This window comes from Gorilla gorilla, chromosome 8 (genome assembly GCF_029281585.2).
Source record: "Gorilla gorilla gorilla isolate KB3781 chromosome 8, NHGRI_mGorGor1-v2.1_pri, whole genome shotgun sequence".
NCBI classification, from domain to species: domain Eukaryota; kingdom Metazoa; phylum Chordata; class Mammalia; order Primates; family Hominidae; genus Gorilla; species Gorilla gorilla.
Genome location: NC_073232.2, coordinates 80,863,711 through 80,924,658, shown reverse-complemented (window position 1 = coordinate 80,924,658; position 60,948 = coordinate 80,863,711). Strand labels below are relative to the sequence as shown.

General features: G+C 39.2%; 1 protein-coding gene across 1 annotated transcript; it reads left to right on the top strand.

The window, feature by feature from the left end:
- The first annotated feature begins 15,226 nt into the window (after positions 1-15,226).
- Positions 15,227-51,653, top strand: LOC101131388 (cyclin-Y-like protein 2). Its single transcript, XM_063709689.1, is given in 12 exon segments — positions 15,227-15,422; positions 16,404-16,427; positions 17,144-17,218; positions 19,137-19,171; positions 25,883-25,981; positions 34,786-34,823; positions 36,681-36,732; positions 38,511-38,630; positions 39,283-39,503; positions 41,538-41,768; positions 49,882-50,044; positions 51,543-51,653. Coding segments are annotated over 12 exon segments (1,365 nt in total).
- Positions 51,654-60,948: the final 9,295 nt, after the last annotated feature.

Genomic DNA, 60,948 nt, shown 5'->3' with positions numbered 1-60,948 from the left:
CCAGCTGAGGATTTGCTTCTTAAAACTTAACATTCTGGGGTCACTCAGGTATTTTCCCACTGTAGACTTATGTCAAAGTAGTACAAATTTCTGGTAGTAATTTAAATGTCTTTATTTATAAATGCACATTTATGTTTCATTTCCAGCTGGTTGGAGTGTTTGATGAGCAAGATCTACATCATGGAGGTGATGACACCAATGCCAGCTCCATGCATACCTAGAGCCCAGAGAGATTTGCTAGTGCTAGTGAGCTTGGCACCAACAATGTCTCAGCCTTTCAGTCTGATCAAGCAGCAAGTGAAATTGAGGTCACATCTTCAGTACTTCATGTAAGTAAGTGAAAGCTCTTTCTTCTCTGCATACTTCATCTTTTTTTTTTTTTTTTTTTTGAGATGGAGTCTTGCTCTGTTGCCCAGACTGGAGTATAGTTGTGCATTCTTGGCTCACTGACACCTCTGCCTCCTGGGTTCAAGCAATTCTCCCTCTCATGACCTCCTGAGTTGCTGGGATTACAGGCAGCCACTGCCACGCCCAGCTATTTTTTGGGTATTTTTAGTAGAGACAGAGTTTTGCCATGTTGGGCAGGCTGGTCTCGAACTTCTGACCTCAGATGATCTGCCTGCCTTGGCCTCCCAAAGTGTTGGGATTATAGACGTGAGCCACGGCACCTGGCCACATCATCTTCATTTGAAGGATACAAAGTTTTGTCATCCAGTCTTGCTTCTGTAAATGCAAGGAATTCATTTCTTGAACAGATAATAAAGTTCATTACCTGTTTTTATCCAGAATTCAGTTTAGAACTTTGGCAAATGTCTTGCAAAGAAGTAGGCACATTAAAATCACATTTTAATGAATTAAGCTTACTTTAGTCAACTTTTCATGGCAGGGCAGGGTCCATCAAGGCAGGGGAATAGAGAAATATTTAGACACTGGTGTAGCCCAAGTCCCAACACATTTTAGTATATGTTGAAGCGAGCACCCAAGTCCCAACCAATCTGAATGAACCATTCTACCATACCAAGCCAATATTAATATTATTCATAATAAAATCTGCTGAAGTGAGCACCCAAGTCCCAACCAATCTGAATGAACCATTCTACCATACCCAGCCAATATTAATATTATTCATAATAAAATCTTAATAAATGAAAAATCAGTAAATAAAAAATGAATATAAAATACCTAAACATAAATGTGTCCTAAAACTCTAGTTGAGGGTTTTAAACATATCAAGAGTAACTGTTTTGAGTCACCTTAAAGCATTGCAATTTGTACAACCAAAAGGAAATATATCCTAAGGAAAAAATGAATTGCCAAACGAGGACCCTAAAACTGTTTGTTGTTGGCATTGTTCATTTTCAATTCATAGATGGGTATTACAGGATGAAGGAGATGAGGAGCAATAATACTTTAATTCTGTCATTCCTGGTGTCATTGAGGACCTAGGATTCTTAGTATAGAAGAAAGGGGATACAGATAGAAGTTACAAAGTAACAAACACTTTATAGTCCTCAATTTGGATAGGACAAGTCATCATGGATTCATGATATGCTTTAACTCTCAAAAAAAAAGAGAACCTAGAAGGAAGGAGAACTCCTGTATGTATTCACAGAAAAAGCCATGAATCAAGGTCCACCTTAGTAAGGCAGCATTTCTCATATCCAGGCTATATTCTGGAAATAACAAATTTTTATAAAAAGAGATCAGAGTTCCTTGGAGAAATGCCTGAATTTAGGTCTAGACAGAAAATGTATGAGATGATTCTGGGTCATCCTGACATATCATAAAATAAGGATGCTGTGAAACATTACTAGGGTATATCACAGGGCCTAGGGGAAGACACGATGCTCCTACTGTCATTGGAACATCAATTAGTATAGTAACAGCAATAAGTGCATGGATTTGTAACTATAATAAATAAGCTTACAAGCAAGAAAAAGGCTGCCAGTGATCCAATTTATTATTTGGAAAGCTGATAAAGGAATAATTCATCTATTCTGCATTTCCTGTGTGGGTGGTGTGAGTGGATAACTAAGTAACAGATCAAGGGGAAGTTACTTTTTATGTAAGTATTTCAGCTAATAAATGAAGGTGTAATGGTAGCATTAGAATATTACTATTTTGCAACTCCTGGTGAAATAATAGATCTAGGGATTGATCATTGTATGAAAGGGCAATAAAAATTGGGGACCCCAATTTCCTATGCCAAAAGAAAAAAATTAAGCTGAAAGCTGAGTCATGAAAGAAGCTGCCTTTCCTTGGCTTTGTAAGCAGTTACAGATAAAAGTTTAAACATTTCCACAGGTAGCTACCCTGTTCATCTTATCTAATCAAGTGCTGATTTAGTGAGCATAAGATCAGTACATAATTGACTATTTCCCTACGTGCTCCTTTTCTCTTGCAACATGAGGATCACCACACACTTCCTGTTTCCTCTCTAGGTCACTTTTCCTTTTTAAATATTGAAGCCCTCAAAATCATCTTTAGAGAAAAATCACAGACCACAGACTGTGTCTGTGATTCTGTGTTTATTTCTCCTGGGCATATTCTTAACCTTGGCAAAATAAACTTCTACATTGATTGAGACCTGGCTCAGATACTCTTTGGTTTTACAATTGCTATGGTCTTAATGTATCCCTCAAAATGTATCTGTTAGAACTCTAATCCCTAAGACAGCAGTGTCGGGAGCTGCAGCCTAATGGAGGTGTTTAGGTCAAAAAGGCACTTTTTATTTGGAAAACTGATAAAGGAAAGAATAAATTATTTATCTATTCTGCATTTCCCATATGTGGGTGTTATCTACTACCCTGCAGTAGATGAGGGGGATGTTACTTTTTATATACATATAAAATAGTTATGTCTTATATAAGTATAAAAAAGGCTTGATGGATTGGGTTTACTTTTTGTCACTCTTCTGTCATGTGAGCACATCACATCCATCCTCTCTCCCTTTCACCTACCTCCATGTGAGAATGTAGTAGGAATACCCTCTCCAGAGGCCTCTTGATTTTGGACTTCCCAGCCTGCGGAACTGTGAGAGAATAAATTTCTGTTCTTTATGAGTTACCTAGGTTCAGGAACTCTGTTATAGCAACAGAACCCTCCCAACTGGAGTTCTTTAGCACACCCTAGTCCATCCCCTCGCTAACTCCCCCACATGTCCAGTCTTATCTGCCTTTATATCAAAAGCCCACAGCTAACCCAGAGGGCTTCAGCCCTGCCCTGCCTTTCTAGGAAACCCCCCTCTCCACCCACCCTGATCAGGACACTGTCTGAAGTTTCCCCCTCATGATTTTAAAAAAAGAAATTTATCTGACAGAGGTTCTGCTGAGGAGGCCAGCTCTCACATCAGAGGGTGATGGCAGTTTGTGCTGGATGAGGATAAGACAATGCTGTCCCCAGGGCTGGCCATCTGATAAAGCTTCCCAGAAAGTGCAGTAATGGACCCCTGGGAGGCTTTCTGCTCTCCTGTCTGCAGGTTCCTGGTGAGAGGACCTATTGGCCACTAGGGTGTCTGAATATGTGTTTGTGTGTGTGTGTGTGTGTGTGTGTGTGTCAGAGTGATGTGTGTGTTCTTGGCTTGATTTCTTTCAGCATGAAGCCCACTGTTTTGCTGAATGTATCTCACTGTTTCCTGAAACTCAGTGCATTCAGCTGGCTCAAGGGTCCTGGGGCCTTACTGTGTCATATTGCACAAGCCTTGTGTCTGTGCAGACTGTACACTGGAGTTCAGTTGTAAAACCCTTTTTCTCCCTCATCCTGACACAATAATACAAAAGCCATTTCATTCAATGGAATAGAAACCCAGATCTAATGGAGAGATGGTCTAATCTGCCATACATTGGAGCAGTATCCAGTGATTTGGACTTTGTGGCATTGATGGAAATTTCCAGGTTCTCTAGGTGGTGGGCAGAGACCTCACTTTTTAAGAAACTCTCCTACTCCACCCCTGCCAATGAGGACACTGCTTGAGGACATTCCTGTCAATGTTAAGTAGAAGAGATAGTTTCTTTTCTTTTTCTTTCTTTTTTTTTTTGTTTAGACAGAGTTTTGCTCTTGTTGCCTAGGCTAGAGAGCAATGGCCTAGTCTCGGCTCACTGCAACCTCTGCCTCCCGGGTTCAAGTGATTCTCCTGCCTCAGCCTCCCGAGTAGCTGGGATTACAGGGGCACACAAACATGCCCGGCTAGTTTTTGTATTTTTAGTAGAGGTGAGGTTTCACCATGTCGGACAGGCTGGTCTCGAACTTCTGACCTCAGGCAATCCACCCACCTCAGCCTCCCAAAATGCTGGGATTATAGGCGTGAGCCACCACTCCCATCCAAGAGATCATTTCTTGATGTTGAATTTCAGGTAAGGGAGCCAGCTCCTGAATATCAGGGTGGCAGTGCTTGGGCTGAGACAGGTCTAGACAGCACTGTCTGAAAACGGGCTCAAGGAAGTAGCTGTGAAAGGGCCCTGGGATGTTTTCTGCTCCCCTCTCTGCAAATGTCCTGGAGGGACATCCTGTTAGTCACTTTGCGGGGTGTGTGTGTGTGTGTTTCCATCAGTTGGTTTTGTTTATGTTTTTGCTTTTCTTCATGAAATCTGCAGAGCTGCCAAAAGTACCTTGATGTTTTCTGAAAGCAGAGCCAATGACCACACTCCAGGGACTGAGTCCTCAAATGTATGGTATTTGCTAAGGACGGGTGTATACCTGCAGATAGTGTGATGGGGTTCAGAGCCAAGGAACACTAGTTTCTGTGCCCTGTTTCTATGTTAAAAAGACATTTCATTCAACTGGATAACAGGGCAATTCTGGTGGAGAAAAGGTCTATTCTGCCATAGGATGGGGCAGCAGCCTGCAGTTCAGAACACTGGTGTGTGTCTGGAGATTTCCAGGGACTCCAGCTGCTGGTAGAGGCCCAGAAGGTAGGGGGCATTTGTCTGCAGATCAAAGGTGAGGGTTCTGCCCATCCCATTATCTTGGCCATGTGTGGACCCTTAAGTTTGCAGGATTGGATGTCCTGACTGTGCCATAGGAGGGTATAAGAGACTGAGGGCGACACAACTATAGGCTGTGGGGATGATGTTCATAGGGAGCATCCCTGCTGCCTGTGGGAAGAGTAAAGAGTGAAATGTTTGGGGCTGGGAAGAGGCAACAAAAGTCTACATAATCTATTGTCCTCAGCTCATCTCCCATCCTAGTCCAATCATGGCCTAACATCTTTAGCTACTGATCGCAGAGGAGACTGTACATTTGTGTTCATGTGGCCTTGGATGTTGGCAAATTCAGATTGGTGCCCCAGGCATCTGTGCCTGTAACTGCAGTTTCAGTGGGCTCAGAACCAGCCTAAAGGGCCTCCAAGCTTCCTCCAGTTTCCTGGTGCATGCATGTGCAATATACTCCCCTTGCCTGGGTCTCTTCTGCCTCTTCTTGCCAGTTGGGTCAGAGCTAGCTTATTAACCAGTGTTTTCTGAGATTTAATAGAACTGGCTCAGACCAGTTGGAGACTTGAAAAGGGCTACGTGATAGTAATAGATTTTTAAAGATACATTATTATTTTAGAGTAGATTTGAGTGTAGAGCAAAATGGAGTGCAGAGTCCAGAGTTCCCATATGCCCTCGATTCCTGTACACTCTTGGGTCACTCCACCAACAACCTCCTACACCAGAGTAGAATATTTATTATAGTCAGTGATCTTACACTGACACATCATTATCACCCAGAGCGATACTGTTGGTGGCACACATTCTAAGGGTTTGGAGAAATGTATAATGAGAATGAAATGTATAATGAATGTATCATTATAGCTGTTATGATATCCTGCAGTATATTTTCATTACTGTAATAATCTTGTGCTCTATCTATTTATCCTTCCTTTTCCTAACCACTGGAAACCACCAATCTTTTCACTCTCCATAGTTTTGCATTTTTCTGAATGTTATATACTTGGAATCATAGATAACTTTCCAGATTGGCTTCTTTCAGTTAGTAATATGCATTTAGTATGTAATATGCAGTTAGTAATAGCTCATTTCTTTTCAGAGGTGATTAGTATTTCATTTTCTAAATATACCACATTTGTATTTATCATTAAGCTACTTAAGGACATCTTGGTTCCTCCTGACTTTTGGCAGCTATTTTAAAAGCTGCTATAAACATCTGTGTGCAGGTTTTTGTGTGGACATAAGCTTTCTGGTCATTTGGATAAAGACTTAGGGAATGCAACTGCCGGATCACATAGTAAGATTATGTGTAGTTTTGTAAGAAACTGCCCATATTAGGAGAGTCTTTACGATGGTAGAGGAGACTGTGCTAACATACTGCAGAATCAAACCAATGAAGGAGGTAGAACTTGAAAATCCAGAAACAATGACATAACCATGAGAGCTGTTAAAAGATACACTTAGGCACTTTGAAGCATTAGGAAGTATATTTGAGCATTCAGAAATTTATAAACCAGGCAGCTCGAGACTGCAAGCACCCCAGAGCTCCCACAGAGAGGCTTAGGGAGGGTGGGGGAAGACCCTTATATGGTGAATGTGGAAGAAAAGGAAAATACTTGATTGGGTAAGTGAAGCAGTGGCCTCATTTGGATCATTACAGTGGAAAATCTCTAGTTAGATGGTAGTTGGTGGTTTCTGATTGGTTAAGCTTAAGTTTCCTTTTATTATTTATATTGAGTCAAATTTTGGTTTGTTGAAGGAGGAACTAACTGAGCATACTGGAGCCACCTCAGCCTCATGGCCATCTGTTTATTTGATCATTTTTAACAGAGAAGATCCTTTTAAAAATATTTGTTGCCCCACCTGGAGTGCAGTGGTGTGATCACGGCTCACTACAGCCTCAACCTTCCAGGCTCAGGTGATCCTCCCACTTCAGTGCACCCCACCCTGAGTGGCTGGGACTACAGGCATGTGCTACCACACCACCATGCTCAGCTAATTATTTGTTTGTATTTGTTTTAGAGATGGGGTTTCCCTAAGTTGCTTAGGCTTGTTTCAAAATCCTGGGCTGAAGTAGTCTGCCTGCATTGGTCTCCCCAAGTGCTGGAATTACAGGCCATCTAAATCTTTTATCTCAGATTTGCCTTGTGACAAAAGGAGGGGTACTTTTTCTGATATGATGAGGCAGAGAAAGATGAGGTGGGTGCATCCTGTGCATATTATTTTCTTAGGCTTTTGCCTGATGGGATATATTTTCTCCTTCAATGATATGGCAAGATATTCAGGTGAAAGAAGTTGAATAAAAGTTAGAAGAACATAGAAAAGATTGGTTCTACATGCTGGGTTTTTGAATAAATGATGTCATTGGAGAAACAAAACTTTTATTGATTTTTGGAAATATTCAGGGCCAATTTGTTGTGTAAGTAATTTGAACTTATGATGATACCTCTGACCACTTTTTGATATTTTTGGGGTTCAGCTGAGTGGTGTCAATGAGCCAACACAAAGTGGGGCTCATCCAGGGATGAGATTTTGCCGGAGAAAGGATGAGCATCAAGTCAGGGAGCTTAAGATAATTATGAGAAAGTGACTATCTAAAATTGCTTAGGTAGGAGAGGGATTGGATTTTTGTGTATTTGGTATTTGGGAGAAGAGGGGTGTGGGTATGTACATGAGATGTGTTGTTTATTCTCTTAAGAGAGAAAATGAGAGGATTAATGGACTGTAGTTCTGGACAAGGTGAAAAACTCTTAAAGTGGAAGTATTGGTGCAAATGCTGTGACAGGCTGGAATGGTGCAGTCAGTCCCTTCATCCATAAATCAGTAGAATGTTAGCAGTTCATACTCAAACCTTGTAAAAAATAGGTGGAGAAAAGGAAGTCCCTCACAGTAACTGGCACCATAATCAAGACAGAATGTTTCCAGAATAAATGGAGTTATCTGCTTTCAGCTCCAGGTGGTAGCTATTGTCTGCCCTGATGATATGTGATAATAATTTGTGATCCTGATGTCTTAAAATGGGATCACTCATCTCCAGTAGAATTAAGTCCACAGTGAAGGTGTCCCCTCATCCCCAAAGAGATAAACATATATGAATGGACTGAGATGATAATAACTACTGCTGCCTGGGATCATGAGAGACCTGAAATGAACTGATAGGAAGTGAAAGGTGGCTGAGAAAATGAGAATGGACCCATCTGCAGAGGATCATAAAAGCAGCAAAGCTTCAGAAGCTTTGTCCATGAAAACTCTAAGGACTTCTCCATACCTGGTGGCTGCTGCTGTGATCTCTGCCCAAAAGGAGCCTCTGATCAGTATCCAAAGGGCTTCTGGACCCACTGGAGTCTTCTGGAGGTACATTGGTATCCTGAGACATCACTGTGGTTTTTTACTCTCTTTATTACTGCCTGTGTGTAGAATGATAATTGCCTAATTGATAGTGTGAATACCTCTTGATACATGGTAAATCTGAGCATATGTAATTGGGTGTCATGTCATTCTGAAACCTCACATTTTCAGTCAGTGTCAGCACAGCTAGGCAGCTTGCACCTAATGCAAATATCAGTGGGCATAGTCTATAGGTACCTAATGACTCAGGTACTTTAACAGTCACTAATGAGTGTATCTCCAAGAAATAGTCCAACAACACATGGCTGGCCTGACTCAAGGTAACTGTATGTCCAATCCAGGGTCATACTGAGTGGACATCTGGCAACCACAGGTCATTCCCCCTGCCTGCCATTGAACTGCCAGTTCAAAAGTGACTGGTGTAAGCAGACAGGAGTGGGCTTGTTCAACTCACTATTTGCTTCTTCTGAAGGGATCATACTCAGGATCTAGGTCATCGTGCCTTATTGGAGTCCTACACATTTTACTTGCAAATTATATTTGAAAATGAAATTACCATGTTGCTAGTCATTCACAAAACATTTTTTAAAATTACATTCTAGAACCGATATTAACATCCTGTGACCCATAGAAAACAATAGAGAAATGTATTAGGCAAAAAGTTCTGGCAAAGACCAGTCTGATATTGGCCTGATTACTCAACCTCAGGCATTGGTCACATTAACTCACAGAGCTAAGAAAAATAAAAAGTACCAGCCTTGTTACTCAAGACATTAGGAACTGTCGATTTAGATAGATAAAAGATTTTAGCTAACAAAATATTACAATGTCATCCTGAAGAATATGTCCCTCTTCCAGAGAACCCAGGAGGTTATCATGACCCCTGGAGAGCCCGACCAGCAATAACAGTGAAAGTTACATAGCTGCCCGAGGGCAGAAATATAATCTCTACTGAAAATAAGTTTTATACTAGGCATGAATTTCAAGATATACATAGAATTTTTGCTCACGAAGTCAAATCACATGTACAAATTCCATATGGTTTAGGAGTTAATGGTGGTAAATTCACTATGCTTACTGGAAGCGAAGTAGGACAAATGACTGGAATAGCAAACAACTCCAGGTTTCATGATGAATTAATTGCTAGAGCACAAAATATCGAAGATCTTCATGACTTACGATGGGGATGGGTAACAGAAGTTGGATGAGACAATACCCAAACATGATTCCCAGGTTTACCTAAACTAAACAATGGAAGACTGTAGAAGATGCCGTGAAGATATCTCATGAATATGGAAGATTATTATTCACTTCTGATGTGACAGGACTTTATAGGGCACCTGAAAAAATTCTCATGAAAAACCACTTTTACAAAATGTCAAGTTATGATATCCAAGATGAAACCAATGAGTCACAACATTCGCATAATATACTGTACAACCCTGATCTCTTGACTGTCATCAAATGTTTCTTACCTCTAAACCAAAGTTTCATTTTATAATTTAATTTTTCTCATTTTTTCTTTCCTCTCAGCTTAAGACAAGATCATTACAACCTTTTTTGTATGTTTCCATATATGCTTGCAAAGGGTTGTAAAATTTTATTGTGATTATTCTTGCTTTAAGCCAAAACTTCCCTAATCTTTCTTTAGAGATTGTGGAATAGCATGCTAGTTTCCTTTCCATATCCAATTGTTTCTTCTGTATTCATTACCCTAGCTATATGATTACATCTTTTGAACCTCCCCTGCAGCTAGGTATGGCCATTTGACTAAGTTTTAAGCCAATAATTTGTAAGCCCTGTGCTATGAGTACCTTCTAAAAAACCTTCCTCCTTCTTGTCTCCCTCTACCCTATTGTCTGGAATGAAGATCCAATAGCTGGAGATCAGTAGTCATCCTAGCTAAAGCAGGCAGGGGTGATGGGCAACACGGTCTGTTAATTCCCTTACTGGAAGATAACTTTCACAAGAATAAGAACCTTTGTTGTGTTGGTTCAAGCAATATCCCCAGCACTTACATACAGTGTGCGGCATGTTTGCTAAGGTCTCAGGTACTAAATGGGTATTGAATGAATGGATGAATTAATTAGTTTGCTTTGGAGCTATAAATAAACAAGGTCTCAGCTCATTTCACAGAATCAAGCTCCTAATTCAAATCACACTACTCTAATTTATTTCTCTTTGCTCTCTCAGACTTGCCAATGTCACGGTAGGTTAGGATTTTTCTTAGTGTACTTCAATATTGCCTTCACTCCAAATGTTTTAAAATCTATTTTCATAACAATGCTTTCCAATATTTTCCTGTTTAGAGAGTTTAAAATTCTTCCATTTTTAAAGTCGTGGATATCTGTGGGCCGGGTGCGGTGGCTCACGCCCATAATCCCAGCACTTTGGGAGGCTGAGGTGGGCAGACCATGAGGTCAGGAGTTCGAGACCAGCCTGACCAACATGGTGAAACCCTGTCTCTATTGAAAATACAAAAATTAGCTGGGCATAGTGATGTGTGCCTGTAATCCCAGCTACTCAGGAGGCTGAGGGAGGAGAATCACTTGAACCCAGGAGGCAGAGGTTGCAGTGAGCCGAGATTGCACCACTGCACTCCAGCCTATGGGACAGAGTGAGACTCCATCTCAAAAAAATAAAAAATAAAAGTCATGGATATCTGTTTTCGAGTGTGTCTGTTGTTAAGCGCAGGCACTATTTTGTAACTTTAAATAGACATCATCTCAAGTCTACAAGAATTATCCAAAATGGTATCTAATGATATTTCTAGGTCTTTGGACACTATTAATGAAGATTGTAGCCACTAGGTCCTGAGGATTTTACTAGATATTGGTTACTGAAACTGAACTTTCTTGAATTCTTTTTTTTTTCCACTGTGGTTTCCCGCATTTCAACGTATCACCTATTTTTGTCCTCGAACTTTACTGAAATATTTTCAACAAAATTAAATTACATATGAATCATCGCTTCTTCCCTGATTTTTGAAATTACCCATTGCTTCCTATGATAATGATTCTTCTGGTCCTTTTTGTAGTTAACTTATGTTAGAGTTTGTAAATATTCACACATTTTGGAATTGCATATAATTTTCTTCTTAATTATTTTTTCCTCTTCCCCCAAAGTTGTTGTTATTTCTTTTAACTCTTTGTGGGAAAAATTAAACCCGTGTTTCACTTTTTGATATACTTGTCATTGAACTCCTTGATTTATGCTCAAATTGCTTTTCAAGTTACCCACTTTTAGGGAAGACATTATTTGGGTTTTGTTTAGTGTATCAAGCTTTTTTTTTTTGTTGTTAGATGTATCAAGAAGTGTAGACTTTTCTATACATAGTATCCTTTTTCCCACAGTAGTTTTTTTGAAAATTCTATTAAAATAAAGGTCATCAAAAGATCTCTTCCTAAACCTTTCCTCTACCAGAAATACCTCTGGAATGACATGGTCCTTTCTCCCTTTCTTTTTTTAAATACAAACTTTATTTAATATAGAATTAACATTAATTTTGGAAGCAATACCGTTAAGTACATTCGTAGGTATATCTAAAGTCAGTTTTTATTCAAAGCATGATTTTAAATAAATCCCTTCTTGCTTTTGTAGAAGTCCAAAGCTAATCTGCCCCAGTCCGGATTGCATGCACTTGTGCCTTTTGGGGGCCCTTGTGCATTCGTTCTTCCTTCCCTTCTAAACTCAAAAATGTATTTTCTCTATTGGCTCTTTCCCTTTAATATAGAAGTATACTCACCCTTTTTGTTGAATCTTGGAATAAAAGGCTTTCTTTACCATATGTCTCCCTTTGACTACTACTACATCTCTCTTCTCAGCCAAATACTTGGGAAGAGAAGCCCTCAGTTTGTGTCATTGTTTTCTCACCTCCAGTTCAATACTTTACCCACTTCCTGACATCCAGCTCACTCACACACACACACAAGCCCAATCACTAAGTTATCATAGCTGATTTGTAGCTTTCCTGCCCTCCTGGCAACATTTGACTCTGTGCATTGAGATAATACATGTTGAGTACCTATTGACCAGGCACTGTGTTAGGTGCTGCTGTTATAGAAATGAAAAGCAGACATCATCTCCTTTCTAATGACTTACAGAGGCAGCCATTCCTGATTTTTATGCAGGTCTCTTGACTCCCAGTGCTCACTTTTGCAAGCTTCACTTAATGCCATGGAAATCACCCTATTCTCCATATTTTTTTCTTCCCAATTCTTCTTACTATACACAGCTTCTCAAGGCAATCACTTCCATGCCCATGGCTTCAGTTGCATTCTCTATTCTCTGAGGACAATAGAATTTTAAATGTTTTGTTTCATGTATTAGTTTTATTTTATACAAGATGCCTCATTTGCTGTAACCATAGATTCAGAGTTGCTCCATGAAAGTAATAAATGAAAAATGGTGATATTATTAGCATGCAAATTTTAGGAAATTTCCCCGGTTACTCTTAATGGTTTGATTTAGTATGTGTGTTATTTTTGAAAACATATGTTGGGATGTCACAAATGGACTTAGGCTACAGAGATTTATATTCAACTTTTGACCATAGAATTCCATTTTATGTGACACTGAGAGTAAAAAACTATCTTTTCCTCCTTACCTATTTCTCTTCCTACATTCTCTGCCAGGAGGAAGTCACCGCTACATACTCAGTCTTCCCCAGCAGAGCCTGAGCGCTCTGTTTTCCCTCTGCTTCCCCTCTTCTTTCACGTCTCATGACCAAGCACTTCCTATTCCATCTCCCAAATGATCAGAAAACTTTTTCCTCGACTTTTGTCACTGCCACTGCCTTTATCATTACTCTTCTTTTAGATAAAGTCTCTTAACTGGTCTTGTTGCTTCCTTTAGTCCTTCATTATTATACAGACCACTATACACACATCTGACAGAGATGCCTCACCTTTGTATGATTCAATGACTCAAATTTTCAGAATAAAATTAAAACCATCCTAGCAACAAATTTGGGATCAAATAGGGGTGGGTCTGTATCCTAGGTTCATACCCTGTCCAGCAGTGTAGTCTCAGAAAACTGAACTCCTTAAGCCCTTGTTTGTGTATCTGCCTACACTAATTGAGAGTTAGGACTGTTTCACACATACAGTGCCTGGTATGTAGAAGGGACTTAATGTTGAATGAAGGGGAGGCATTTTAAAATCCACAACAAGAAATGTTTTTCTTTTAAAAATATACTAATCTACAATGTCACTTTCCCTCCAAGCTTGACTTCTACCTTTACTTTCTGATATGGTTTGGGCATGTCCCCACCCAAATCTCATCTTGAATTGTAATCTCATAATCCCCATGTGTTGAGGGAGGGACCCAGTGGGAGATAACTGGATCATGGGGACAGTTTCGCCCATGCTGTTCTTATGATAGTGAGTGAGTTCTCATGAGAACTGATGGTTTTATACGTGTTTGACAGTTGCTCCTTCACATGCTCACACTCTCTGGCCTGCTGCCATGTAAGAAGTGCCTGCTTCCTTTTCCACTATGATTGTAGGTTTCCTAAGGCCTCTCCAGTCATGTGGAACATGAGTCAATTAAACCTCTTTCCTTTATAAATTACTCAACCTTTATAAATTACCTGTCAACCTCAGGTATTTCTTTATAGCAGTGTGAAAATGGACCAATACACTTTCTGATAATCCTGCTTGAGAAATTGGGAGAATTCATACTACCTGGGATCAAATTGTGGCGCCAGCCTGAGCAGTCGTGTGACCTTGGGGAGATAACTTACTTTCTCCATTTCAGCGTCTTCTGTAAAACCTGTAAAATGAGATTGTTTCTGAGGGTTAAATGAGCATAGCACAGTTAGAACACTGTCAGGCACATACTGATTGCCAGATGTTGAGTATTCATCTTTATTGAATTAGGACTGTGGTACCCCACTTTATGGCTCTCTATTTTGTATGACAAAATCATGCTTAGTGCTTTGTTAGTAAAAGAGAGAATAATCTGAAAGTTTTTCCTGTGGAGCGAAGAAACAGAGGGGAGAAAAGGGAGTTGGTAAGTTTCAGCATTTCAGAACTTGGAGGGACAAGTCAGGTTTCTATTTTTTGGAGAAAGAGGTGGAGGCAGGATGGGTCCTAAGGTGTCATTGAAGACACACAGCCATAACTCTTTATTGAGAGTAGAGCTAGAGCCCCAGGGACTGCTATGGTCAAGTTGCAGACAAAAACTGCCACTCATTGGAAGACAGGAGAGGAATATTTAGTTACAAAAGCAGTCAACAATTCAGGTGTATCTACATTCAGTCAGCAAATAAAAGTTGCTCAACTTGGTTGCTAATGGGACCCACTCTACTAACTGAGGATTTGTATAGAACTCATAGAGGAAGATGGCTTCAAGTAAGGAACCACCTTGTGCTTTTCTTGGGACTGAAAAGCTCAGGAAGCCGGTGATGAATGAAAATCTTAGTCCCACTGGCACTGTGCAAGGGGCCAGGAGAGCAGCAGCATCATAAGCCTCAGGGTGAGGCAGCCCAGGCAGGGGCATTCTGAGCTGTAGGGGAGGTGGGGCAGCCAGAGTGGGGCATTGTGAGCTGTCAGGGAGGGCATTGTGAAGTGTGGGGTGGGGCATTGTGAGCCACAAGCCTGGGCTTCCACCTGGGCCAGTGTGCTTCAGTCTGTAGGTGACTGCAGAAGGAGGAGGAGCTCCATCTGTACTCTCTTCAGGTAGTTGTGTCTCTCAGTGCTTGTTGTGTTCACACCTATTAAATAAGCTGGCTGGTCTTCACCCTCCAAGAGAAGTCAACTCATGGGAGGTGGCAGGGTACAGGCATTGGCCCAAGCCGTGGCTGGGGCCAGGCTGTGGTGTTGGCAGGCAAGCAGCAGACAAGACCATCTCTGCAAGTGCAGCACAGCCTCAGCCTAGGGCAACGGGAGTGTGAGGCCAAAGCTGTGAGCAGAGGCACAGGTGGTGGCAGACAGGAGTAGAAGTGCCCCATGGGGAACATACTGACCTGTTGTGTGTACCCCAGGGCCAGCCCTGAGTTGGACCAGAACCAGGGGTCAGTGTGTCCCTGTGAGTCTGAGATCTATGAGGCAGCAGCTGGGGACATGATAGCAGGAGTGCCTGTGGCTGCTGCTGTAAAGCCTGGTGAGGTGACTTGTGAAGCTGGTGAGGGCCTCCATGTACACCGCAGAGGCTCTGATTACTTTAAAATTCTTACTTTAACACAAAGTGTGTCTGCAGATTTATTCTGGTGACTTAACAGACATTATTTACCTCCTTGTTCTAAAAGAAAGGTGGGGATGGTTTGTGGTCAAAACTTTTAAAAGACATAAAATGTAAATATAGACTTTGAATGTGTAATATAAAGATTTAAGGTTAAAATGTCAGACCTTGCCTGTGTAAGAGTGTTTGTTGCCATGGCTCCCTCTTTGTCCTTCCCCCTCCTGACAATAGCGTCCTGTTCAAAGATAAGAAAGTTGGAGTTTTTCAACGTCTACACTGTTGGGAGAGGCAGAGGGATGGGAGGTGGTAGAAAAGAGAAAACAATTAGTTGGTTTGCCTCTAAAATTTTGCAAAGGGATGAATCTAATTAAAAAGAATTCTGGGTAACAATACAGTTCTTGAATAAAAACTAAATTTTTCAAAATAGAAAACATTGTATCATAAAGATATTAAATCCTTTGGCTCTTTGGTTTCATTTAAATGCCAGAGATATTATTACTGTAGAGGAAATGTGTTATAGCTCTTCTATTTAAACTTTGATTGGGCTCTGTATAGCCAAGACAATCCTAAGCAAAAAGAATGAGAACACATGGACATAGGGAAAGGAACATCACACACTGGGGCCCATCGGGGGTAGGGGGGCAAAGGGAGAGAGAGCATTAGGACAAATACCTCATGTATGTGAGGCTTAAAACCTCAATGATGGGTTGATATGGGCAGCAACAACCATGGGACTTGTATACTTATGTAACAAACCTACACGTTCTGCACATGTATCTCAGAACTTAAAGTGAAAAAAAAAAAAAACTTTGGTTGGGCTCATTTTTTCTGAGGTAGAATAATTAAGACTCATGATGAGTGTGACTTTTTCAAGATATTTAAGAATTTAGAATAAACAAATATGTGAATGAATTCATTATACCTTTATACACAAAGCATGTAACTATTTGTGTAAACATACTCCACTTGGTGGTGTAAGGAAAGCCTCTGAGTGATTTTACACACCAGTTAATAGATGGATAGTGTTGGATGAGAGCCCAAAAAAGGCTCTTTATTGTCATTCTTTAGGATTACAGCACAGTTTACGTATGTCTCATTTGGCCCTTTGCAATACAAATAAGGCCTATATGTATGTTCTCCCTATATTTTGCTAATGAAGAAATGAAGACTTAGAGATCTCACGTGACTATGGAAGACAGCTACTCAACAGAACTAAGGTTCTATGTACTCAGAATGACATTGAAGAGACAGATATGCTGAATTTACTTTTTAAAAATTTTAAACACTCCAGAATACATCTTATATTTTGCCAGTAAAATAGATCTGTCTTTTAAAACACACTGCTCTCTTGTTTTATTCTATGAAGTTGATTTTACACAACTTAAAGGCAAATTTGCCTTTTTTTTTTTTTTTTTAAAATAAGGGAGGGTCTCACTATGTTACTCATGCTGGCCTCAAATTCCTGACCTGGGCTCAAGGGATTTTCCCATCTCAGCCTCCTGAGTAGCTGGGAATACAGGCATGCACCATCTTGCCTGGCTTCGTCTTATGTCTATACATTCAATTTCAATGGATAAATAAGAATAAAAGTAGAGGTAGTGAAATGGCCTAAATGCAGCAGCAAAATAAATGAGATGATAAATTTTTGTAAATGATCACATCTTTTTTCTTCTCTCCCTCTATAGATTTACCTTTGGAGTCTAACCCTTCTGACCATCCAGAGGCAAGCACAATATTCCTGAGAAAATCTCAAACAGATGGTGAGACAACATTGTTTTTTCTGCCAAGAAAAAGAGTAAAAGTCTTGTTCTTTGATCAGCTGTATTATAGAAAGTATTTAGAAACTCATATTGGTTTAATTTTTTCAACTTTTCACATATTTACTTGTCTTATTTTAATATGTGATATGCTTTTTTTAAGTTGTTACTGTGTTAGTGAAATCATGTAAACTTTTTGTTTATACATTTTGCCAACTTTTTATCAGTGCAATTTGTCATGTGATGGAGGAGTCATAGATTTATCTTTATTTATAATTCTTTGCCCCTTTTCCCTTGCTCCAAAGAGTACATTTTAAAGATAGAACTTAGGCTTCAGCTTGGTTTCCAGTTAAACAAATAAAAGAAAACATAGTTGTTCATCAGCAGAGATTGAATCTGTGATTTTGGACTCCTCTTGCACAGTCCCCTGATCACATGTGTTTATCACATCCAAGTTTATGCTTCTTGAAACTTTTAAGTTATTAACCTTTTCATCTAATGTAATATAAATTTAAACATGCCCCACTCCTGCTTATTTTCCTTAATGTTATGTTAAATCCTCACTTGTTTGCTAAAAAGCCATACACAGCCAAGTTTTCCAGTTGATTTAAGCAGCAAGAATACAAGTGAGGATCTATAATAATATGGGAAGTAATGCAGCACAGTAAAATATGGGAGTTTGTAACCTTTCTTTTTGTAGTTTGAGTAGACTTTGCCTGTCTTGAGTCAGGTATTTCTGGTTAGAATTTGTGTTCATTTTTGCATTACTATAAAGAGGTACCTAAGGCTGGGTAATTTACAACAAAAAGAAATTTAATTGGCTCATAAATCTTCAGGCTGTAAAAGCATGGCTTCAACATCTGCTTCTGGTGAGAACTTCAGCAAACTTACAATCATGATGGAAGGCAAAGGGGAAGCAGGTGGTTCCACATGGTGAGAGAGGGAGGGAGAGGCAGGTAGAGGGAAGGTGTCACACTCTTTTAAACTACCAGAATGAGAATTTGCTTCTTATCATGGGGATGGCACCAAGCCATTCATAAGGAATCCACCACCATTACCCAAACACCTCCCACTAGGCCCTGTCTCCAACATTAAGGGTCACATTTTAACATGAGATTTGGAGGGGGGAAAATATCCAAACCATATCAGAGTTGTTTTTCCCAGTTCCTTCCATAGCTATGGGCTTCTCACACATAGAGAGCATGGAAGAGGTAAAACAATAGCTATTCCATGTCCCTCACTCTTCAGTGGTAGGAATGTTTGCCTGCAAGGCCCTTCCAGCATCAAAGGTGGAGGTGGTGTAGGAAACAAAGCATGACCTCTTAGAGCTTTTATTATGCTGGCCTTTTTTTTTTTTTGAGAAAAAAAAAGATTTTTTTTGCTGCAGACACCATGTCCAATCAGGTTTGTATAGTCATTTTAAAATTTAAATTTAAGATAGGTTACTTTCTAGTTGTTTTGTTTTTAATGACATGTTAGTAGATGATCACTAAGTGTGGTTCGAGATGCCTACAGCGATTCTGGTGCATCTAGAGATAGGTGCCTGGCCAGAAAGTAGTTCATAGAGCTGTTAAGATTCTGGTAAATGAGAAAATACTCATGGCTCATATATGTAAGAGTTAAACTTTTTTATTAGCTAACTTTTTCATCTGGGCTCATTTTTTTCCCCCTTTTCTTTTGTACACAAGGATTCTTTCATGTGTATGTAATAGAAACAAAGAGCAAACTGGGTTCAAAAAGTAAAACTAAGTTTTTAGATTTTACTTTATGAGATTTATCATGCCAGATAATTTAAATATAAATTGTTGAAAGTAATTTTTAAATGGAATTTTTCCTCATTTAGGAGTATTCAGTAAGACATTAACTACTACTCTTATTTTATAGTATTTGTATCAGAAGTGACCTTTTTTTTCATTCTTAGTACAAGAAAAAAGAAAAAGCAACTATACAGAGCGTGTACATAAACAGTCAAAAAGTTAAGACATTGATAGTTTGATATAAAAATATGTCTCTCTTGATTCCTTTAAATTATAATGGGGACCCAGTGGTGATAGCATGGACTTCTTTTTGTATTTTCCTAAGTATTGAATTTATCCAGAGAAGTCTTCAGCTTAGTGTGTCCACCTTTTAAGAATTTCTGACATTTAAGTTAAATTTCAGTAGTCTGGTTGTGTCATAAAGATCTGCCTTAAATATTTAATCATATTTTTAATCAAATAACAGAAATAGAATAGCTAAGAAATAACAAATAACAGAATAACAAATACAGAATAATAAATATGGAAAATAGAATAGCTATCAGCACTGTCTATTGACTTTGTCATAGCAGATGAAAGCATACCTTCCTCACTACACCATGACTTTATTTTTCTCCCTCTGTTTCTTCCAATTGTAGCACACTTTTTATTTAAATCAGTAATATTTACATGATTATGACTATGCAAATTCTATTCACTGCTAAGTCATATGGTGTTTTCGCTGTGCCTCTGCATTATATGTCCTTCATTCCTTCTCTGAAACAGTTCTGAAATCTGAGCATTTCTGCACTTTTTCTGGGTCATCTCTTTTTCCCTAGCCTATGTTACTTTACCCAGACAAATGCAATAAGTAGCCACTGGCTGGTCTGTTTGCTTTCACATCCATTATTTTTTAGCATGAAGCTAATTTTCTGACTATATTTGTTTGCCTGTTTTCTAACAGCTGTTTTCCCTTCAAGTGTTGTAGCATTTATCACATGCCTTTCAAATATACTTTCCATCTGCTAAAACACATCTGTTCCATTTTTTTTTTTTTTTTGCCGTCGGTAGGGGGGCAACTTTCTTTGGCATTTTGTCATTCTAGTTCAATATAGAGTGGCTTTCCCTAGATATGCTCGATGTCTGCTTTTCTGTGCTAGCGCCTTAAAGTCTTTTGGGATCTCACATAACTGCCATCTTGTGTGGGATCACCTGAGTCCTAGATTCTGTTTCCTGCTGTCCTGTTATCCTCTCTAGTTGTACTTGAGCACATTTTCCTGGGCAAAGATGTTTAGGGATCTGGCCAGTCTTAAAATCCCTCCTTTTTGATAGAGAGTAAACTTCTAGGTTGAATCTAAACTTTATGGTTCTGAAGATATTTCACAATTGTGCTCTCATTACAGTGTTGTTCTTGACTCTATTGCCATTGTGAGATACATTATTTATGACCAAGTTTTATGTATCTGTGGAAGCTTTTTAGAAGCTTCTTGCTCACTGAGAGTCTGAAATTTCTTAATAACAGCTTGGTGGGAATCTTTTCATTTTATTGAGGCTACTATGTCTGAAGACTATCTCTTCTTGGGAATTTTTTTATTTTCTCTGTTTCTTTTTTTCTGATAGTCTTGTTATTCAGACACTCGGCTGCTTAGACCAGTATACTTGCATTGGTTTTTAATTTTTCCTCTTTGATTTTTCAGTTTCTGTGACTTCTTACTCTAATATTTCTATTGCATTTCATATCTTTTTCAGTGTGTTTTTAGTTTTTTAAAAAATTTTATTATTATTATACTTTAAGTTTTAGGTTTTTAAAAAAGTTTTGCTCCTGATTTTGACTGGCCCATGAATCCCTTTTTTCTGTTGTTTTGATCTCTCTTGTTGGAGGCTTCCTTCCAATGTGTGGTGGTCCCTGGCTTTATTTGGAAGCAGGACTTCTGTTAACTGATAGCACTCAGTGTGAGGTTTTGGAAGCCAAACTAGCTTTTCATTTGCGAGACTTCAGTGTATTATCTGGGGATCTTTACTAGAGTCAGTTCAGTTTCTTCTGAGAAAGGATCTCCCAATTTTCTGCCTGGGAAGTAAAAGAATGTCTACTTGCTTTCCAAAAGCAGAGTTAGGGAAGCAAGTTGGAGTTCTATTTTTGGTGTACAGTTTTCTTTATATCTCAGGTTTAAGCTGTGGTATTTCTGAACCTAGAAATTCTCAGGTTTGGTATATCCAGAGAACACACATCTGTTTCTTATCAGATGAGAGGACAGGTGGACTTGGGGCTCTAACCACAGATTTTCTGACCTTGCTGGCTTTTGTTTTACATTTTACCCTACTTTCCAAAGTTCCATTTGCCTGTAAGTTCACAGCTTGCCTTTACTTCTACAAGACAAACTGGCTTGCTTCTCTTCCAGTCACTTTCTGTAGGGACCAAAGTTGTGCTTCTGTGTTATTTACCACTACTTTATGTACTTTTTATGTCCCAGCATTTATTAAAAATAATCTCTGTCAACCTTCTCTCCTGATCCTGTGTGTAACCTGTATTTTATGTATGAGTAATGAGATTTCCAGAGGCAGAGGAAATAAATTTGTGGTCAATCTATTATATTTAATCCAAATTTAAGACCTATATTTACATGTGAATCAACATTTAATTTCAATATAATTAATGGTATTAACCCAGACAATTTTTTTATTGACGTATCTATAATAAGCGTATTATACTTTTCTCCTAAGGCCCTGTTTAATATTTTTATTCAAACTTACACTGCCATATTATCCAATTACCTCACGACATAGATGGAGCTGTTTTCATGAATGCCCAAAGTGTTAGAAATATTTAAGTTAATTAAAATTTGTTTATTTTTAGCCTGGTCAACGTAGCAAGAACTCATCTCTACAGAAAGGTTAAATAACAAATTAACCCGAGGCATGGTGGCATGTGCCTTTAGTTCTACCTACTCAGGAGGCTGAGGCAGAGGATCGCTTGATCTCAGGAGTTTGAGGCTGTAGTTAACTATAACTGCACCACTGCACTCCAGCCTGGGCAACAAAGGGAGACCCTGTCTCAGAAAAAGAAAAAAGTTATTATTTAAAAACATATCTAAAATTTGTCCTGCCAAAAAGGAGAGAGGAAAACGTAAACTTGAGTTTTCATTTTATTTTATAGTTGCTGGGAAGAATGCCGTAGTTTATTTATTTATATATTTTTATTTCCATAGGGTTTGGGGGAAACAGGTGGTATTTGGTTACATGAGTAAATTCTTTAGTGGTGATTTGTGAGATTTTGGTGTACCTGTCGCTTGAACAGTATCCACTGAACCCAATTTGTAGTCTTTTATCCCTCACCCCCTTCCCACCCTTTTCCCTGTGTCCCCAAAGTGCATTGTTTCATTCTTATGCCTTTGTATCCTCATAGCTTAGCTCCCACATATGAAGGAGAACACATGATCTTTAATTTTCCATTCCTGAGTTACTTCACTTAGAATAATAGTCTCCAATTCAATCCAGGTTGCTGGGAATGCCATTCATTTATTCCTTATTATGACTGAGTGGTATTTCTTAATCCACTTGTTGATTAATGGGCATTTGGGCTGGTTCCATATTTTTATAATTGAAAATCGTGCTGCTGCAAACATACATGTGCAAGAATCTTTTTTGTATAATGACTTCTTTTCCTCTGGGTAGATACCCAGTAGTGGGATTGCTGGATTGAATGGTGGTTCTACTTTTAGTTTTTTAAGGAACCTCCACACTGCTTTCCATAGTGGTTGTACTAGTTTCCATTTTTACCAGCATTGTAGAGAAGTGTTTTCTTTTCACTGCATCCACACCAACATCTATAATTTTTTGATTTTTTGATCATGGCCATTCTTGCAGGAGTAAGGTGGTATGGCATTGTGGTTTTGATTTTCATTTTCCTGATCATTAGTGATGTTGAGCATTTTAGTGGTATATCTTCTTTTAAGAATTGTGTATTTATGTCCTTAGCCCACTTTTTGATGGGATTGTTTGTTTTTTCTCTTGCCCATTTGTTTGAGTTCCTTGTAGATTCTGTATATTAGTCCTTTGTCAGATATATAGATTGTGAAGATTTTCTCCCATTCTGTGGGTTGTCTGTTTACTCTGCTGATTGTTCCTTTTCCTGTGCAGAAGCTCTTTAGTTAAGTCTCACCTGTTTATCTTTGTTTTTGTTGCATTTGCTTTTGGGTTCTTGGTTATGAAGTCTTTGCCTAAGCCAATGTCTAGAAGGTTTTTCTGATGTTATCTTCAACAATTTTTAAGGTTTCAGGTTGTAGATTTATGTCCTTTATCCATCTTGAGTTGATTTTTGTATAAGGTGAAAGGTGAGGATCCAGTTTCATTCTCCTGCACGTGGCTTTGCCAATTATCGCAGCACCATTTGTTGAATAGGGTTTATGTTCTTCAATTTATGTTTTAGTTGGCTTTGTTGAAGATAAGTCGGCTGTATGTATTTGGGTTTATTTCTGGGGTTTTCATTCTGTTCCACTGGTGTATGTGCCTATTTTTATACCAGTATCATGCTGTTTTGGTGACAATGTCCTTATTGTATAGTTCAAAGTCAGATAATGTGATGGCTCCAGATTTGTTGTTTTTTACTTAGTTTTGTTTTGGCTATGCAGGTTCTTGTTTGGTACCATATTTTAGGATTGTTTTTTCTAGTTCTGTGAAAAATGATGATGGTATTTTGATAGGAATTGCATTGAATTTGTAGGTTGTTTTTGGCAGTATGGTCATTTTCACAATATTGATTCTACCCATTCATGATCATGGGATGTCTTTCCATTTGTTTGTTATCCATGATTTCATTCAGCAATGTTTTGTAGTTTCCAATGGCATATCAAAAAGATAATCTGCCATGATCAAGTGGGTTTCATACCAGGGATGCAGGTATGGCTTAATATATGGAAGTCAATAAATGTGATACACCACATAAACAGAATTAAAAACAAAAATCACATGATCATCTTAATAGATGCAGAAAAAGCATTTAACAAAATCCAGCATCCTTTTATGATTAAAACCCTCAGCAAAATTGTCATACAAGGGACATACCTCAATGTGATAAAATCTATCCATTACAAACCCACAGCCAACATAATATTTAGTGGCAAAAATTTGAAAGCATTCCTCCTGAGAACTGGAACAAGACAAGGATGCCCACTCTCACCACTCCTATTCAATATAGTACTGGAAGGCCTAGCCAGAGCAATCACACAAGAGAAAGAAATAAAGGGCATGCACATCAGTAAATTGGAAGTCAAACTGTCACTGTTTGCTGATGATATGATCGTATACCTAGAAAACCCTAAAGACTCCTCCAAAAAAACTCCTAGAACTGATAATTGAATTCAGAAAAGTTTCAGGATACAAAATTAATGTACACAAATCAGTAGCTCTGTTATACCCCAACAGCAACCAAGCTGAGAATCAAACCAATAACTCAACCCCTTTACAACAGCTGCAAGAAAAAAAAAACCTTAGGAATATACCTAAGCAAGGAGGTGGAAGACCTCTATAAGGAAAACAGCTTTAGTGTTTTTAATGTGTTAAAATGATGGGCAGCAGGTACAGTGGAAGAAGTCAGTGGTTGGGCATTGGCATTGATGGTAAGGCTTTGGTTTTGACTTACTAAAATATGAGGTATGATTATTTTCTAGTTTTTGTCATTAAACCTTAAAACTACTAAGTAAACCCTTCCATTTCTCATTAAAGACTGTACAATTTCATACTTTGTGATTTATGCTGACTGAAGTTAGATCTGTTTCTATTTTTGACTATCTTAAATAATACCTATAAATAGTAAACTGTTAGTAGTGTTTTTGTTGTAATTAAATGTAGTAAGATTTACCTCCAAACTATAACTGAATTAATTTGTCAAGCACTTGTTGAACTTTTTGATTTATTCAAAATTTTATGCTGAGCAGCGGGAGGTAGGAACAGTTAGGGCCCTCCCTTACTCTTATGGAGAGGCATACTTTCTCATGAAGGGAATACTCTGCTGGAATTAGTATCTTGTAACCAGTTAGTGTACAAAAAAACATGTTTTGGTGAGGCTACTGGCAAAGAGATCCAAGAGGGTAGATGGAGTCAAGCTTGCTGAAACAAGGAAGGCGAAAAGCATTATTCCAGGCAGAGAATGGGGTAGAGCAGGAAAATGCCTAGATGCAGGTTAGATGATTTATAGAACAAAATTAATCAAGTTTTGAAATGAATGGAAAGTATTCTCTGAGAGTCCTATTTGAGTCACGTCATGTCAGTCTTATTTAAACATGAAGTGAAAGTTAAATTTTTTAAGTTGTCATCTCTTTTCAGGGTGTGAGAGAATATTTAAGTGACACTCTTTTTATCCTCCTCATAAGAAAACAGGACTAGAGAAACCTATGTCTTCCTCACTTGTTGGTGGACTAGCAGACCTGGTACATAGAGCCTCTGAATCTGAAACACTTGTTTTGTCACAATATTGCCTGAAATATTACATTTAGGATTAGTAACTTAATAAATGTATTAGTCTTATATTCATTGCAATAAAATGGTCTTGTACCAATATTATTTAATACATTACATTTTACTGTAGTAAATAAATAACAGAAATAGAAATTCTCAGCTGTTTTATGCCACTATAGAAAAAAACAATCCAATCTTACTTTAAACTTTTCTCATTATTTATAAAGGAAATTAATAAAATCCTTGTTAGGTTTGATGATAGGTACCATATTAAGGGCAGCATTTTATAAACCATATCTCAAACATCATCTGTGGAAGTTAAGAGCCTCCAGTGGGTTTTCTATAGAGTGCACATGATACCACACTCAGGCAGTTCATGGAGTATAAGAAATATCCTAGTGCTTTGAAAAATTTGACATTTTAACCAATGAAAAAGTACACTTTGATAAGTTTAACTTATACTTCCCTTCCCCTTCAGGTATCTACTGAGCATTTTACTCAACAATGCAGTTCATGTTCGACAATATTCCTTGATGACAGCACTGCCAGCCAGCCTCATCTTACAATGACACTAAAATCATCAGTACAACTATAATGCCGAGGGACAGACTCCTTTATTCAAAAATTATTTCAGCCATTTGGTTGTACTCTTCAGCAATCAGTTTAAGAAATTGGAATCAACTATATATTGATATCCAGATTCTAAATATTAAGTATCAATTTCTCTTTTAATCTTAGATGTCATGGTGGAAGGAAAAAACAGCAAATAAGCAATCCCAGAAAAAGTGTAGCTATTTATTTGATGCCTTTATGCCTTAAGGCAATGTTGAATGCAATGAGAAGGATAGGCTCCCTTTATTGAATGATTTTTGTGAAATATTAGTTTTTCAGTGCATTGTGGGCCTAAATCAATGTGTATTACTTTGGACATTAGTCTTGGAAGAAGGAATAGCTTTTTCTCTTCTGGCACCACAGTGTATCTGCATTTGATTTTCTCCCATTGTGCATGAGCACCTCATGGACCACAAAGATGTGCTGTGAGAGCATCCTGAGATGAAGTTTATTTTAGAAGGAACAACAACCAACACCACCACCAGCTCCATTGGGTTTGTCTAGTGTACATCATTATCACCTCTTTGGGTTATGAGTATTTATTTTTAGAACACAATTTGGAAAGTGCTAATTTAGAATATTAATGTATTCATCTTTAACTTTACTTTTCATTCTATAAACATAACTAGCTTATAAACAATTTTATTTCAAATGCTCTAGCATTTTTCACTAATTCAATTGTCAGTCACTTTTACTTTAATTAAAAATGGCAGCTGGCTCCTGACTTGGAGACACCTCCCAGCAGGGGTTGATAGACACCTCATACAGGAAAGCTGGCATTTGGCAGGTGCCCCTCTGGGACGAAGCTTCCAGAGGAAGGAGCAGGCAGCAATCTTTGCTGTTCTGCAGCCTCTGCTGGTGATACCCAGGCAAACGGTCTGGAGTGGACCTCCAGCAAACTCCAGCAGACCTGCAGAAGAGGCCTCTGAGTGTTAGAAGGAAAACTATCAAACAGAAAGCAATAACATCAACATCAACATCAACAAAAAGGACAACAATGCAAAAACCCCATCAACATCAAAAGGTCATCAACAGCAAAGATCAAAGGTAGATAAATCTATGAAGATATGAAAAAACCAGCATAAGAATGCTGAAAATGCTCAAAACTCAAAGGATCACAACTCCTCACCAGAAAGGGAACAAAACTGGATGGAGAATGAATTTGACAAATTGACAGAAGTAAGCTTCAGAAGGTGGGTAATAACTAGCTCCTCCAAGCTAAAGGAGCATGTTCCAACCCAATGCAAGAATGCTAAGAACCTTCACAAAAGGTTACAGGAATTGCTAACTAGAATAAAGAGTTTAGAGAAGAACATAAACGACCTGATGGAGCTGAAAAACACAGCACGAGAACTTTGTGAAGCATACACAAGTATCAATAGCACAGGAAAGGATATCAGAGATTGAAGATCACCTTAATGAAATAAAGTGTGAAGACATGATTAGAGAAAAAAAGAATGAAAAGGACAAAACAAAGCCTCCAAGAAATATGGGACTATATGAAAAGACCAAACCTATGATTGATTGGTGTACTTGAAAGTGATGGGAAGAATGGAACCAAGTTGGAAAATACTCTTTAGGATATTATCCAGGAGAAGGTCCCCAACCTAGCAAGACAGGCCAGCATTTAAATTCAAGAAATACAGAGAACACCACTAAGATACTCCTTGAGAAGAGCAATCCCAAGACATATAATCATCAGATTCAGCAAGGTTGAAATGAAGGAAAAAATTTTAAGGGCAGCCAGAGAGAAAGGTCGGGTTACCTACAAAGGGAAGCCCATCAGACCAACAGCAGATCTCTCTGCAGCAACCCTGCAAGCCAGAAGAGAGTGGGGGCCAATATTCAATGTTCTTAAAGAATGTTCAACCCAGAATTTCATATCCAGCCAAACTTAGCATCATAAGTGAAGGAGAAATAAAATCCTTTACAGACAAGCAAATGATAAGGGATTTTGTCACCACCAGGCCTGCCTTACAAGAGCTCCTGAAGGAAGCACTAAATATTGAAAAACTGGTACCAGCTGCTGCAAAAACATAGCAAAATATAAAGAGCAATGACACTATGAAGAAACTGCATCAACTAATATGCTAAATAACCAGCTAGCATCATGATGACAGGATCAAATCCATACATAATAATATTAACCTTAAATGTAAGCAGGCTAAATGCCCCCATTCAAAGACACAGGCTGGCAAATAGGATAAAGAGTCAAGACCCATTGGTGTGCTGTATTCAAGAGACCCATCTCATGTGCGGTGACACACACGGGCACAAAATAAAGGGATGGAGGAATATTTACCAAGCAAATGGAAAGCAAAAAAAAGCAGGGGCTGCAATTCTACTCCCTGATAAAACAGACTTTAAACCAACAAAGATCAAAAAAGACAAAGAAGGGTACTACATAATGGTAAAGGGATCAATGCAATAAGAAGAGCTAACTGCCCTAAATATATGTGTACCCAGTACAGGAGCACCCAGATTCATAAAGCAAGTTCTTACAGACCTACAAAGAGACTTAGATGTCCACACAATAATAGTGGGAGACTTTAACACCCCACTGTCAATATCAGACAGATCAGCGAGACAGAAAATTAACAAGGATATTCAGGACTTGAACTCAACTCTGGACCAAGCAGATCTAAAAGACACCTACAGAACTCTCCACCCCAAATCAACAGAATATACATTATTCTCAGCACTTATTCTAAAATGGACCACTTAAATGGAAGTAAAACACTCCTGAGCCAATGCAAAAGAATGGAAATCATAACAGTCTCTCAGACCATAGTACAATCAAATTAGAACTCAAGATTTAGAAACTCACTCAAAACTTCACAACTATATGGAATCTGAACAACCTGCTCCTGAATGACTATTAAGAACAACCTGCTCCTGAATGACTACTGACTAAATAATGAAATTAAGGCAGAAATAAAGAAGTTGTTTGAAACCAATGAGAACAAAGACACAACATACCAGAATCTCTGGGACACAGCTAAAGCAGTGTTTAGAGGGAAATTTGTAGCACTAAATGTCCAGATCAGAAAGTGGGAAAGATCTAAAATCAACACCCTAACATCACCATTAAAAGAACTAGAGAAGCAAGAACAAACAAATTCAAAAAGCTAGCAGAAGAAATATCTAAGATCAGAGCAGAACTGAAGGAGATAGAGACTCAAAAATCCCCTCAAAAAATCAATGAATCCAAGAGCCGGTTTTCTGAAAAGGTTAACAAAATAAATAGACTGCTAACCAGATGAATAAAGAAGAAAAGGGAGAAGAATCAAAATGATGCAATAAAAAATGATAAAGGATATCACCACCAATCCCACAGAAATACAGACTACCATCAGATAATACTATAAACACTTCTATGCAAATAAACTAGAAAATCTAGAAGAAATGGATAGATTCCTGGACACATGCACCCTCCAAAGATTAAACTAGGAAGAAGTTGAATCCATGAATAGACCAATAACAAGTTCTGAAATTGAAGCAGTAATTAATACCCTAACAACTAAGAAAAGTCCAGGACCAGACGTATTCCCAGTCAGATTCTACCAGAGGTACAAAGAGGAGCTGGTACCATTCTGAAACTATTCCAAACAATAGAAAAAGAGGGACTCCTGCCTAACTCATTTGATGAGGCCAGCATCATCCTGATACCAAAACCTGGCAGAGACACAATAGGAAAAGAAAATATCAGACCAGTATCCCTGATGAACATCAAACGTGAAAATTATCATTAAAATACTGGCAAACTGAATCCAGCAGCACATCAAAAGCTTATCCACCATGATCAAGTCAGCTTCACCTTTGGGATGCAAGGCTGGTTCAACATACGCAGATCAATATATGTAATCCATCACATAAACAGAACCAGTGAGAAAAACCATATGATTATCTCAATAGATGCAGAAAAGGCCTTCAATAAAATTCAACACCACTTCATGCTAAAAACACTTAATAAACTAGGTATTGATGGATAATAAGAGCTATTTATGGCAAACCCACAGCCAATATCATACTGAATGGGCAAAAGCTGGAAGCAGTCCCTTTGAAAACCTGTGCAAGACAACGATGCCCTTTCTCACCACTCCTATTCAACATAGTATTGGAAATTTTGGAAATTCTGGCCACAGCAATCAGGCAAGAGAAAGAAATAAAGCGTATTTGAATAGGAAGAGAGGAAGTCAAATTGTCTCTGTTTGCAGATGATATGGTTATATATTTAGAAAACCCGATTGTCTCAGTTCAAAAACTCCTTAAGCTGATAAGCAACTTCAGTAAAGTCTCAGGATACAAAATCAATGTGCAAAAATCACAACCATTCCTATACACCAATAACAGACAAACAGAGAGCCAACTCATGAGTGAACTCCCATTCACAGTTGCTACAAAGAGAATAAAATACCTAGGAATACAATTTAAAAGGGATGTGAAGGACCTCTTCAAGGAGAACTACAAAACATGCTCAAGGAAGTAAGAGAGGACACAAAAAAATAGAAAAATATTCCATGCTTATGTATAGGAAGAATCAGTATTGTGAAAATGGCCACACTGGCCAAAGTAATATATAAATTCAATGATATTTCCATCAAGCTACCACTGACTTTCTTCACAGAATTAGAAATACTACTTTAAATTTCATATGGAACCAAAAAAGATCTTGTATTAGCTAAGAAAATCCTAATCAAAAAGAACAAAGCGGGAGGCATCACGCTACCTAACTTCAAACTATACCACAAGGCTACAGTGGCCAAAACAGCATGGTACTGGTACCAAAACAGATGTGTAGACCAATGGAACAGAACAGAGGCCTCAGAAATAATGCCACACATCTACAACCATCTGATCTTTGACAAACCTGACAAACACAAGCAATGGGGAAAGGACCCCCTATTTAATAAATGGTGTTAGAAAAACTGGCTAGCCATATGCAGAAAACTGAAACTGGACCCCTTCCTTACATCTTATACAAAAATTAACTCAAGATGGATTAAAAACTTAAACATAAGACCTAAAACCATAAAATCCCTAGAAGAAAACCTAGGCAATACCATTCAGGACATAGGTGTGGGCAAAGACTTCATGACTAAGACACCAAAAGCAATGGCAACAAAAGCCAAAATTGACAAATGGAATCTAATTAAACTAAAGAGCTTCTGCACAGCAAAAGAAACTATCATCAGAGTGAACAGGCAACCTACAGAATGGGAGAAAATTTTTGCAATCTATCCGTCTGACAAAGGCCTAGTATCCAGTGTCTACAATGAACTTAAACAAACTTACAAAAAAAAAACAAGCCCATCAAAAAGTGGGTGAAGCATATGAACAGACACTTCTCAAAAGAAGACATTTGTGTGGCCAAAAAACATATGAAAAAAAGCTCATCATCACTGGTCATTAGAGAAATGCAAATCAAAATCACAATGAGATACCATCTCATGCCAGTTAGAATGGCGAGCATTAAAAAGTCAGGAAACAAGATGCTGGAAAGGATGTGGAGAAATAGAAATGATTTGCACTGCTGGTGGAAGTGTAAATTAGTTCAACCTTTGTGGAGACAGTGTGGTGATTCCTCAAGGATCTAGAACCAGAAATAGCATTTGACCCAGAAATCCCATTACTGGTTATATACCCAAAGGACTATAAATCATTCTACTATAAAGACATATGCACATATATGTTTATTACTGCACTATTTACAATAGCAAAGACTTGGAACCAACCCAAATGCCTGTCAATGATAGACTGGGTAAAGAAAATGTGCCACATATACACAATGGAATAATATGCAGCCATAAGAAATAATGAGTTCATGTCCTTTGCAGGGACATGGATGAAGCTGGAAACCATCATTCTCAGCAAACTAAGACAGGAACAGAAAACCAAACACCACATGTTCTCACTCATAAGTGGGTGTTGAACAATGAGAGCACGTGGACACAGGGAGGGGAATATCAAACACCAGGGCCTGTCAGGGGGTCAGAGGCAAGGGGAGGGATAGCATTAGGAGAAATACCTAACGCATGTGGGGCTTAAAACCTAGATGATGGGTTGATGGGTGCAGCAAACCACCATGGCACATGTATACATATGTAACAAACCTGCACGTTCTGCACATGTATCCCAGAACTTAAAGTATAATTTAAAACAACATGGCGGCCAGGCATGGTGGCTCATGACTGTAATCCCAGCACTTCAGGAGGCCAAGGCAGGCCAATCACCTGAGATCAGGAGTCCGAGACCAGCCTGGCTAACATGGCAAAACCCTGTCTCTACTAAAAATACAAAAATTAGCTGAGTGTGATGGTGGGTGCCTGTAATTCCAGCTACTTGGGAGGCTGAGGCAGGAGACTCACTTGAACCCAGGAGGCAGAAGTTGCAGTGAGCCAAGATCACACCATTGCACTCCAGCCTGGGCAACAAGAGTGAAACTTCATTTCTAAAACCAATAACAACAACAACAACAACAACAACAACAAAGAGGCAACTTTACACTCATGATAATGTCACTTCCCTCTCTCCCTTATCATAGTAGTAGAGATAAAACTGTGTTTCAGTAAAAACTGGATTCAAACCCTATCTCAAGTCCTGAGCTTTGGGACCTATTGAGTAATCAGTAAATGTTTGTATTCAGCTAAGCCTCTAAATCCTTGAGCAACAACAACAACAACAGGTCACTCTGGCTCATGTCCCTGGCTTCTTCTGAATTCAAAAGTTTTGATGTGATAGTATACAGTTCAAAAGGAGTTTTAAACATTACTCCATTAATCTTGCTCAAACAAATTTCATGCTTTTTTCCTCATTATTCTAATTTTTAGAAGTCTACTTCTGAAAGTAAAGTAAGTTTTAATTTGCCATCAACAAGTCTGAGAAATTATCATTTGGTATATTCACTATTAGTGAAATAAAGGTTTATTGAGCAAATTAATAGGGCACATTGGCTTCAAGAAAATATTTTGAAAAATGTTTATTATGGGTTAGTAGTGCACTGTTGTCAATGGGGTAGATGGAACTCATTGGGATCACTTTTGCAAGGTTTGTTTTCAAAATACATGTCTGCAAACATTTGTGTCTTCCCACCTCAACCTTCCCTCTATCTCTAGGTACTGAGAAGCCCTTTAGGAAAATTGGAATGGATGTGAGGCATCGTCATGTGAAGAAAAGCATCCCAGAAGGTTCTGATTTTCACACCAACTCAATCATTCCAAACTTTGCTGCACTTTGAAATCACCAGGGAAGTTTTTAACAATAACTCTGATGCCCTAAGTCCTACCCAATGCTAATTAATTAAATCAAAAAGTCTCATGTTGAAAATAAGGCAGTTATTAAAGCTCCTCAGTTGATTTTAATGTGCAGCAAAGTTTGAGAGACACTGCTTAATTTGAATTTAGGATGAGAAACTGCTCCTATTTAGTGGGACCTTGGGCAAGTCAGTTTTAAGGTTTCTTTCCCTAATCTGTAAAATGAGTTTTGGATTAAATGTCATATAAGGTCATTGGTCCTTTCCAGCATGTAACTTCAAATTCTGTGATTTTAAAATGATTTTACAGATGAAAACTATTTGAAGCACTATAGACATATCCATCTTCAATGCTAATGTTACAGGCTTTTTAAAAAGTGTTAATATTGTATAGACCCATTATTAAAATTCAGATTTGCCTTCCCTCAGTTATTCTGAGCCTCATTCTAGATGCTGAGGGCAAATGGAAGCACATAACTTATGCAAGAGAACCTCTTGTTTTGTGATATGCAGCATCTGTGAGTAACTTAGGAATACAGTTACATATATCTGAAGAGGTGTATCTGTTCATAAATATTTCAGTTAAACTAGTTGAAGGTACCTGCCATTCACATTATACTGTGTCGTGTTACACTGCCTTGTTAGCACAGCTTATTTTAGGATCACTGCACCTATCATTGATTTCCTGTGTGCTTATGTTTACTAATATATTTTTTAATAATTATGCAAAAGTGATTTCAAATAATTTTGTTATAAAGCACTTTCATTATGTATTTTTAGGGAAATAATTTAAAATGGGTGGGAGGAGATAGTGAACTAAATTAAATGCAGGACCTAACACCTTAAAAAAGAAAACACTACTGTATGTCTTAAACATATGGACACATAGATGTAAACTGCATGAAGCTGTGTGCGGTGGCTCATGCCTGTAATCCCAGCACTTTGGGAGTTCCGAGGCAGGTGGATCACTTGAGGCCAGGAGTTTGAGACCAACCTGGTCATCATGGTGAGACCCTGTCCCTACTAAAAATACAAAAATTAGCTGGGTGTATTGGTGCAAACCTGTAGTTCCAGCTTCTTGGGAGGCTGAGACATGAGAATTGCTTGTACCTGGGAGGTGGAAGTTTTGGTGAGCCAAGATTGCGCCACTGCACTCTAGTCTGGGTGACAGAGTGAGACTCTGGGTCAAAAAATAAATAAATGCATAAAATAAATTGCACGGGATGAAAGGTTTTGTGGGTAGAAGAGCATATAACAGGGAAATATGTTGTTATTTATATATTATAATCATCAACAGAAACATGTCTTCTAAAAGCATACTGCCTTGAATTTTGGTTCTCATATTTTTGCTAAAAGCTAAGAAACAAAAACAAGAAAGTGCCCTTATGGTACTGTTCTGAACTATAAGATTTGAATTTCAGAGCCGCTAGGAGTGTTTCCTCTGCCCCCCTTTTAAAAAATGTCTTCAAGCCTAACAAATGATAACATTTATTGTTATGAATTTTTTTTCCTTCCACAGTGTGACCTTGGTGATATATTATCATATCAAGCAAAGGTGAGCTTTTCTAAAACCTGTCTTGTTATTCTGGCTAATTACTTTGAATGATATCAAGCTGAGCGTTAGGTCACAGCTCTAGACATCATAAGCTGTATTGTGCCTACTAAAATATCAAAGCAAATTATTTGTGTTTTCTTTGGTCCTTGAGACTTTTTTAATTCTTAAATGATTGAGTATCCCAATGAGAATGATTTTATATTGATTATATTTATATTTACTGTGATAGAAATATAAAATTGATATTTTTTTCAAAATCTATTTTTAGTTTAGATTTCACAGACTTAACACTATTGCTATCATGAGCTAGATAATGCTTTGTGAGGACTGTCCTGTGCATTACAGAAAGTTTAGCAACATTGATGGCCTCTACCAACTAGATGTCAGTAGTAACCCATGACCCAGGTTGTGGCAATAGAAAATATTCCTTGAGAACAATATTGTTAACATAAATTTTTAGATGAAAATATAACTTTTCTATGATAAAACGTTTAGTATAAAGTGTGTCATGTATTTATATTATTGAAAATCTGTAGTGTTGAGCTTAATAGAAGGCAGCTGGATTCTCTCTTTCTTTGCAATTTGCTTTAAAGAAGCAATAAGATGACCTAGCCTCATGCAAATATATAGTTGGTAAAAGGTGTATTTTTAAAGGTTTAAGACAGTTTGGGTATTCTCTAATACTAAATCAAAACTTCACAAGTGCTAGTTTCTTAAATTAGTTATAGTGGCATTTTACATAGTAGCAAATGTATTCCATCAGTGCTCACTGATCTTTCTTGCACAATAAATTGTTCTTTCCCCACATACTTGCATTTATAATATTATGCATTAGTTATTTAGAAAATATTGGTTTATGTTTTATTGTGTCAGAAATCACTTTTTTTAATTTAACCACCAATCTTATTTTAAAACATCTTTAAGTATTGAGAAGCTGTCAAGCTTACAGTAGAAGGAACAAGTTTTTCAAAGTCCTCAGGAAAGCTTAACTTTTGTCTTTGGAAACTAATACTTATTTTCCTTGTGACACATTTTGTGACACATTTCCTTGTGAATGAGTGACAGCTTCATTTATTTTTGAGAATGATAGTTGCACCTTTTTTTAAGACTGAGTTTCACTCTGTCACTTGGCTAGAGTCCATTGGCATGATCTCAGCTCAAGCAATCCTCTCACCTCAGGTTCCTGAGTAGCTGGGACCACAGATGTATGTCAGCATGCCTGGATAATTTCTTTTGTATTTTTGGTAGAGACAGGGTTTCATCATGTTGCCCAGGCTGGTCTCGAACTCCTAAAGGAGCTCAAGTGATCTGTCTGTTTTGGCCTCCCAAAGTGCTGGGATTTTACAGGAGTGAGCCATTGCGCTGGCCGGTTGTAATTTTAAATGAAATTGATGTTTCTCTTTAGTTATCTGCAGTATATTCTCATGATATATTTATTATTTTCAGTAGTTTAAGGGAAGCTAGCAAATCTGAATCACATTTACATTTATTAAAGTTCTAAGGAGAGTATTGTCCACCACTACTACTTTGTAAAACATTTCTGTGTTTCAGTGTGTGGTTAGAGGAGTGAAAATGTGTTTGGTTTATTGCCATTGCCTGTTAGGGAGGGTCAATACTCACAGGCAGTTCTGACTGGTTATGGTATAAAAGACTGCACAGTACAGGACATGCTATGCTGAGGAAGAAGAGGTCAGGAAACCCTCTGCAAGTCAGTATCAAGGAGAATTTGTAAAAACTGTTTGCTTTGGTGAAGTAAACACCAAAGCACATAGGCACACAGGAGGCATTATTTTACTAAATGGATATTATACTAAGATATTAACAGTTTTTGAAGTAATACACATTCTTATTTTATAGAGATGCAGATAGATCTTTGGGCATATTTGATGAACGGTTACACCCATTTACAGTAAGTGTCACTTATTTATATATTTATTTATTTATTTATTTATTTATTTATTTATTTATTTATTTATTTTTTGAGATGGAGTTTCGCTCTTGTTGCCCAGGCTGTAGTGCAATGGTGTCATCTTGGCTCACTGGAACCTCTGCCTCCCAGGTTCAAGCAATTCTCCTGCCTCAGCCTCCCAAGTAGGTGGGGTTACAGGTGCCCACCACCACGCCTGGCTAATTTTGTATTTTTAGTAGAAGGGTTTCACCATGTTAGCCAGGCTGGTTTTGAATTCCTGACCTCAGCCTCCCAAAGTGCTGGGATTACAGGCATGAGCTACTGCACCTGGCCCAGTAAAGTGTCACTTTTATTTTGTATTTTCTTTTCTTTTCTTTTTTTTTTTTTTTTTTGAGACCGAGTCTTGCTCTGTTGCCCAGGCTGTTGTGCAGGGGCGTGATCTCAGCTCACTGCAAGCTCTGCCTCCTGGGTTCACACCATTCTCCTGCCTCAGCCTCCCAAGTAGCTGGGACTACAGGCGCCCATCACACCCAGGCTAATTTTTTGTATTTTTAGTAGAGACGGAGTTTCACCGTGTTAGCCAGGATGGTCTCGATCTCCTGACCTCGGGATCTGCCCACCTCAGCCTCCCAAAATGCTGGGATTACAGGCGTGAGCCACCACGCCCTTCCTGAGTTTGTATTTTCATCATAGATTTGTATCTGTTTCATGCCTGCAGTCAAAGGCATCTTTCTTTAAGTCTTGTTCCTCATTTCATGTGGCATCTAGTCATCTTATTTTAAAAGTGTTGTAAAAAGTACATGCTGGAATAAGAACTGATCTGCAGGTATGTTTAATTAGTGAGATAATATGAGCAAATACACTATCCAAATAACAGAAAACATATCTTTTTAAAAGATAATTGTCAGTAGTATCAAGCTATATAAGTATATGTGAATACTTTTAACACAGAAGCATGATTTTTATGAAGAGGGTTAAAAATAATTTAAGTTCTCCGGGTGCGGTGGCTCACACCTTTGTAATCACAGCATTTTGGGAGGCTGAGGTGGGGGGATCACTGGAGGTCAGGAGTTTGAGACCAGCCTGACCAGTATGGTGAAACCCTGTCTCTACTAAAAATACAAAAATTATCCGGGCATGGTGGCATGCGCCTGTAATCCCAGCTACTCGGGAGGCTGAGATAGAAGAATCACTTGAAACCAGGAGGTGGAGGTTGCAGTGAGCCGAGATCACACCATTGCACTCCAGCCTGGACAACAAGAGTGAAAATCCATCTCAAAAAAAAAAAAAAAAAAAGAAGAATTTAAGTTTAAATCAACTTACATGGTGTAAAAACTTAAAAATGTATTTCCTCAGGTGCACAATAGCCACATGTGACTAGTGACTGTTGTATTTATCAGCACAGGCTTAGAGCCTCATGGTTACAGGAAACTATATTTTTTCAAAGTTTATTGCAGAGAAGAATGACATACGGTCAGTAAGACATTAAAGCCTAGTAATAGCTTACATTTGGATGGAATTATGTGGGGGAAAGGGTAAAAAAGAACACAAACATTTTCTGAGCTTAAGCTCAATTATTTTTAAGTGAATATTGATGAGTATGAAATCATTATGGTATTTCAGGATCCTACTGTTCATATTGCAAAAACTAAAAGACATCTCACCAATCAAAATTATCGTTAAGTGACACATGGGCACAAATGTGAACACTTCTGTCTTAAGAGCAACTCAGGTTTTTTCTTCAATGGATACTTACATTGCATCTTTTCTTCTTTCAGTGAGAAGACGTTTTGGAGGAATATTTTAAATATGATCCTTAACACAAATTGGTTTTCAGTTTTGTTTGTATTCTGTTTAAAGCCATAAGGCTAACAGCTGAATTTGCAATTGTAAGTTTGGTAAGATATTTTCTATTTCTAAAGCAGCTTTAGAAATTCTTCTTGTAAACAGGGTGGTGTGGTCCTGTTTTTAAATAACAGTAGGTTTCTGAAATTATCTCAGAATTTCAAGAGGAACTTATGAAAGCAAATACACACATTTTAGTTGAATCATCATTATGGCTTAAAATCTCACAATTGCTTTTCTCATCACAGAGCAATTGCTATTAAAGGCAGCAGGAGGGATTTCTGATTTCTCCCCCAACACTTCAATAAACACATGCACACACAGTGCACACACATCCAGGGCTTGTGGAGGGTTTGGAATGGGGAGCAGTAACAAAACCATCTGGCTGACGGGCAGGAAGGGATGCTGGTGTAGGTCTAAGCTGAGTCCTAGGCTGTATCCCCAGGCAATTCTGATGCATGTTGTCATTGACAGCTGCCGCCCTCAAGTCTTTGTTCCTTGGATGATGTGGGTTAATATATCCCTGCTGATCACCTGTGCCTGCTCATGAAGTTGCCCAGGAATGTGGTTCCAGTTGGTCTACCAAACCATAGCTGTGTCATTACATTTACATTATCCCTACAGAATTCCTTTTGTAAAACTATAATTTTAAATAATAGATTCTGTTCAAATTATTAAAAATAGTCTTACTCCTCCCCACAACAGACCTATGGAGGAAAGTCAACTTCATGGCCAGGAATGAAAAAATACTTATGTGAATACTTCTTTAGCAACCAGCTGGAGTCTAGAGGAGAAGGCTCCTGCTGTGCACTTGGAATGAAAGCCCTGAAAGGGCGCTGGACCAGATACAGGCCTTCTCAAGGAGCTGCAAGTCATTTGGAACTCTTAGCACATGCTAGAGGGAAGCAGGAGTGGTGCTTCCAGATGTAGAGAGATAGGTGATGCAGGAGGGAAAGCTGGATTGGAAAAGGGAGAGTTTTGTACATGGGCTAAGCTTGATGTGCCTTTGAGAGAGCAGAGTAGCAGAGTCTAGTCATCATTTGGATATACAGGACTAGAGCATGAATCTGACATAGAGCTACAGAATGAAGAGCAACAGCAGCTGTTTAAATACCAAGAAAGTGTGTAGAATGAAATTGGACAAGCCGGGCATGGTGGTTTCACGCCTTTAGTCCTAGATACTTGGGAGGCTGAGGTGGGGGAATTACTTGAGCCCAGCAGTTTAAGTCCAGTCTGGGCCAGCTAATGAGACCCTGTATGTATGTATGTATTTATTTATTTATTTAGAGACAGAGTCTCACTGTGTCACCCAGGCTGCAGTGCAGTGGCGTGATCTCTGCGCACTGCAAGCTCCGCCTCCCAGGTTCATGCCATTCTCCTGCCTCAGCCTCCCGAGTAGCTGGGACTACAGGTGCCCACCACAACACCCGGCTAATTTTTTGTATTTTTAGTAGAGATGGGGTTTCACCGTGTTAGCCAGGATGGTTTCAATCTCCTAACTTCGTGATCCACCCACCTCAGCCTCCAGAAGTGCTGGGGTTACAGGCGTGAGCCACCGCGCCAGCCCGAGACCCTGTATCTTAAGAAAACAAAAAGTAAGGCCGGGTACTTTATCTCACGCCTGTAATGCTAGCACTTTGGGAGGCCAAGTTGAAAGGATTGCTCAAGTGTAGGAGTTCAAGACCAGACTGGGCAATAAAGTGAGACCCATTTCTACAAAAAAAAAAAAATTAAGAAATTAGCTGGACATGATGACACATGCCTGTGGCACCAGGCACATGGCAGACTGAGGCAGGAAGATCACTTGAGCCCAGGAGGTGGAGGCTGCACTCCAGCCTGGGCAAGTGAGTGAGACCCTGTCTCAAAAACAGATAAAGTGGACAGAAAATAGTTTGGTAAGGACTATTATCATTTGAGGGACAAGCCCCCAGTGGAGTAGCCACTAGAGTGGGAAGAGGAAAAGCAGGAAAGGATAATAAAAGGAGAAAGAGTTCAAGATAGGAGAAGCTGTGGTCACAGTGCTGAATGCTGCCAAGCAGTGACTTGATTCATGAACACTCACTGGATGCTGACCCTGTGCCGCTCTTCTAAGTGCTGGGGTAGGGGAGAGGACAGGTGGATCACAGTTCTTGCTTTTATGAGCTTATGTTCTAGGAAGATGGAACTTAAGTATTTTCTCAGGTAGTATGAAACAGCAGGAAGAGGAAGCAGGATAAAGGGATACAGAGTGATTGGGGGCTATTTTAGGTAGAATAAGGAAGAGCCTCTCTAGATAGCTGACATTTGAACAGTGACTTGACTGAAGGAACAACGGACAAGAGTGCTGACATTACAGGCAGCAGGATGACTGCAAAGACAGACAGAAATGCATTTCTTATGTGTTTGAGGAACAAACAGCAAGGTGATCAGCATGGTCAGAGTGAAGAATGAGGGAAACAGTGGAGATGAGGCCCCTCAGGCAGTACCATAGCTCACAGGGCCTTTTGGCTTGTAGTCCATAGGAAGAAGTTAAGGTTTTACTCCAGTTTGATGGGAAGCTCATGGTAGATCTTGAGCAGGGCAGTGCCATGCTCTAAATGAAGAGGTTATGCTGGCTGCTTTGGGGACACTAAGCCATAATTGGGAGGCAGAGTGAAGGCAGCGAAGAGGGTTAAGAAGCACCTAGGGTAATACAGGTGAGCAGTGACAGTCTGTGGGTCACCATCAAACCATGCAGACCACCAGTGAAGGTAGACATAAGAGGCATTGCACACAGATTGGAGCAGGGGAACTGAAATGCAGGTATTTGCCCCAGCACCTAGGCAAATGGCACATGTGTGGCCTTTGAAATAATTATTTGGCCAGTGACAGGTCTAGGGCCTCTGGACTGTGAAAAATGTGTAGTTTCGCCCTGAGTTACACATTGTGAACTTGCCTTTGCTGGTGTTCCCCCTGCTTTTATCTGAAGTTCTGTTTTATAGAAACCTTGAGATACAGAATAGCCACAGATCCCTGTGTCCCATCCCATCCCCAATAGGAGTGTTGCATGTGTTTAGAAATTGGGCTGATGAGTTAGAAGTTCCAGTGTTCCCCTCAGGCAGTCTGAGAAACATTGCTGGAGCATCACCCAGTGCTCACCACACTCAAGAGGTTCCCGGGGCACTCATACAACCACAGCAGCACTTTGGGGGCCCCGAGTTACCTGTGAGAGTGTAAGAAATCTTGCTGAGTCATGTGGTTGCTCACAGATGGCACCAACATGATGCTGAAACAGAAGCTTCATGGGGTCTTTCTTCCAGTCTAGCCTCATGACTGCTTTAAGGGGAAGGGCCTCGGAGCTGGTAGGTAGAGAGAGCCAGGCAGGCATTTTGAGCAGAGGCTCTCACAGTGTCCACTAGAGATTGAGAATGGCTTTGTGGGTGACACTTAGGGAAACCTGAAGGAACACCTCTTGATGACATTGAGCACCATATGAAGATCAAGATCATGACAGGCAGTGGCAAGAGGTTTCGGGTTTTTGTTTTTCTTTTTTTTTTTTTACATTTGCCTGTTATTCCAGTTAAGACTATCTTTCAGAATGTATGGAATCACAGAGGTGGAGCCTGATGGCTGAATAGCAGTCGCTGCCAATTGTGCTCCCCGCAGGAATAGCAAATTTAGCAACTATCTAAATAAAAAAACCACCTGCATAGGAACTAAAAATCAGGTAAGCAATCATAGTACCTGGTTTTAACTTCATATCACTGAAAGAAGCACTGAATAGTGTAGAAAAGACAGTCTTGAATTGCTGATGCCACCCTTTCCCCATGTCCCAGCTGTGGACCTTTGGTGAGGAGAGGGGCTACATGCTTAGGGGAGGGAGAGCACAGCAACTGTGGGACTTTGCACTAAATTCAGTGCTGCCTTGTCATAGCAGAAAGCAAAACAAGGCTGCACTCATCCAATGCCCACCCACGGAGGAAACATTTAGACTAGCCCTAGCCAGAGAGGAATTTTTCATGCCAGTGGTTGGAACTTGAGTTGTGAAAGGCTACTGGCTACTGTGGGATAAAATACTCTGGGCTTCTTAATGAATCTGAAAGTCTATCTAGGCCACAAGGAATGCTGTGCTGTGCTTGGAGACAGTGTATGTAGGGGCATGTGACCTACAGAGACAGCAGCTGGGGCAGCTAGGGAGTGCTTGCCCACCCTTCCTCCAATCCTAGACAGTGCAACTCATAGCTCTGACAGAGACCTCTTTCTTCTGCTTGAGGGGAGGAAAGAGGACTTTGTCTTGCAACTTGGATACTAGCTCAGCCACAGTAGGATAGGGCACTGGTCAGAGTCATGAGACCCCCATTTCAGGTCCCAGCTTCAGGATAACATCTCTAGACAAACCTTGGGCCAGTAGGGAACTTGCTGCCTTAAAGGGACTCAGTAATGGCAGGATTCATCACTTTCCAATGAAAGAGCCCTTGGGCCCTGAAGAATCATCAGTGGTGACCAGGTAGTACATGCCATGGCCATTGAATGAGACTCAGAGATGTGCTGGCTGCAGGTGTGACCCAGGACATTCCCAGCTGTGGTGGCTGTGAGCAGAGACTCCCTCTGCTTGAGAAAAGCCGAGGGACGAGTTAAGAGGATTTTTCTTGAGCTTAAATACCAGCTCAGCTACAGTGGAGAGGAGTACCAAGTGAGCTGTTGGAGTCCCTGATTCAGGCCTTGGCTCTTGGATGGCATCTCTGGACCTACCCTGGACCAGAGGGGAGCCCACTGCCCTGAAGTTTGAGTTCCAGGCCAGGCAGCATTCACCACAAGCTGACTGAAGTGCTTGGGCATTGAGTGAGCATCACTGGTGACCTGACAGTAATCCCCACGGGACTCTGTTGATGGTGCACGTGGGGACAAACTACTCTGCCTGGGGAAAGGGGAGGGAAGAGTGGGAATGGATTTGCCTGGTGGATTCAGTGCCAGCTCAGCCATGGTAGAGCAGAACACCAGGTAGATGTCTAAGGTTTATGACTCCAGCCCTGGCTCCCAGACAGCACCTCTGAACCCACCCAGGGACCAGAGGAACTTACTGCACTTAAGGGAAGGACAGAAGCCTGGCTGGCTTCACTACCTGCTAATTGTAGAGCCCCAGGGCCTTGAGCAAAATAGGTGGCAGCAGGTAGTTGTTACAGTGGGCCTTGGCCCACCACAGTGCTGTGCCAGCTTTAGACCTAGTGCTGTCCCAGTGGTGGTGGCCACAGGGGTGCTTGTATTGCTCCTCTCTGAGCTCCAGGCAGCCTAGAACAGATAGAGAGACTTCATTTGTGGGAAAGTAAGGGAAGTGAGTCCCTGTCTGCTAATTCAGAAGAATTCCTTCAGGTCTGATCTCAAGCCACCAATGTGGTACCTCCACAAGTCTGCAAAAAACAATGACATTCTTCACAGAAATAGAAATAAAAAATGAATTCTAAAATTTATATGTAACTACAAAAGACTTAGAATATCCTAAGCTATCCTGAGCAGAAAACAAACAAAACTGGAGGAATCACATTATCTGATTTCAAACTATACTCTATAGCTATAGTAACCAGAACAGCATGGCACTGGCATAAAAACAGACACATAAACCAATGGAACAGAATAGAAAACCCAAAAACCAGTTTATACATCTGCAGTGAACTCATTTTCATCAAAGGTGCCAAAGCACATACAATGGGAAAATGACAGTCTCGTCAATAAGTGGTGGTGGGAAAACTGGATATTCATATGCAGGGGAATGAAACTAGACCTCTATTTCTCACCTCATACAAAAATCAAATCAAAATGGATTAAAGATTTAAATCTCAGCTGGGTGTAGTGGCTCACGCCTGTAATCCCAGCACTTTGGTAGGCTGAGATAAAATAATCGCTTGAGCCTGGTAGTTTAATACCAGCCCGGGCAAAACAGTGAGATTCTTTCTCTATTTTTTAAAACATTAAAAATTAAAAAAATTTAAATCTAAGACCTGAAATATGAAACAAATAAAACATTGGGAAAACTCTCTGGGATACTGGACTCAGCAAATATTTCTTGAATATTTCATAAGCACAGACAGCCAAAGAAAAAATGGGAAAATTAGGTCACATCAAGTTAAAAAGCTTCTGCACAGCAAAGAAAACAATCAACTAAGTGAAGAGACAACACACAGAATGGGGGAAGCTATTTGAAAACTATCTGACAAGGGATTAATTACCAGAATATTTAAGAAGCTCAAAGAACTCCATAGAAAAAAAAATCTAATAATCTGATCTTTAAAATGGGCAAAATATCTGAGTAGGCATTTCTCAAAAGAGGACCCATTAGCCAGGCATGATGACACGTGCCTGTGGTTTCAGCTGTTTGGGAGGCTTAGGTGCAAAAATTACCTGAGCCTGGGAGGTTGAGGCTGCAGTGCGCTGTGATTGTGCCACTGCACTCCAACCTGACTGACAAAGTGAGATCCTGTTTCAAAACTAAGAAAGGCATACAAATAGCAGATAGGTATATGAAAAGATACTCAACATCAATATCATTGATCAGAGAAATGCAAATCAAAATTACAATGAGAGATCATCTCACCCCACTTATAATGGCTTTTATTCTAAAGATAGCCAATAACAAATCTGGTGAGGATATAGAGAAAAGGTAACCCTCATACACTGTTAGTGGGAATGTAATTTAAGTACAACCACTATGGAGAAATGTTTGGAGGTCCTCAAAACTAAAAATAGAACTACCATATGATCCAGCAATCCTACTGCTGGGTATATATGCAAAAGAAAGGAAATCGGTATAACAGAGAGATACCTGCACTCTCATGTATATTGCAGCACTATTCACAACAGCCAAGATTTGGAAGCATTCTGAGGTTCCATCAAGAGATGAGTGGCTAAAGAAAATGTGGTACATATACACAATGGAGTACTATTCAACCATAAAAGAGAATGAGATCCTGTTATTTGCAAGAACATGGGTGGAAATACTAGAACATGAGTGAAATAAGCCAGACACACACAGAAAAACAAATTTCACATGTTCTCACTTATTTGTGGGAGCTAAAAATTAAGACAGTTTTTTGTTTGTTTGTTTGTTTTTTGAAATGGAGTCTTGCTCTGTCACCCAGGCTGGAGTGCAGTGGCACTATGGCGGCTCACTGCAACCTCCGCCTCCTGGGGTCAAGCAATTCTCCTACCTCTGCCTCCCAAGTAGCTGGGATTACAGGCACGTGCCACTATGCCCAGCTAATTTTTGTATTTTTAGTAGTGATGAGGTTTCACCATGCTGGCCAGGCTGGTCTTGAACTCCTGACCTTGTGACCCACCCACCTCGGCCTCCCAAAGTGCTGGGATTACAGGTGTGAGCCACTGTGCCTGGCCTCAAACAATTTAACTCATGAAGATATAGAGTAGGAGAATTGTTAGCAGAGGCTGGTAAAAGTAGTATGGGGGATAAGGAGTAAGGGGTAATGGTTAATAGGTACACACATGTAGTTAGAAAGAAAAAATAAGATCTAGTATTTGATAGCACAACAGGGTGACAACACTCAAGAATTTTTAATCATACATTTTACAGTAACTAAAAGAGTGTAATTGAAATATTTGTAAAACAAAGATGTGCTTGAGGCATGATGGATACTTCATTTACCCTGATGTGACTATTACACATTGTAGTCATCAAAATATTTTATATACCACATAAATATATACACCTATAATATACCCCAAAAACATTTTTAAAGACTTTCATTCAGAATTACTACATTGTATATTTACAAGTGAATTGAGGATTCTTGTGACTAAGAAGAGACTCACTAGTGATGGTCAGTTGGTTTTGAAATGGCTGCTAAATTACTGCTTTGCTAATAGTAGAAACTGAGTTGTCACGGTGATATTGCTAGTAGCCATTTTAGCAAAGGATGTAACAGAAAATGAATTTGAAAAAAATAGAAGTACTTTGAAAGTTGCAGAAGCTAAAGTGCTCTTAATCACTACTGTAATCAGTCTGTACACTGTTTTCTTGAAGGGAGCAAAATTTGTAATTATGAACACTTAGCTCTGCTATAAGGCAGCTAAAGTGTTTTCAAAACCTTCAGCTAATCCGGTGGGGCTCTAGTTCTAGTTACAAGGTCAGAAAATATCCAGAGAAATGTGCAGGTTTCCACAGATGTGAGCTCCAGAAGCAGTGGTGGCAGAAGCCAGCTCCAGTTCTACACAATGCTGTTTGTGAATGCAGAAGCACCCAGATCTATGCTCTGAGCAGAGCTATGTTCACGATTTTTAGAAACTGTAAAACGTTGCAACAAATTGTGTAATGTACATTTATCTTGTCCCTCTGCTGTTGATTGTAATGATCTCTTTTGGACTGTGAATTGAACCATTTAAAAATTAGTGTTTATCAGATTTTTCTTAAAACTTTTCAACATCTGTTTGTCTTGTTAGAATACGTTTTCCTTCAGAAACGTCACTAATTATCAGGGAAATGAAAATAAAAACCACAGTGTGATACCACCTTACTCCTGCAAGAATGGCCATAATTTAAAAATTGAAAAATCATATATGTTGGTATGGATTTGGTGAAAAGCGAACACTGACACTGCTGATAGGAATGTAAACTAGTACAACCACTATGGAAAACAGTACTGCCATTCAATCCAGCAATCTCACACTGGGTATCTACCCAAAGCAAAAGAAGTCATATGAAAAAGACACATGCACATGCGTGTTGGTAGCAGCACAATTTGCAATTGCAAAAATGTGGAATGTCCATCAATGAATGGGCAAATAAAGTGTGGAATATACACACCATGGAATACTGCTGAGCCATAAAACAGAATAAAATGATGGCCTTTGCAGCAACTTGGATGGAGCTGGATGCCATTATTCTAAGTGAAGTAACTCAGGAATGGAAAACCAAATATCACGTGTTCTCACTTACGGGTGGGAGCTAAGCTAGGAGGATTTTATATGTATTTATACACATACGCACACACACACACACACACACATACATATAAGTTAAACTGAGCAGCTCCTATTCAGAAAATTTGCTGTGCCTGTAAAGGGTATGCTATTCAGCCATTTAAAAAACAACAAAAAACTAAGAAGATACATATCCTGTAGGCATAATGGTTTTCTTCAATAACTAAGCCTCTATTAATAAACATGTTAATTATATAAAATACTGTATTTTACACATTTAAAATATGTTTATGGAAAAACATGAGATTATGAAGTACATATATTTCTATAGTAAATTAAGTCCTGATTAGCTGATTATTAAAGCATTATATGATTTACATTCCTATAGTCTTATGGTTATATGAATAGGAAAGTAATATTAGAAGTAGTTTCAGTGGGGTTTTCAGTTAAACAAATGAGAAAACCACATATCTGCTTATATCCTAACTGCTTTCCATACCAGAGAATATCAAGCATTTGTTGACTTAGCTAATGGATAAAACTTTAAACCCAAGAAACCAAATATGTTGTTGAGGTATTAATTGTTTTTATAAAGTTAAGTCTTTACAGGGATTACTATGAAAGTGGTAAGATTACTCTAGTTCTATATTTATTTAAACATTTGACAAAGTGCTGGACACAGTGGCTCATGTCTGTAATACCAGCAATTTGGGAGGCCAAGGTGGGAGTATCACTTGATCACAGGAGTTTAACACCAGCCTGGGCAACAGGTGAGACCCTGTCTCTACAAAAAGAATTTTAAAAAAATAGCCCAGCATGAACCTGTAGTCCCAGTTACTTGAAAGGCTAGGATCATGCCACTGCACTTCAGTCTGAGTGACAGAGAAAGACCCTATCTCAAAACAAACAAACAAACAAAAATCTTTGGCCAGGACAGCTGGATAATCACGTGGCAGAGGGCTGCTCCCAGCTTGTTCCCCTCTCAGTACATTCAACTCATCCCCACATTCTGTTCTGGCCAGGGGTGACAGATGCTGAGCACCTTGGGGTTTCATTTCCAACTCAGGAGAAACACTGTGTAAGGCCAGCACCCTAGCAAAAGGCACGTCATAAAAGGGGTTTAATCTAGCCAAGGTGTTTCTCTTTGATCTTTCTACCGTCTGAAGTGTAAAGAGTATTCCTGCCCTGTAATAGTGACAGATAATAAATGGCATCCATCATTTCTGTCATCTGATCACTATTGTGATGCCTTGGGAGTGAGCATGGAGTCTGAGTTGTGCAATAGAACCCTCAAGAGTGAGCCCTGAGTCAGCTGCACGAGGGCAGAGAAAGGTGACGCCTTTCTCCTCAACCCAAACTTGGGGTGCTAGATGCAGAATGGACTGCAAGCAGCTGTGCCCTCTTTGGACATTAGTGTAGGAATCCACCCACATAGCCTGTATTTGTTTCAAAAAAGAATTTGGAGCTATCCTAGTAGCTCAGTGTGATATTTTTAAATAAACAGAAAAAAATTTTATTAAGTGACTTAACGAAAAACACTGCCTATTAAATTCATTTAATATTGTTTAAGGAGTATCTACAAAATTCTGACTTCAATGTTTTTTTACGAAAGAAGTGGAAGTAAGGACAGAGACTCTTTCAAATGAAGAATCACTGAGAAACAAAATATTTATAAGTAGTATAACATTTACTTATGCACATTTTTAAAGATTATGCCATAATCAGTTTGCATCAGGCTCTCCAGTTTCGCAACACTGAGAGGGTTTCCCTGTAGGAGAAATTTTCATATAAATGTTGAAGAAATTGTTAAAACTGAAAACTTTTCTGTATTTGGTAATCTACTGGGGTTCCAATCCAGTGTGCTTTCTTATATTTAGAAGGTCTTTCTACAGTGTGTTATCATGGATCTTGGAGCAAATATCATGTAAATGAATGCATTTCCACTTTCTATACATTCATAGGTTTTATTTCAGAAATGAGTTCTTATCTTCATGTGGAACTGGAACAACTGAAGACCTTACCACGGAAGTTTGTATTTATAAGGGTTTTCTCCATTGTATCCTTTCATATTTTCAAAGAAATGAAAAAGCTGAAGGCTTTACTGTGTTTCTTAAGATTATGTCAATTTTCTCCATATTAAATTCGAATATGTCTTTGAAAGCACGTGGGAAAATCAAGTTTATTAACACAGTTTTTACATTCATGTTGTTTTTGTTTTTCTAAGTTTTCAAAGAGAACTGGGAAAGTTGGATGCTTTCTTGTATTTCTTAGATTGATAGGGTTCTGTACAGTGTGAGTTCTTTCATGTGTTCTAATAAAGTAGAGCACATGATGCCTTTACCACATTTCTTACATGAGAATAGTGTTTTTGAACTAACATTGTCCTGTGTTGGTTTTGTTGTGTTTCTCCTTCCCCAGGAATGAGTTGGAAAGGGAATTCTTGAAGCTAATTGATTATAATATCAGCGTTACTGGCAGTATTTATAGCAGATTCTACTTCAATCTTCGAACCTTGGCACATGACAACAGCCTGTATTCACTAGTTTATCTTCTTGACAGAGAAAGAGCATGGAAGCTGGAGGTAAGGCTACGAAGTTACTAAGTGGGTTTTCAGTCAAACACCAATGCCAACATCTGTGACTAGGTCATATTAAGCAGTGATTAGAAAAATGGAAAGCTTCAAAATTAACTAACATACTGAAGATTTTATTACTTTTTGGCATTCTATTTCCTGTATCTTTTATGGTTTTTACAAGGATCCACATTATTTGAAAATTATAGCTATTATCTTCCCTTTTATGACCTTAATTCAGAATATTTTAATCAAATTTAATTCATTTGTAATCTTTCCTTTTTGAACCTTTACCCTTTCAAATAATCATATGTAAATGATTTCTTGTTATTGTATTCTGAGCAATGTCTACATACATAATGCACTTACCACTCTTGACTATTTTTTATTATTCAGTTTGCAAATTTATGTCATTTTCTACTGTATATACCACAGTGCAGTCAGTCCCATGGGTTTGTTAGAAAAAGCATTAGTGCCTAAGCCAAGAGACCTGCACTTAGACTGTATAAGGTGTGTGTGTCTCAAGTACTGGATGCAGAAAGTACATGGGATTTTACTGGAAATAACTTTTATGGGACAAAGTAATATTTATGGCTTGTGACTTTTGGTAAGTACACAGCAAAGTTACAGCTGACAAGGATGAGCATTTAAAATAGGCATGTTCTGTGGTACCTTGGAAGTATTTTAAAATAATACATTTTCTATCATAATTAATGTGCAAGTGAAGTAGTGCCTTTTGATGCTTTAGTCATTAGACTTCTTTGATGTTCCAATACAATCCAGCACATGCCTGCATCATTAAAATTTGCTTTGAGTATATAATAACTACTATAGATTGGGTAGAGTTTGAATAGATTAATAAACTAACTTTTTGCAAAAGTGTACATTCATTATGTTTAAGGAACAAGTACACAGGTAACAGATGATACTGCTCTTAGAAGCCTGTCACAATACTGTGACATTTTTGGGTGCCCAATTTTTAAGTAACTTAATAAAACAAGTTCCCCTTTGCTCCAGCAATCTAATTCTAGCCCTGAAAGGAGATTATCTTAGCGAGTTGACAGAACTTGGCGGTGTAAACCTCAGCCAAGTAGCTATAACTGGGCCAGGCACTGTGACTCATGCCTGTAATTCCAGCACTTTGGGAGGCCACGGCGGGTGGATCATGATGTGAGGAGTTCAAGACCAGGCTGGCCAAGCTGGTGAAACCCCGTTGTTACTAAAAATATGAAAATTAGCTGGCACCTATAATCCCAGCTACTTGGGAGGCTGAGGCAGAGAATTGCTTGAACCTGGGAGGCAGAGGTTGCAGTGAGCCAAGATTGTGCCATTGCACTTCAGCCTGGATGACAGAGCAAGAGTTCTTCTCAAAAAAAAAAAAAAAAAATAGGTAGCTGTAACTGAGCTATCTGAAGGAGTTTGCATGTGTGGCTTGTCATCAGTGGTGATTGTTAAAAGGTTGGAACCCTTTTTAAAATTGTACCTCTTTTCTATTTGACATTCTTAGGCTTTTTCAAGGATGGAACAAGACAAAGTTTTCTATAGTGCTGCCAAGAACAGGTCTTTGAGTACTGATGATTTAATTCATTTTCAGCGTGCTAAGGCCATCCTCTTCTGAAAGAAGAAATGAGGGGTAGTGTAAACCCTCATTTTGATGTGATCTGAACCTCTCATCAAAAAAGACAGGAAAATATCACCTCTCCTGCTAAAGAACTAGAAAAGTTGGTATTTTCAAAAGAAGAAACACCTCAATTCAAGTTAACTCAAGGACAACTAAATGGCACTTCATAGTAAAGAATGGGACCTTGTCAGGGCAACAACACACTCTTACATTCTTCTGTCCCATTTAATGTAAACAGAGTTATAAAAACCACTCCAAAGTGAAAACTCCTTCTGCCCACACACAGATATTTGCTTAGTATGTGGGCTGATAGCTGTGAACTCTGCAAGGCTTTTAAAACAATAGTTTAACTTTTTAGATTTTAAAGATAACTTTTCTGTTTCTTTTACGTTTTCTCTTTTCCCCAATATTGCTGCATACGCATTTGGAATCAGTGCAGTATCACTGTTAAAACATGGGAGTCTAACAACTCCTAAAGCCACTAGGAGCAGACCCAACATTGTCAGGTATGGAAGGGCTCTTCCTTCCTACTTTTACCATGGAAGCTACTAGTTACTGGCGATCATCAAGCAAAAGCTGCCAGACAGCATTTGCCATTCATATCCTTTGTAAGCCCTTCTTATTAGCAGTTTAGCATGTTTAGGGTCATAAAAAGAGAAAGTTTTGGTTATTGATTATCTACTTTTATGAAGGTCTATAGTGTATTTCTTGTGAACTATAATGGTTCTCATTTGCTGATAAAGTTTCTTATTGTTAAGTAAAGGTGTTCAAAGATGTTTTCACAGTGCCAAGCAGAATGGTGGTCCAGTGGTTATATAAAAATAATAAAATATGAGGTGCTCTGAAAGTTTCAGGGCAGTTTTTAGCTTTAATATAGTGTGCCTGGGCCCTCCAGAGGACTGCAGCGTATGTATACATGCTGTAAATCTTTACAAAATATCATTTGAAAGTGTAATTGTATTTCTTCTTTTTAACAGATGGTGCCTCACTATATTGCCCAAGCTACAGTGCAATGAGTAATCAGAGACACAATCATAACGCACCACAGCCTGAAAATCCTGGCCTCAAGCAATCTTCCCATGTCAGCCTACCAAGTAACTGGGACCATAGGTGTGTACCACCACCTCTGGCTTTATTTTACAGAATTTGAATGTTAAGCTTTTAACTTTTTGTTTCAGTCAATATCTGCTATCTTCAAGAAGGACTGAAACAAAAAATTAAAAGCTTAATATTCAGGAGCTAGGCATGCTTGTAGTCCCAGCTACTCACAAGGCTTAAATGGGAGGATCACTTGAGGCCTAGCCTTGGAGGCTGCAGTGCACTGTGATTTTGCCAGTAAATAGCCATTGTACTCCAGCCTTGGCAACTTAACGAGACCGTGTCACCTTAAAAAATGGCAAAACTAAATAAACATAAAAGAAATACAACAAGCTTTTCAATTATGTTTTGTAAATATTTCTAGCATTGTTACTTTTACAAGGATCAAAGCTTAAAATTACACTAAGACTTTTGGAATTCTTGTGTTTTTACAAAGTGCCCTTTTCTCTTGTAAAGTAGCTCTTTGCAAGGCTTTTATCTGCAATGATCACCTCAAATTATTTTCCCTAGATGTGATAAAGAGGAGGATCTGTGTTAATTCACATGTAACAAATTAGAAGGAATTGGACCCTAATAGTAGTAGGTGATGTAATACATTTTATTATCCCACATGTTAGCCTGAGTGCAGGTATCATATTTCATGTCCTGCTATTTAAAAAGAACTTCCATAAACCTTAGGAACCCTACCTCCTGAAAAAGTATCACTTATGGAATGCAGAGCTTAGAGATTGAAGTATTGATTGCAGTTTTATTTTCAAAAGATAAATGCTACAACTGATGTGGTTTTCATTTCTCATGTTTATATTAAAAGAAAACCTAGTAAACTATTTAATTAAAATGTGGTGAGTGTGTTTATAACACCTCTATTCACATAGTGTTGCATCTCTGCCTAACTTAAATGGTTTAAATCAGTACTGATATGGCTTAAAGCATTTTTGTAAGTTGCCGTGACCATACACAAGTTGGTTTAATACATGCCTGTATTTAAGATGTAATACTTGTTTTCTCTTTTTTTTTTTTTGAGATGGAGTCTAGCTCTGTTGCCCAGGTTGGGACTGCAGGCGCACGCTGCCACACTCAGCTGATTTTTTGTATTTTAGTAGAGACCAGGTTTTACCATGTTGCCCAGGCTGGTCTCAAACTCCTGACCTCAGGCAATCCACCCACCTCGGCCTCCCAAAGTGCTAGGATTACAGGCATGAGCCACCATGCCTGGCCCTCAATTTTAAGATAATTTATTACACTTAAAATAACCCTCTGGCCACAATACTTAGTGGCATAGTGAGAAAATCAATAGAATAAGGAACACTAATATTGTTCTCTCCTTTGGCTTGAATTCTAGAAGGGAATACAATCATTTAGATAAATGAAAAATTGGGTCAGCTTAGAATAAGAATATAAATGTCACTGAAAGTGGGCAGGTTCTCCAACAAATGTTATGGGGCATGGAAACTAAGTTGCTAGTAGGTGGTAACGATGGCAGTTTTCTTAGAGTTTGATACCTGGGAAAGATTAGTTCTTTAACATATGACTATGAAAAGGATTATCTGAGTATCAAAGCTCAAATTTACTTTGACTTTTTGGGTTATTTTAATGTCTGTAATACAGACACCAGTGAAATTTTACTCTGGTAGAGCATGAACTAACACTTTCACATCTTCAATACAAAGAAAAGACAAAGATCTGAAATATGTATTTGAACCAAGTGAAACAGTCATTTTTGTAGCACAAAAGCAGTTGCCTATTGGCAGTTTAATATAGTTTATTTTGAGATGAACTATCTAATCTTAGGGCTCAATGTTTGTAGAGAAATTTTCCTGGTCTTTTATTCACATTTTCTTTTTACGTAACCTAGATGCCCATACGTTACTGAAATCAAACAACACTAAATCCTGATTTTACTATAACTCAAGGTTCAGTTTTTTTTAATGTAGTTTTCCCACATTTCCAAATACACTATTCCTTGGTTTAAAAAAAACATGCCAAAGCCAATCTTAACCAAAAACCAAATTACTCTTGATTCTGTATTCAGGTTATGCAGTGTTTCTGGAAACTAATTTTGCTACAGTGTGCTGGTTAGCTAGAATCTTTTATCACCCAGCCCTTTCCCTAACCACATTTAAGATTTCTGTGGCTTCATTGTTTCCTCACACAGCATTCTTGAATATGGAACTATATCTTTGACAGCTGGCAGAGAAATCTCCCAGGTAAGTGCCAGTTTCTATGCAAATTTGTAGAGAACAACCAGAATCTATCAAGTTAAGGATTAGACGACCTTAAGTCTAATGGCCAGACACTTATTTGCCCAGTTGGGCCCAACATTCTGCCAGCAAGTAATGCAAAAGATCTAGGAGCCCTTCACTGAAGCCTGCCCCCTAGGACACAGGTTTCTAAGGCAATTTCTACTGAACTCTTTTTTTTTTTTTTTTTTGAGATGGAGTCTAGCTGTGTCACCAAGGCTGGAGTGCAGTGGTGAAATCTCGGCTCATTGCAACCTCTGCCTCACAGGTTCAAGTGATTCTCCTGCCTCAGCCTCCCGAGTAGCTGGGACTATAAGTGCCCACCACCATGACCAGCTAATTTTTGTATTATTAGTAGAGATGGGGTTTCACCATATTGGCCAGGCTGGTCTCGAACTCCTGACCTTGTGATCCACCCACCTCAGCCTCCCAAAGTGCTGGAATTACAGGTGTGAGCCACTGCACCTTGCGTCTATTGAACTCTTAAATGCATTTGGTGAGGGGGTGGTTCCAAGATGGCCGAATAGGAATAGCTCCAGGCTACAGCTCCCAGTGTGAGCAATGCAGAAGACAGGTGATTTCTGCATTTCCAACTGAGGTACCGGGTTCATCTCACTGGGGCTTGTCAGACAGTGGGTGCAGGACAGTGGGTGCAGTGCACCCAGCATGAGCCGAAGCAGGGTGAGACATCGCCTCACCCGGGAAGCACAAGGCTTCAGGGGAATTCCCTTTCACAGCCAAGCAAAGCTGGGTCTGATGGCACCTGGAAAGTCGGGTCAATCCCACCCTAATACTGTGCTTTTCCAATGCTCTTAGCAAACAGCACTCCAGGAGATTATATCCCGCACCTGGCTCAGAGGGTCCCACACCCATGGAGCCTCGCTCATTGCTAGCACAGCAGTCTGAGATTGAACTGCAAGGCAGCAGCAAGGCTGGAGGAGGGGGGCCCGTCATTGCTGAGGCTTGAGTAGGTAAACAAAGCGGCTGGGAAGCTCAAACTGGGTGGAGCCCACCGCAGCTCAAGGAGGCCTGCCTGCCTCTGTAGACTCCACCTCTGGGGGCAGGGCATAGCTGAACAAAAGACAGCAGAAACCTCTGCAGACTCAAATGTCCCTGTCTGACAGCTTTGAAGAGAGTAGTGGTTCTCCCAGCATGGAGTTTGAGATCTGAGAACGGACAGACTGCCTCCTTAAGTGGATCCCTGACACCCGACTAGCCTTTCTGGGAGGCATCACCCAGTACGGGCAGACTGACACCTCACACGGCCAGGTACCCCTTTGAGAAAAACCTTCCAGAGGAACAATCAGACAGCAACATTTGCTGTTCAGCAATATTTGCTGTTCTGCAGCCTCTGCTGCTGATACCAAGGCAAACAGGGTCTGGAGTGGACATCAAGCAAACCCCAACAGACCTGCAGCTGAGGGTCCTGACTGTTAAAAGGAAAACTAACAAACAGAAAGGACATTCACACCAAAACCTCATCTGTATGTGACTATCATCAAAGACCAAAGGTAGATAAAACCACAAAGATGGGGAAAAAACAGAACAGAAAAACTGAAAATTCTAAAAATCAGAGTGCTTCTTCTCCTCCAAAGGAATGCGGCTCCTCACCAGCAAAGGAACAAAGCTGGATGGAGAATGGCTTTGACGAGTTGAGAGAAGAAGGCTTCAGACGATCGAACTTCTCCAAGCTAAAGGAGGAAGTTTGAACCCATTGCAAAGAAGTTAAAAACCTTCAAAAAAGATTAAACGAATGGCTAACTAGAATAACCAATGAAGAGAAGTCCTTAAAGGACCTGCTGGAGCTGAAAACCATGGGATAAGAACTACATGATGAATGCACAAGCTTCAGTAGCCAATTTGATCACCTGGAAGAAAGGGTATCAGTGATCGAAGATCAAATGAATAATACGAAGCGAGAAAAGAAGTTTAGAGAAAAAAGAGTAAAAAGAAATGAACAAAGCCTCCAAGAAATATGGGACTATGTGAAAAGACCAAATCTACATCTCATTGGTGTACCTGAAAGTGACGGGGAGACTGGAAACAAGTTGGAAAACACTCTGCAGGATATTATCCATGAGAACTTCCCCAACCTAGCAAGGCAGGCCAACATTCAAATTCAGGAAATACAGATAACACCACAAAGATACTCCTCAAGAAGAGCAACTCCAAGGCAAATAATTTTCAGACTCGCCAAAGTTGAAATGAAGGAAAAAATGTTAAGGGCAGCCAGAGAGAAAGGTCAGGTTACCCAGAAACGGAAGCCCATCAGACCAACAGCAGATCTCTCAGCAGAAACTCCACAAGCCAGAAGAGAGTGGGGGCCAATATTCAACATTCTTAAAGAAAAGGATTTTCAACCCAGAATTTCATATCCAGCCAAACTAAGCTTCATAAGTGAAGGAGAAATAAAATCCTTTACAGACAAGCAAATGCTGAGAGATTTTGTCACCACCAGGCCTACCATAAAAGAGCTCCTGAAAGAAGCACTAAACATGGAAAGGAACAACCAGTACCAGCCACTGCAAAATCATGCCAAATTGTAAAGACCGTCGAGGCTAGGAAGAAACTGCATCAACTAACGAGCAAAATAACCAGCTAACATCATAATGACAGGATCAAATTCACACATAACAATATTAACCTTAAATGTAAATGGGCTAAATGCTCCAATTTAAAGACACAGACTGGCAAATTGGATAAAGAGTCAAGACCCACCAGTGTGCTGTATTCAGGAGACCCATCTCACAGGCAGAGACACACATAGGCTCAAAATAAAGGGATGGAGAAAGATCTACCAAGCAAATGGAAAACAAAAAAAGGCAGGGGTCGCAATCCTAGTCTCAGATAAAACAGACTTTAAATCAACAAAGATCAAAAGAGACAAAGAAGGCCATTACATAATGGTAAAGGGATCAATTCAACAAGAAGAGCTAACTATCCTAAATACATATGCACCCAATACAGAGCACCCAGATGCATAAAGCAAGTCCTTAGAGACCTACAAAGAGACTTAGACTCCCACACATTAATAATGGGAGACTTTAACAACCCACTGTCAACATTAAACAGATCAACGAGACAGAAAGTTAAAAAGGATATCCAGGAATTGAATTCAGCTCTGCACCAAGTGGACCTAATAGACATCTACAGAACTCTCCACCCCAAATCAACAGAATATACATTCTTTTCAGCACCACACCACACGCATTCCAAAATTGACCAATAGTTGGAAGTAAAGCACTCCTCAGCAAATGTGAAAGAACAGAAATTATAACAAACTGTCTCTCAGACCACAGTGCAATAAAACTAGAACTCAGGATTAAGAACCTCACTCAAAACTGCTCAACTACATGGAAACTGAACAACCTGCTACTGAATGACTACGAGGTACATAATGAAATGAAGGCAGAAATGAAGATGTTCTTTGAAACCAACGAGAACAAAGACACAACATACCAGAATCTCTGGGACACATTTAAAGCAGTGTGTGAGGGAAATTTACAGCACTAAATGCCCACAAGAGAAAGCAAGAAAGATCTAAAATTGACATCCTAACATTACAATTAAAAGAACTAGAGAAGCAAGAGCAAACGCATTCAAAAGCTAGCAGAAGGTAAGAAATAACTAAGATCAGAGCAGAACTGAAGGAGATAGAGACACAAAAAACCCTTCAAAAAATCAATGAATCCAGGAGCTGGTTTTTTGAAAAGGTCAACAAAATTGATAGACTGCTAGCAAGACTAATAAAGAAGAAAAGAGAGAAGAATCAAAGAGTCACAATAAAAAATGATAAAGGGGATATCACCACTGATCCCACAGAAATACAAACTACCATCAGAGAATACTATAAACACCTCTATGCAAATAAACTTGAAAGTCTAGAAGAAATGGATAAATTCCTCAACACGTACAACCTCCCAAGACTAAACCAGGAAGAAGTTGAATCTCTGAATAGACCAATAGCAGGCTCTGAAATTGAGGCAATAATTAATAGCCTACCAACCAAAAAAAGTCCAGGACCAGACTGATTCACAGCCGAATTCTACCAGAGGTACAAGGAGGAGCTGGTACCATTCCTTCTGAAACTATTCCAATCAATAGAAAAAGAGGGAATCCTCCCTAACTCATTTTATGAGGCCACCATCATCCTGATACGAAAGCCTGGCAGAGACACAACAAAAAAAGAGAATTTTAGACCAATATCTCTGATGAATATCAGTGCAAAAATCCTCAATAAAATATGGGCAAACCAAATCCAGCAGCACATCAAAAGGCTTATCCACCATGATCAAGTGGGCTTCATCCCTGGGATGCAAGGCTGGTTCAACATATGCAAATCAATAAACATAATCCAGCATATAAACAGAACCAAAGACAAAAACCACATGATTATCTCAATAGATGCAGAAAAGGCCTTTGACAAAATTCAACAACCCTTCATGCTAAAAACTCTCAATAAATTAGGTATTGATGGGACATATCTCAAAATAATAAGAGCTATCTATGACAAACCCATAGCCAACATCATACTGAATGGCAAAAACTGGAAGCATTCCCTTTGAAAACTGGCACAAGACAGGGATGCCCTCTCTCACCACTCGTATTCAACATAGTGTTGGAAGTTCCGGCTAGGGCAATCAGGCAGGAGAAAGAAATAAAGGGTATTCAATTAGGAAAAGAGGAAGTCAAATTGTCCCTGTTTGCAGATGACATGACTGTATATCTAGAAAACCCCATCATCTCAGCTGAAAATCTCCTTAAGTTGATAAGCAACTTCAGCAAAATCTCAGGATACAAAATCAATTTGCAAAAATCACAAGCATTCTTATACACCAATAACAGACAAATGGAGAGCCAAATCATGAGTGAACTCCCATTCACAATTGCTTCAAAGAGATTAAAATACCTAGGAATCCAACTTACAAGGGATGTGAAGGACCTCGTCAAGGAGAACTACTAACCACTGCTCAATGAAATAAAAGAGGACAGAAACAAATGGAAGAACATTCCATGCTCATGGATAGGAAGAATCAATATCATGAAAATGGCCATACTGCCCAAGGCAACTTATAGATTCAGCACCATCCCCATCAAGCTACAAATTACTTTCTTCACAGAATTGGAAAAAACTACTTTAAAGTTCATATGGAACCACAGAAGAGCCTGCATTGCCAAGACAATCCTAAGCCAAAAGAACAAAGCTGGAGGCATCATGCTACCTGACTTCAAACTATACTACAAGGCTACAGTAACCAAAACAGCATGGTACTGGTACCAAAACAGAGATATAGACCAATGGAACAAAACAGAGCCCTCAGAAATAATACCACACATCTACAACCATCTGATCTTTGACAAACCTGACAAAAACAAGAAATGGGGAAAGGATTCCCTATTTAATAAATGGTGCTGGGAAAACTGGCTAGGCATATGTAGAAAGCTGAAACTGGATCCCTTCTTTACATCATATACAATAATTAATTCAAGATGGATTAAAGACTTAAATGTTAGACCTGAAACCATAAAAACCCTAGAAGAAAACCTAGGCAATACCATTCAGGACATAGGCATGGGCAAGGACTTCATGTCTAAAACACCAAAAGCAATGGCAACAAAAGACAAAATTGACAAATGGGATCTAATTAAACTAAAGAGCTTCTGCACAGCAAAAGAAACTACCATCAGAGTGAACAGGCAACCTACAGAATGGGAGAAAATTTTTGCAATCTACTCATCTGACAAAGGGCTAATATCCAGAATCTACAAAGAACTCAAACAAATTTACAAGAAGAAAACAACCCCATCAAAAAGTGGGCAAAGGATATGAACAGACACTTCTCAAAAGAAGACATTTATGCAGCCAACAGACACATGAAAAAATGCTCATCATCACTGGCCATCAGAGAAATGCAAATCAAAACCTCAATGAGATACCATCTCACACCAATTAG